At 43.6% G+C, this 72089-nt stretch overlaps 1 protein-coding gene and 1 pseudogene across 1 annotated transcript; both read left to right on the forward strand.

Moving 5' to 3' along the window:
- Window positions 1-2239: 2239 nt before the first annotated feature.
- On the forward strand, window positions 2240-59265 carry LOC131384485 (uncharacterized). Its single transcript, XM_058445914.1, has 10 exons — window positions 2240-2261; window positions 4194-4495; window positions 7858-8016; window positions 10601-10771; window positions 13306-13946; window positions 15857-15938; window positions 22532-22687; window positions 22818-23022; window positions 32520-32620; window positions 58840-59265. Exons 1-10 carry the CDS (start codon window positions 2240-2242, stop codon window positions 58876-58878), a joined length of 1878 nt encoding a protein of 625 aa, XP_058301897.1. The 3' UTR covers window positions 58879-59265.
- On the forward strand, window positions 44532-45687 carry LOC116475264 (N-lysine methyltransferase KMT5A-like; annotated as a pseudogene).
- Window positions 59266-72089: the final 12824 nt, after the last annotated feature.

Below are 72089 nucleotides of genomic sequence, written 5' to 3' on the forward strand. Positions count from 1 at the left end.
GAAGGAGAAGGAGAAGGAGAAGGAGAAGGAGAAAGAAGAAGAAGAAGAAGAAGAGGAGGAGGAGGAGGAGGAGGAGGAGGAGGAGGAGGAGGAGGAGGAAGAAGAAGAAGAAGAAGAAGAAGAAGAAGAAGAAGAAGAAGAAGAAGAAGAAGAAGAAGAAGAAGAAGAAATTTAAAAAGAACTAGTCCTTTACCATAGATAGTTTGAGAAGCCCCAAGCTAGGCTGTGCCAGGATAACAGATCAATTCCTAAATCTCAGTAGCTTAACCAACAATAGCCTGCTTCTTGTTTGAATTCCCACGGGGTGGGCTAGGTGGCTCTCCCAGGTCCAGAACCCAAGGCCTGGGGTTGCTGTGCAGGGGACAGTGGACAGAGGAGGCTGGAGCTTAACTGCCCACCTGCTGCTGTGTGTTCTAGGACCAGAAGGACCATACAGCCTGGGGGAGGCTGAGAAACACAGCACAGCCTGTGGATAGTGGGTGACAAGAGGGTCTGCCATCATGTAGATCTGAACCTGGGCCCTGCTCCTGGGATCCGGGTTTCTGTAAAGGGGCTGCTCTTCGCTGTCATTAGGTGCCTGAGTCTTAAAAGCAAAGGGCCATCTTTGGCCCTTGTCTGCCTGTTTTTGCAGGTCCTGCCTGCAGGCAGCCCCCAGCCCAGTCCCACAGCTTCCCATCTCCTGCAAACTATCAAACACACACTGCATTTCTTCAGTGCCCAATAAACTGTGAACACTCTTGTTAAACCAGACTACTCATTATCTTCACATTTTCCAGCTCCTTGCCTTGGCTCCAAACAGTTGGTTTTCTGGAACCCACCTCTCCTCAGTCCTCTCCTTCATACTTGCATGTCCAAGCACGACCCATCCTTCAAGCCTCAGCTCAAATGCCAAGTCTTCCAGGAAGGCTTGTGCACAGGCCAAGAATGATCATTAGAACACTCAACCGATAGTGGCTTAAGTAACAAAGATGTTTATCTCACCAGAAGTCTCCAGCAAGGTGGTTCCAGGTTCTTTCAGCAGCTCACTGATGTCAAGGTCAATGGTCTGGATCGGCATCTCTGCTGCCCTTCAGGGCTTTACTTCTTGATCACAAGACAGCTGCTGTAGTGCAGTGATCATGTCGTTACACAACTGCAGTCAAGGCAGAAAGGAGAGGCAGCAGGAAAAAAAAAACAGGTGGGCAGTTTTCCTTTTTTATCATAGAGGGAAGAATTTCCCAGTAAATCTTCTAGCAAAATTCCCCTGACATCTCATTGGCGAGTACTAGTCCATGTAGCCAAACCTGCCCTAAATGTTGGGGTGACTGGGGGACAGTATCTGGCCTGGGGGATGACCTTTACATAATGATCTTGTCCATCATGGACCTGTCTCAGGAGTTAAGAGCAGCCAGGGTGCTCCTAGCAAGACAGAAGGCAGCTGGGCGCAGGGGCTCATGCCTGTAATCACAACACTTTGGGAGGCCAAGGTAGGCGGATTACTTGAGGTCAGGAGTTCCAGCCTGGCCAACATGGCAAAATCCCATCTCTACTAAAAATACGAAAATTAGCCAGGTGTGGTGGTGGGCACCTGTAATCCCAGCTACTCAGGAGGCTGAGGCACGAGAATTATTTGAACCTAGAGGCAGAGGTTGCAATGAGGCGAGATTGCACCACTGCACTCCAGTCTGGGCCATAGAGCAAGATTCAGTACCAAAAAAACAAACAAAAAAAAAAGAAGGCAATGGCTCTAGTACAGTCAGCAACAGACAGAGGCTGCCACACCTTCCCCATCCTTTCTATTTCCACTTGCAAGTAGTCTTGTATTCTCTAAATGTTTACAGCTTCTTATCTCTCAAGGCTCATAATATTTCCTACCTTTTCGTTATCAGTTAGGATTGCAGACCTGGCTTGTAGTGGCTTTGTTGTTCTCACATAACTATAGGTTGGAGAGAAGTGAGCATTGACATGGGTCCAGCAGTTCACTGATGTCAGCATCCATATCTGTGCTTTTCTTGGTAGTTTCCCTCATGGTTACAAAACAGCTGCTACAACTCCAGCTTTTGAGTCTTCACACAAGGTGGAAAGATATGGGAAGGTGTGGTGAAATTTGCATGTTTCTTTTCCCAGGAGTGCAAAAAAGTTTCTTCGACGCCTCTGAGCAGACTTCAACACGTTTCATTGGACCAAAGCGTATCACATGACCACCCCTTGACGTCAGTCTGATGAGGGGAGTAGTCAGCGTTTCTGGCCTTGATGGAAGATGGTTAGGGATGTCATGACAGGTGGGCCAGCTGGGATGCCTGCAACTCTCCTTCTGTATCTGTCATCTCCTTTGGACTGAGAGCTCTGTGAGAGCAGGGATATTGCCATATTTCTTTTTTTATTATTATTTTATTTTGTGTAGAGACAGGGACTTGCTACATTGCCCAGGCTAGTCTCGAACTCCTGGCTCAAGCAATCCTCCCGCCTCAGCCTCCCAAAGTGCTGGGAGTGCAGGCATGAGCTACTGCACCCAGCCTATTTCTTATTTATGACTTTGGAGCTGATTATACAGGAGTGTTGTGGTAAGTAACTGGGACAGTGCATACTGAGAACTCATATGTGCTGAGCCCTCCAAGAGTGGCTGTCACCATCATGAATAAGGAGCAGTCACAGCACCTTCAGCCCCCCAGGGCCCATCTTGTGTCTTGAACATATTTGATGCTGGATGCCTGTGTGCTGAATAGGGGCTGAGAGTGTTGGGTGTGGGTTTTCACTCCTTCCTCCCTGCTCCCCATGGTCTCATGAGCATGTCTAGCAATGTAACACACCCATCCTTTTTTGTGTGTTTGATATGGAGTCTTGCTCTTTCACCCAGGCTGGAGTGCAGTGGCGTGATCTCAGCCCACTGCAAGCTCCGCCTCCGAAGTTCAAGAAATTCTCCTGCCTCAGCCTCTTGAGTAGCTGAGATTACAGGCGCCTGCCACCACGCCCAGCTAATTTTTGTATTTTTAGTAGAGACAGGGTTTCATCAGGTTGGCCAGGCTGGTCCCGAACTGCTGATCTCAGGTGATCCACCCTCCTAGGCCTCCCAGTGCTAGGACTACAGGCATGAGCCACCGCGCCCAGCCACACCTATATATTTTACCATGAACCTTCACATCTATAGGACAACCTCATCTGTGAGGCAACAAAGCTTGCCAGGAAAAGAGAAAGAGTCATATGGAATGTGACACATTGCAGCCTTGGAAAGGTTATCCTACCTCTCTGTGCCTCAGTTTCTCTGACTTAATGAAAGCTAATTTCTTGAGCCTCTTAGGGCTGTGGAGATGAAATAAGAAATAACACATGACAATGCCGGCCCAATATGGGTGCTCAACTAGTGCCCCTTGTTTAGACTGGCTGATCCTCCAGGAACCCCCAGGCAGGCAGGCTAGACAGGCACTGAGGGCTGGGAAAGGCCAAGTCACAATCCAGAGACTGGTGATGCCCAGGATCAGAGAGGAAGTGCTGAGAGATGGCCTCGTTCAACACACGTGAATGAAGGAACAGGAGAGGCCAGGAGCTACCTGCCTCACATGGTCCAGCTGTGGTGGGGTGGTGGCCCTATCCCCCAACTCCTCCCTGCTAACCTGAGGCCAGGATGCTGTGCCTAGGAGTAGCTGGATTTCAGTAGGTTCATCTTCTCAATTACACAGGACCACAGACTCTTTCAGTAAAGAGCCAGAAAGTAAATACTTAAGACTTTGCAGGTCATGCGTGGACTCTGTTGCGTATCTTTGTTTTTGTTGTTTTGTTTTTCGCTTTTTGTTTTATACAATGTCTAAAAAATGGCCAGGCGCGGTGGCTCACCCCTGTAATCCCAGCACTTTGGGAGGCCAAGGTGGGCAGATCACCTGAGGTCAGGAGTTTAAGACCAGCCTGACCAACATGGCAAAGCCTCGTCTCTCCTAAAAATACAAAATTAGCCGGGCATGGTGGCACATGCCTGTAATCCCAGATACTTGGGAGGCTGAGGCAGAAGAATTGCTTGAACTCAGGAGGCGGAGGTTGCCGTGAGTGGAGACCACGCCATTGCACTCCAGCCTGGACAACAAGAGTGAAGCTCTGTCTCAAAAAAAAAAAAAAAAAAGTCTGAAAAATCTAAGAACCATCTTGGCACACAAGCTACAAAGAAAGGAGCTGCAGCTGGATTTGGCTACCTGACTCCCCGACATGTCCTGGCGCCCCTGAAGCACTCAAGGAGCTTCCTTGCTTCATCCCCTGGAAGAAAGCCAGGCCTGGCAATGGCACTATTGTGACGTGGCTCCCAGAGCAGTTTCAGGCCTGTTCTAGCATCTGTCCAGGGCGGCAGCCTGAGAGCCATGGAGCCGCTGGGTGCAGCACTGTCCTGCCCATGTGCATGGAGCTGATTACGTCATCTGCACTGCTGCTCTCCTGCTCCCATAACTTCTGCAAACAGTGCCTGGAGCTGATCTTGGTTTGCCAGAATTGCACCCAGGTCCAGGGACGGTTCTGTTGTCCAGTGTGTAGGAAAGTAAGAGGAAAATCAGCGCCCTTTCACTCCACGAGGGAGCAGACTTCTTTTTTGTTGTTGTTGTTGTTGTTGAGACGGAGTCTTGCTCTTTCGCCCAGGCCGGAGTGCAGTGGTGCGATCTCGGCTCACTGCAAGCTCCGCCTCCCGGGTTCACACCATTCTCCTGCCTCAGCCCCTCTAGTAGCTGGGACTACAGGCACCAGCCACCGCTCCCGACTAATTTTTTGTATTTTTAGTAGAGACGGGGTTTCACCGTGTTAACCAGGATGGTCTTGATCTCCTGACCTCGTGATCCGCCCGCCTGGGCCTCCCAAAGTGCTGGGATTACAAGCATGAGCCACAGCGCCCGACCATGGGAGCAGACTTCTTTCTGGTCTGCACTCTTCGAACCCTGGCCCATGAGAAAACTGGGGACGTTGGGCCCCAAAATGAAGACCAGCAAGACAGACCCACATCTCTGAAGGGTTGTGGGAGGGTGTTGGGAGGGGTAGGACAGGCTTTTCCTTTAGGCTTAGAAGTCCCATCGGGACCCACAGGGAGGAGCTACAGGAGGATGTACATTGTGGCCTAAGGTTGGAGAGAAGGTTCTCATAGAACAGCTTGTTCAGTATGCGCTGGGGTAGGTAGAACCATTTATTAGCACTTGCTAGGTACCTTGTCACTGTGGTGGAAGACCAGAGAAGTAGAGCTGATGAGGGCTCAGACTTCGTCCTTCAAGGAGAGATGGACCACGCATATAATGGGAGACCCCACAGTGCAGGTCTGCAATGCAATGCAGGGGACAGGAAGGCCACAAGGGAGGCACTGCTGGGTAGAATCTATAGTAGGACTGACGCTGATGGAGAGGGCAATCCAGGAAGAGACAGTGGCAGATACCAAGGCCCAAGAAAGAGGGCCTAAGAAAGGAGGTGCTTAAGGGCCTGGCCCAGAGATCAGGGAGGCTTGAGTGTAAGGTGCTGTGGGAGAACCTGGGGCTGTAGGGTACCCACCCAAAGGGTAGGTAGGACATATTCCAGGATGCCCTATACATCAAGCAAAGGGCTTTGCATTTTATCCTGTAAGCAGAGGGGAGCTAGGGACATATTTTAACCTGGAAAGGGTCATCATAATGTTGACTTCTGAAAGCACAATGTCACATGCTGTCATGGAAATGCTTTGTGTAACATTTCGCCAGCTGGACTGTAGGAATCATGATTGGTGTTGCTCCAGGCCCTTTGGATATTTGTGGAAGGAAGGAAGAAAATCTAGAAGGAATAGGTTGCAGGCAGAGGAATCCTAAGGGGCTGGAGGGCAGGGAGAAAGACAGGCACTGATCTCCCAGGCGGTCATCGCCTGGCTTTTGGGGAAGGGCTGCCATGAGGTGACTGCAGAGACAGGGGCAGCAGCTCAGAAGCAGCACACATTTCGATGGATCATTTTATTTCTCAACCTGGAATTTTCACTTATTTGTACATTTATTTTTAAATCATATCAAAGAAATAGTGTAGAAAAGAGTTTATAATGAAAAGCAATGCTGCCATCCCACCCCTAGTCCCACTCTCCAGAGGCAATCTCTCCTAACTTTTTCTACATCATTCTTCCTGCACTCACCACCATAGCTCTGAGTATGTGTTCATCTTGCCATTCTTCACCCACTGGTTTTAGACGCTACTGGCATTTGCTGCCTCTCCGATGACCGAGCTTCTCGTGCACAGCTCCTTCCTCATCTTCCTTCCCTGAGCAGGTCCATGGCAACCTTAATTTCTCTATTGTGATTTTAAGTTATGCACCAAGCAACTAGAGATAACGGCACCCTCGGAAGCTCCACTTTGGAAGGGAGGCGGTCCTTGTCCCCTGCCCTGCTCCTCTGGCTTTCCTCCTCCCAGGTGACGGACATACAGGCTCCTCAGACTCCGGGAGACCATAAGGAACCTGCAAAGGGCACAGGAAGTACACTGGAGGTCTTCGCAGAAATTTTGTTGGCCTGGATTTGGGGGTTGGGCAGGTCATGCAGGTGCGGTCCCAAGAGGATTGAGCAGGAGTAGAGGTGCGTCCTCACCCTGACAGAACACAGGGGATCGAGTGGAGGGACAGTGCTGGCTGGGATACTGGCTGCACCTGCGGCCTCGAAGGGTGGGAAAGAGCTTTGGATTGATTGAGTAGAGGTAGAGATTTGAGAGAGGAGGGAGGGAGAGGACTGGTGTGCCCAGCTCTGAAGGCAGACCCTCTGGGACATTTTTCAATGCTCTTCAGTTTTCTTTGAAAAGAAAAAAGGCCCAGATCCCAGGCACTGGCCTATTCATCTTCCCTGGGGTATTCATTCTGCTGAATCCTGGAAAAGATTTATATACCAGTGGCATTCTGTAGTGAGTGCTAGGCTGGAATTCAAACCCAGGTCCACCTCTTTTCAAGACAAGTTCTTTTCTCATTTCCGAGGGACCAGGGAAATTCTTAGTGGGGTAGAAAAGAAATCACTTCCCTGCACTGGTTCTGTTGGGGCCAAAAGATCAGGAGATGATTGCCACTGAAAAGGTAGTTTGTTACTCGGAGTTCCCAAGAGGAGGGAGCCCCCCACCACGCAGGGCCACATGGGGAAGCCCCAGGGTTGATCAGGAGGCAAAGGGAATGGCAGGGAACTGTGGTCCAGGGCCTTTGCTGTGGTTTCCACAGGAACAAATGGGGAGGGGAGGGTAAGCAGGGTAAAGACTGGCTAGTGTGAATCATTTCAGTGGGCTCTGAGGCATAGGAGCTGTGCCTTGCTCTCTGGTAATTAGGGCAGGTAGACAGTGGCCTGCGTGTGAGAAGGTTGGATGGTTGGGGGTGTGGGATCTGGGTTGGTTGGTTTGCATCTGAAAAGCACAGTCCTAGGTGAGATCCTTTACTCTGTCTAGGAGTTGGCTAACCCTGGGAGGGCAGGCCCCAGGTGCCAAAACATCAAAACACAGACAATAAAAGACACAGTGAGACCTGGTCCTTCGTTCTCTGCACTCCACTGGCATATCCAACTGTGCAGTCATTGACTGTGAGCATTTGTCTTACCACTGGACTGCGTTTCTGTGGAAGACAGAGTAGGTCCTAACCAAAACTCAACGGACTGAAAGAACGCAGGTTCCAGTTTCACCTGATGGAGTTTGTAGTGACTTTCACAACAGATGCTGGTACCAGGCCCACGGCAGGGCCAGCCTGGAAGTGTTACCGTGCAGGGTTCTCAGTCACTTCCTTCTCCAGGTCTTGTCAGCCTTCCCCAGGGTGGAATGTGAGTTCTTTCCTCCTCCCGGATGGTGTTTTAGTGACCAGGAAGGGACATATTTCAAACTTCCCCGAAGATGAGGTGGCCTTTGGCCTCAGGAATTTGCCACAAACTCATGTCATCTCTGTTTTAGGACATTTATTTGAAGGGCAAGAGAACAAATGGATTGCAGGGAAACATCCTGGCTGAAAATATCCTGGAAAAGCTTAAGGAAGTACTTGAGACACTTCACACCGGGGAGCAAAACCAGCTCACTCAGATATGTGAAAAGCGTGGAGAAATCATGAATCTGGTATTAAATTATACTTTTTAATATTTTCTTTTTGCCTAGCTGCCCAATTTGTTAAATTACTCGGTAACCTTACATAGTTGAAACCAGATGTTTACTCAGGAGTATAGTAGAGGATTACTTTCCAAATCCACAACCCAATGCTAACTTTATTCTTCATTTGTAACGTGGAGCCCAGGGACGAATGTGCGTGTGTGTGTGGCGGGGGATATGCGTGTGTGTGTGGGGGGGGTGCATGTGTGTGTGCATGTGTGTGCGTGCAGTATTCAGCCCTGCAGCCCACAGCGGGGTTGAAGGGGTCACATGTAGAAGGGCTCAAACAGGTACAGAGATTTATGAGATTTATGACACTCCAGCCACCCTCAGTCATCTCGGAGAGAGGGTGCGGTAGGATGAGACTGGCGAACCCGCTATTCCTTCTGTTGCCTCCCGAATGGCTGGTGAGGAGTGACTCCTTTGGAGAGCTGAGTGTAATTCTGGCGTTTAGATGCTCAGCACACATTTTCCGCACAGTGTGCCATATGAACCCTTGGTTGTTTCTGTGCAATGCTCTGTACATTGTACATTTCTACACACATATCTACAGTGTGCCTTGTACAAAACTAGATGTGTTCTACAAGACACTCCACATTCCCTTGCTAAGGGATCTTCAAAGGGAATTTTGAGGTAATTTTCCCCTTTGGCACTAACTTTAGGATGGATCCTTCTGTCAGATGGGATACCCCTTTAAAAGGCTTTAATTCTTTGCTGTTCACAAAGCACATTTACAACCTTTAGCCTACTTGACTCCCCAAGCAACCCCAGAGGGGCAGGAGAAGGCAGAATTTCCATGTTTCATAGATTAGGTAGCATCAGCCACCAGCCTCAGGAGCCTCATCTAGGTTGCTTGTCTTTGCTAATTATCAGGTGTAAACTAAGTTGACAATATTTTTTTTTTTTTTGAGATGGAGTCTCACTCTATCGCCCAGGCTGGAGTGCAGTGGCGCGATCTCGGCTCACTGCAAACTCCACCTCCCAGGTTCACGCCATTCTCCTGCCTCAGCCTCCCGAGTAGCTGGGACTACAGGCACCCGCCACAACGTCCAGCTAATTTTTTTGTATTTTTAGTAGAGACGGGGTTTCACCGTGTTAGCCAGGATGGTCTCGATCTCCTGACCTCGTGATCTGCCCACCTCAGCCTCCCAAAATGCTGGGATTACAGGCATGAGCCACCGGGCCCGGCCCCCTAAGTTGACAATTTACTTGGAAGAAGTCAAAAGTATTCATGGGACTTCATAATTCTGCCACAACTTGAAACTCTGAAGCCAACTCCAAAAGCAGAGATGTGGCACTGAAAGAGGCTCTGGAAGAGGGTCTCCTAGTTCTGAATCAGGTCCGCCGCGGTGGGGCAGGGTCTCTCTGAGATGCTCTACCCTCAACCAGCCACCTGGGCCACCGCCTGAGCCACTCCTCTCTTCCTTGCAGCTTGCACTTCTGCTGAGATCAATGACACTGCTTGGGACAGGCTAGGTCAAGCCCCTTAGGTGCAATTATGTATTCCTCTTTAGATTATGCCTTTAAGAATTGGTTTAGTTTTTCACAAGTTTGCTATGGTTCTGCCTCATCTTCAGCAGTCACCTCTATGGTGTTCATTCAGAGCCTGCCCCTGAACTGAGTAAGGAAGGGGTGGAAGCAGAAGAAGCAGGCAGGGGGGATGGCTCCTCTTTGGTCCCTTCCATCTAGAAATGTGCTCAGCTTTCAGTCCCGTAGTGGGGCTCACTTTGTTTGTGAAGGTCCTTATAATATTATCAACAGCTACCAGGGGTTTAATGTCGTCCAGGTGTCAGGCACCACTCCAGGCATCTTACGTGCATCGCCCTATTTAATTCTCACGGCAGTCCTATGAGGCAGGTGGTGTGGCAATGTGGGAAAAGCTCTGACCTTAGACTCAGAAGGACCTTGTCTTCTAATCCCAGTGCTGTCCCTTCCTGGCAAGTTATTTGCAGCCTTCTGAGCTTCCTCACCCATAAAACCGTACTATGTAGGCTGGGCGCAGTAGCCCATACCTGTAATCCCAGCACTTTGGGAGGCTAAGGCGGGCAAATCACTTGAGGACAGGAGTTGGAGACCAGCCTGGCCAATGTGGCGAAACTCTGCCTCTACTAAAAATACAAAAAATTAGCTGGGCGTGGTGGCACGTGCCTGTAGTCCCAGCTGCTTGGGAGGCTGAGGCAGGAGAATTACTTGAACCCAGGAGGCGGAGGTTGCAGTGAGCTGAAATTGCACCACTGCACTCCAGCCTGGGTGACAAAGCAAGACCCTGTCTAAAACAACAACAACAACAACAACAAACAATACTATCTAAAGCAAAGGGTGGTTGTGTGAGGATTCTGTGAAATAACAACATGCACTTACTAAATCACCACCAGACCATCCTAGTACTATCATCACCTCTGTTCTACACACACCAGGGTGTCCTGTGCAACTGACTTTTAATAGTTGCTTCACACATTCACAATGTCATCAGCCTGGGTAGGGCAGGTCTCTAGTGCATAGGGTTGGAAAAGGAAGGAAAGAAAGTTTCACTGACTTTTCTTTTCTCAATCAGATGTGCCTAAGTGATGAAAAGCCAATATGCAGGATATTCAAGCTCTCTGGGGACCACAGTTCTCACCAGGTAGCCAAGATTGCTGATGTGTACACAGAGAGGAAAGCTAGCTTTGCTGAGAACATTCAGCAGGTGCTGCAGAGATCTGAGAGCACAGCCCAGGAAACGGAGGTATGGCTTGAATGGTTCCTCTCCTGTCCCCACATTAACAGGAAGACAATGTTTGGTTCTGGTTTCAACAGTTTTCTCTTCAGAGCACAAGGCCAACAAAGGCAGTGTATAAATGCAAGGGAGAAATCATACATTGCATTCTCTAGAGACGGGTTCCCCTTGAGTCTGTCCTGAAACATGCCAAGTTTTGAAATGTGCACCTTAAGAACTGGGTCAGTCCTGATTGCTTTCAGGACTTCAAAAAATGAACAGTTAATAGCCAATTAATTTACCTTCCCTGAGTTCAGAAGATGGAGCTAAGACACCCTCTAGGGAGACCAAAGCAGTTAGAGTACATAGGACAGAGTTCAGAGAGGAGATGGTTACACAAACAGAGATCCTGGAGACCTGTCAAGAGTCTTCCTTGAGTACTCAGCAGTGAACTGATCAGCATATGTCTGTGAAGACACTACCCAAGGTCAGACAAGGAAACATAAAAATATTGAGGGAAGAGCACCTGATGCTTGCACAGGACAAGGAACAATGCCTATTTCCACAAGACTGGAAAAACTCATACATCATGGAACACTGGGAAGAGTACTCAGAAGGTCTTGCCTCCAAGTAGTCAGGAATAATTAGCCCTAGATGGACCACTGCTGTGGACCCACCTAAAAAACAATAAAAGCAAGACCTGAAAGGATCAAACTCTTTCCAAGTACCTCCACTGCATCCCATAACAAAATTGAAGATTTATAGGAATACAAAAATATCCAGCTCCCAACCAAGTAAAATTCACAATGTCTGGCATCCAATCAAAGATTACCAGGCAGGCAAACAAGCAGGAAAACATAGTCTATAATGAGGACAATAATCACACAATCAAAATCAAATCAGGACTGAGACAGATGTTAGAATTAGTAGATGAAGACACTAAAAGTTATTATAATTATATTCCATATTTCAGAAAGTTACAGACACAAAATATAAAAATATTCAAATTAGATCTACATCTATGTACTCAAAAATTAAAAATTTTTTAATTTTTTTATTATTTTTATTTATTTATTTATTTGAGATGGAGTCTCACTGTCTCCCAGGCTGGAGTGCAGTGGCACAATCTTGGGTCACTGCAAGCTCCACCTCCCAGGTTCACACCATTCTCCTGCCTCAGCCTCCCGAGTAGCTGGGACTACAGGTGCCTGCTACCACGCCCAGCTAATTTTTTGTATTTTTAGTAGAGACGGGGTTTTACCGTGTTAGCCAGGATGGTCTCGATCTCCTGACCTCATGATCTGCCCACCTCAGCCTCCCAAAGTGCTGGGATTACAGGCGTAAGTCACTATGCCTGGCCAGGATCCCTTTCTTCGAAGGCAGGAAACTGAGATTCAAGGCTACCCAGCTAGCAAGAACCAAGATTCTCCTGGGTCTGTGTGGCTTCATTGATGTGCTTTCCCCTACTTTTTGCTGCCCCATCTGGAAAGACCTGATCATGGGGTGATGCTGGTACTGGGTTTTATTGATTTTATTTATTTTTGAGAGAGGGTCCTGCTGTGTCACCCAGGCTGGAGTGCAGTGGCACAATCACGGCTCACTGCAGCCTTGACCTCCTGGGCTCAAGGGATCCTCCCATCTCAGCCTCCCGAATAGCTGGGACTACAGGCATGTACCATCATGCTCAGCTAATTTTTGCAAATTTTGCAGAGTTGGGGTTGTGCCATGTTGCCCAGGCTGGCCTCAAACTCCTGCGCTCAAGCAATCCACCTGCCTTGGGTCTCAAAGTGTTGGGATTACAGGTGTGAGCTGCCACGCCCAGCTTTGTGCTGGGCTTTAGGGATGAACTGAAGACCAACAGTTCTGGAGTATGAGATCTTGACTTTTTCTAGAAATATTAGAATGGTTGCATCTGAGATTTCATTTATTTCCCTCTAAATTATTCAGGTGATTTCTTCCATGTGGCTATTCTTTCAACAATAATCTGCATTTGGCTGTAGCAGAAGTCCATGAGCAATGGCTTTAAAAAATCAGGGGTTCTATTTTTTTACTTTAATGAAATGTCCCAAGGTAGGAAGTCAAGGCTGGCTGGCTTGGGAGCCGTGATGCTCCAGCCCTTTTCTCTCGACCATTTGGTAGGTGCTCGTCAGCACGTAGTCACAGGATGGCTGTCCAATATAGGCATCGTGTCCATGATCCCGGCAAAGGGAAAGGGAAGGGTCAAGACTGGTCCCAGGGGCACATACCCACTTTTAAGCAGCTTCCTAGAAGCCCACCTGACTGGATTCTACTTCTGCTTCCATTGCACACCTGGTTACTCCCAATGTCAAGGGGAGCAGAAAATGAATGTAGTATTTTTAGCTGCCCACATTGGTTCCCCCGAAGAATCAGAGTTATTTGGGTAGAAAAGAGGTGAAAAACGGGTAGTGGGCTGGCAACCAGCAGTGTCTGCCAGGCCTGGGGCCTCCCTGCCTCAGGGTGGAAGCCCAGGCAGAGCAGAACCTGTAGGCTGGAGGGCCTCCCTGCAGGGCTTGCCTAAGTGTGTGTTAGTGCTCCCTTGGCAGGACACAGCGAGGCTCATCAGACCTGTCCACCAGCACCACCAGCACAAGGACCATGATCAAAACCATTGGAAACTGCCTGATCAGCAGCATCCACAGCCGCAGCCTGGAGGAGGAGGAGCTGGAGCTAGAGCATGCCTCCGAGTTGGAGAGGCTGCAGTGGGTGGCCCGGGACCTCACAACCCCCCGCCAGCTCTGCCACCAGATACTGAGGCTCCTGCAGCAGCACCAGAATGCAATACAGTTTCTGCAGGAAAAGACAAAAAGCTCAGGACACAGATGAAGAGGTTCATGCACGATGGCATGGTCCCCCAGGGCCCTGAAAAGGACAACGTGTCTATCAGGCACTATTTTCAAGAGCTCATTAAAGGAATAGATATTGCTGGCTTGGTCCTGCCTGAGTTAGCCCAGGCGCTGGCCACCGTGGCCAGGCTGCCCGAGGCCTGCAGGACGGGCAGGGCCACGCAGAGCGAACTGTTGGAACAAACGCTCCAGGAGATTTTATGCAAGTCAGAGTTGGGCTTGCTGCCAAAACCGAACAAAGAGGCAAAGCTTCCTGGGGACCCATGTTATTCCTCCTCCATTTCCTTCACTGGTGTGTTCTCCACACAAGGAAGTGGGCTTAAGTCTGGAGAATCAACAGCGTAAAGTCATATTTTGGCCTCAAAATGTCAAAAACTTTGATCATTTTGCCTATAATTTGAAAGTTGCTAGACTTCACTTCTTAAAAAGAAAAAAAAAAACAAACTTTCCACATTGTGATCTCTCTCTTGATTTGGATTATTCTGCTGCTAATTAATCATCCAATTTTTTTTTCATTTTTAATGGAAACCTGCTTTAAAAGCTTGTTGCTGAAAGCTAACATAGGAGGGCTTTAACTAGTGGGAGATGCTGGGCTTGGCTCAGCTGGAGGTGGTGCAGGAGGTGAGTTCTTGGCACAACTGAACAGAACAGCATTGTACTCTGATGACTTACTATGCAATTTCAGCTCAGTTGAGCTTCAAATACTAGACATTACAATGGCAATGACTCCACAGAAATGAAGCCTTTTGTTAGCTCTTGTCCATGGATTTTGTTCTTTTTCCTTCACAACAGTCCTAACTACAGTTTATTAAATGCTTACCATAGACTACTATGCACCCTTTATATTAATGAGTTAATTTAATTCTCAAAATAACTAAAAGAGCTGAGAATTATTATCTCCACCTTATAGGGGGACACTCAGGGTCAAAAAATGTAAGTAACTGGTTTAGGATCACACATTTACTTAAACAGTGAGCCGTAAAACAAATTCAAGTCCATCTGGGTGAGGCCTGGCTTCTTGTAGGATATTCCCAAGTCTCTGAAAGCAGTACTGATTTGGAAACATCACCTTAAAGAACACTGCTGGCCTGGGGCGGTGGCTCACGCCTGTAATCTCAGCACTTTCAGAGGCCAACGCGGGAGGATCACTTGAGGCCAGGAGCTTGAGACCAGTCTGGGCAACATAGGAAGACCTTGTCTCTACAAAAAAAAAAAAAAAATTCTTTTTTTAAATGTTCTAGCGTGGTGTCCCCCACCTGTAGTTCCAGCTACTTGGGACGCTGAGGTGAGAGGACAGCTTTACCTAGGAGTTCCAAGCTTCAGTGAGCTATGATCGTGCCACTGCACTCCAGCCTGAGGGACAGAGTGACATCCTATCTCAAAAAAAAACCACTATTACAATTCTCCAGAAGTTTACTCACTCTTCTTTCCAGTCCACTAGTTTTTATTAAACATTTATCTTAAAATTCAGTGTTTATGAAATACTTTGTGAATGCCTATTATGCACAAGCACTGAGTTTAATGCTTTACATACATTGCATTATGAGAACTCCATTCCACCTGAGGAGGTAAGCATTAGAGTGCCCAGTGCCGACCAAACAGACAGATGAACTGAGGTGAAAGGAGATCAGCAGTTTGTCCAAAATCGCAAATTGCATGGTAGAAACGTGGATTCTAGATGTTACTCTCAAGCCAGTCCTCCTCCTAACCACTTTATTAGTAACATCTCCGGTTGCACGTGACAGAAATTCCATCCAGCTCCAGGTGAGAAAAGAGGGAAATGTACAGCTTCTGATGCTTAATGGGGAAGGGGTGGAGTGGCCTTGAGGATGCCTGGATGTGGGGACTCAGCTGTTATCATCACCTCTTTCTCTGTTTTTTGTCTCTTTTTCTTTTTGAGACAGAGTCTCGCTCTGTCACCCAGGCTGCAGTGCAGTGGCGCCATCTCAGCTCACTGCAACCTCCACCTCCTGGGTTCAAGCGATTCATTCTCCTGCCTCAGCCTGCCAAGTAGCTGGGACTACAGGAGCCCGCCACCACACTCGGCTAATTTTTGTATTTTTAGTAGAGACGGGGTTTCACCATATTGGCCAGGCTGGTCTCGAGCTCCTGACCTTGTGATCCGCCCGCTTCAGCCTCCAAAGTGCTGGAATTACAGGCGTGAGCCACCACGCCCGGCCTTGTCTCTGTTTCTTGACTCTTGCTTTGCTTTTTCTTCTGTGGGCTGACTTCTTTTCACACGTCATTACAGCTTGGGATCTGTGGCTAAGAGGACTTCCTTCTCCCAGTCCATGTTTACTACATTTCCAGGAAGGGACACTGGCCTTATTGAGGTACTGTCCCCTTATAGGACTTACCAGTGTGTGTTACCCACTCACCTCTGTGGTTAAGGTACTGTGATTAACAGCTGAGACCACAATCCCACAACTAAAGTGGAGCAGGAGCTTCTTTCAAAAGAAGAGGCATGCTTCCAGGCCAGAGGACACAAATTTAGATGACTTCAGGGGCCAGGCTTGTAGTAAGAATGAAGCAGGCTCAATGGGGACTGTGACAAATAGCAGAGCCCACGCTGCACATAAAGAAAATATTGTCATGTTGGAATGTAGGCTGAGTGTAGCCAGAGATGCCAATTTTTTTTGAGAGAAGCAAGAAATCTAGATTTTTTTTTCCTATTAAATGTCTTGATTCTTTTATATGCTGTCAGCTAGTTAAAAATAGCTTTAAAACATAACGTGGGTGTAAGAAAGCACTTCTGTGAACCAGATGTGACCTTCAGGCCATCATCAGTTTGCAAACCCCTGGTTGTAGGTAGAAAATATAATAAATGTCCACTCCACCCCGAGAATGATCCCTGGGGAGATTCACTATGCCTGGAGCCTCCAGCTGTGGCTTTTCTCTCTTTCTGCTGTAACTCTTCAAGAGGCAGCTCTTCTGAGCACACAGAAAATGGGAGGCTCCTATGTGAGGTTTTGGAAGGCACTATCCAGACATCACCCTCGTGGTTAACACATCCACTATGATCTGTGCTAAGACAGACCTGGGCTGACTGTTGCAGAAGACCCAGTGTATTAGGCAGGGTTCACCAGAGAAACAGAGCCAAGAGGAGATATATCCAGATAGAAAGAGATTTATTATGAGGAATTGGCTTGTGTGATTTATGGAGGTTGAGAAATCTCACAATCTACCATCTGCAAGCTGGTGACCCAGGAAAGCTAGCTGGTGGTGTAGTTCAAAGGCCTGAGGACTTGAGAGCTGATGGTGTAGATTCCAGTCTGAGTCTGAAGGCCTGAGAGCCAGGAGCACTGAGAGCAGGAGAAGATCAATATTCTAGCTCAAACAGGCAGTGCAAATTCAACCCTCCTCCACCTTTTTGTTCCATTTGGGCTTTCAATGGATTGGATGCTGCCCACCTACACTGGGGAGGGCCACTTGTTTTCCTCAGTCCACCAATTCAAATGCTGCTGTCTTCCAGACACCCTCAAAGACACACCTGGAAATAATGCTTGGCCACATATCTGGGCACCCTGAGGTTCAGTCAAGCGGACACATAAAACTATCACATTCAGGAATAAGAGCAGGAAGTCTAACCTGTGAATAGTTGGGAGACCAAGAGGCAAACTCATCTTTGCAACACCATGTGATGAGTGTAGGGCTGGAGGGGAGCAGCTACACAAAGGCAGAGAACTAAATCTCTCCTAGAGGAAGGGGCTTAGGGAGGGTGAAGGTCACAATTTCCAGGAGTATGTGTTTGCTTTACTTTAGTTGTTTTGGTTACAAGGAAAAGAGACTCGTTTGTCCAGTTTAAGAAAGGTAGAGGGAGGGTTCTGTCCTAAGGCTGCATGGAGACAGATAGACAGATAGAGTTGTAATCATGAGATGGCAAGGCCTCTGGGACACAGGCCTTAGGGACAAGGGGCCTCTGGCTGTGGTTTGGGGTTTGGCTACTCTAGGAACCTCAGCTGCAAGATTTTGCTGGTCTACTCACTACTCAGCATCTCTGCCCAGTTCTCTTCCTGGACCCAGCCAGCTGCTTCTCCCTCAACTTATTCATACTTTCTGTGAGTCCTGACTTTCATGAGCTAGACTCCCCTTGTGGCCACTCCTTTTATTTGTATCCTTCAAGCTCAGCCTCCACTTTTTTTTTTTTTTTTTTTTTTTTTTTTTTGAGGTGGAGCCTCCCTCTGTCACCCAGGCTGGAGTGCAGTGGTGTGATCTCAGCTCACTGGGCTCACTGCAACCCTCTGCCTCCTGCGCTCAAGTGATTCTTGTGCCTCAGCCTCCTGAGTAGCTGGGACTACAGGCATGTGCCACCATGGCTGGCTAATTTTTTTTTTTTTAAGTAAAGGTGGGGTTTCACCACGTTGCATCATGTTGCCCAGGCTGGTCTCAAACTCCTAAGCTCAGGTAATCTGTCTGCCTCAGCCTCCCAGAGTGCTAGGATTACAAGCATGAGCCACCGCGCCTGGCCAATTCTTCACCTTTAATTCTACTCTTCAAGAGAGATTTATTGGGTACCTACTGTGTTTGCCAGGCCCTGTTCTAGAATGTAAGATACAGTAGTGAAAACATGCCAGACAAGTTCCTTGCCCTCATGAGGGTAGAACATCAATAAAACAAGCAAGATGGAGCCAGAGAGTGCCAAAACGTTATAATGTTACAAAAACAGAGCGGTGAAATCTGATTTAAGATGGAGATTTAGGTTGAGTGGCCAGCAAAGTCCTCTCTAAATAGGGGAGGTTCAAGTGCCACCTGGGTGACAAGGACCAGCCAGACGAAGATGGGACAAGCATGCCAAGTGACCTGAGCAGTGGCAGGAGTGGCGAATGGAGAGGGAGGCCCAAGCTGGACACGGGAGCATGCTCGGACTTGAACCCAAGGAATACCATGGGCTGCTTTGCTCTGCAAGCAGGTTGTTCTGTTTGATCCCAGACAAACAGCGAAATGCATGCTCTTCCTATCCCTTGCCAAATAATGATCATTAATGACAACCAGGCTCTGTTTATCACTCAGCAGTCCCAAATCACTTTCCTAGGTATGATCTAGCTGAAATAGGGAGTCTCTATCCAAAGGTGTTCCTAGGAAACGGAGTTGCTGGACACTCACTCATGTTTGTTCTGTTCCAAAGGCTGCATGTTCTCTCCACAAAATGCCCACATGCATGTCTGCCACATCGGGCCAGCTTCTGGCAGAAGTACACCCAAATTTCAGGGGCTTATATGAGATGGAAGTCATGTCTTTCTCACTTAAAGTCCAAGCTTGTGTAGAGGGTGCCCTGTGATGCTACCAGGGGACTCAGGTTAGCTCTTCACTGCTGCTTGCAAGTGGTGGGCACAGTGGCTCTCCACCACACCCCAATTACACCCAAGTAGCTAGAAATCAGAAAGCAGGAGAGAAAGGGAATCCAGGACCCCCTTCCATCCTGCTCACAGCTCACCAGCCAGAACTTAGTCACACAGGTACATTCAGCGGGTAATTTAATTCTACCATCACCAAAAAACTGGGTTTCTGTTTATTATAGCAAAAGGAGACACTGGATACTGGGGAACAACTATCGGTCACTGGCATGGCTTTTATTTTTATATTTTCTCCTAGTTATGAAAGCAATACATACTGCCAGGAATCCATATATATAGAGAGAGACAGAGAGAGAAAATAAAGGTCAGGAGTAATTCCAGAGCTAACTGTTGTTTAAGACAAACAAATTTTTTGTAACCTTAGTTCTCACTTAATAGTATATCCTGGCCGGGCACAGTGGCTCATGCCTGTAATCCCAGCACTTTGGGAGGCCGAGGTGGGTGGATCATGAGGTCAGGAGTTCAAGACCAGCCTGGCCAAGATGGTGAAACCCTGTCTCTACTAAAAATACAAAAATTAGCTGGGAATGGTGGCAGAAGCCTGTAATCCCAGCTACTCAGGAGGCTGAGGCAGGGAATTGCTTGAACCCGGGAGGCAAACGTTGCAGTGAGCTGAGATCGTGCCACTGCACTCTAGCCTGGGTGACAGAGCAAGACTCTGTCTCAAAAAAAAAATAAATAAATAGTATATCCCGATAATCTTCCCATATCAATAAACACAGATCTACATTACTATGAGAACTTTTTTTTTCCCTTGAGACGGAGTCTCGCTCTGTTGACCAGGCCGGAGTACACTGGCACAATCTCAGCTCACTGCAACCTCTGCCTCCCGGGTTCCAGCAATTCTCCTGCCTCAGCCTTATTTGTCTGTATCTCTTGGATGCCTGTCAGGTGCTAGGCCCTGTGGTGGTGACTGGGTGCACAAGAGAGAGCAAGACAAAGTTCCAGCTCAATGAATTTTATTTCCCCTGTTGTTTACAAATGCTTTGATTTGACTTGTAGATATTTGTCAACCATTAGTATCTTGGTTCTATTGAAGGAGTAAGAACATTTTAAGCTGAAATTCTTCCTTCTTTCCAATTGAGATGGAGTCTCACTCTGTCACCCAGGCTGGCATGCCATGGCATGATCTCAGCTCACTGCAGCTTCTGCCTCCCAGGTTCAAGCGATCCTCTCACCTCAGACTCCTGAGTAGCTGGAATTACAGGCGCACGCCACCATGCCCGGCTAATTTTTGTATTTTTAGTAGAGATGGGATTTCACCATGTTAGCCAAGCTGGTCTCAAACTCCTGACCTCAAGCGATCCCCCCGCCTCAGCCTCCCAAAGTGCTGGGATTACAGACGTGAGCCACTACGCCTGGCCACGATCATACCTTTTCATGGCATGTTTGGACCATAATTTAGGCAGTCACCTATGGTGTACTGGTAGATGGTTGTGATTTGAGGCTACTATAAACAAGATGATGAACAGCCTGTGGAGGATCTTTGTATGTTTGTCCTGTTATTTTCTAGGCATAAACTCCTAGCAGTGGCAAAATACTGGATTAAGGAACACTTTCAAAGATTCCAATTCTTGCTGCCAAATTGGCCCCTAGACTTGCAGAAATTTATACTAATGCCTCCAGTGTTTCCTTCTACAATGCCACTGATCAACTAAGAGACAAGAAAGCTTTCATTGTTTAAAACTTTGCTTTATTTGATTACTAGTGAGGATGAGCATCTTTTCACATTTATTGGCCATTTTCTTTTGTTGTCAGTTCACATCCTTTTAAACAGTCCATATTTTAATAGGAGTGTTCACTTTATCCTACTGATTTGAAAAAAAAATCCACTTTATTAAGGATAACATACTAGCAAATGCTTACCTGGTACTTATGTGTACCAAGCACTGTTCTTAGTTCTTAAAATGTTTATATTAATCTTTTCAACAGCCTGTAAGGTAAGTATTGTTATTTTATAGATGAAGAAACTGAGGCACAGAAAAGATATACAACTTGTCCAGTATATAGTTGTACAGCTAGGAAGAGGCAGAACTGGGATTCACACTCAGCAGTCTGGTTCCAGATCCTTGCTTTTAACCACTGGACATTCAAATTAATGTTTTGTCTCTTAGAGATTTTTTTAGACTTTTACAATATTTCCAATTTTTGTCTTTTAACTTCAAAGTTTTTTAAAATTCAGTTTTCATTTACATTGTCAAATCTATTAACATTTTCCAAATGGATTCTACTTTAGGGTCATTTAGTTGACCTTCAAGGGTAAAAAATGAAGCACAGATAGGAAGGTAAAGGGTAATGTATGTCATATGCACTTTTGCAAACTCACCAAGAAGTTTCCGATGAACATATGAAGAAAACGTCAGAAGGGCTCATAGTGCTATAACGCTTCTTATTTCTTCTAAAACACACTGGCCCACCAGCCTCTACTACCAATCTCTAATTGAAGCTCACAGTACCTCTTAACTCTGATATCCAACGATATCCTGATTTATTTGCTAATACTTTCTTCCCACTTCAGCCTACTTCACCATTATTAAATATCATTTAATCCTACCCTACTGCTGTGCTAGGTACTTGGCATAGACAAGAACAAAACAGTTTCTGCCCTTGAAGAGTTCCACATCCCCTGCAGCATAACCACACTCTTTCCCTGAACTGTACTCTATCTAGCTCTGGGGCTTGCTCTCTCCTTTCTCAATACATCTTCCAACCTCAAGAAGTCCTCCCCAAATCCTACCCATGGGTCAAGCTCAAGTTTCCCCCCCCTTGTTTCTTGTTCACTTTGGCTCACAAAATAAAGTCCCCATTGAAAACAAAACGAAACAAACTCCTTTGGCACTTATTGCATGCACTAATATGAGTGCTAAAAGGGGAGCCGATACCACCACCTGAGATCATAAATATAAGTGTACAGCATGTCAAGTACTATTTCCCATAGTTCTATTATAGACAAGGACCCACATTTTTTAAAGTGTTGCACAAAGTCACAATGAATTACAAAAAGCAAAGCTACAGCCTAGGTCTTGGGGTTCCCAGTCATAAAATCTTAGAACCGGCAGAGACCTCAAGGGACACCTTAACTAGTGATTTCAGAGTCCTAGCATGTGAAAGTTGTAATGGGGATGGAGGAACTGGGCTTTGGATCAATTTTAAAACAACAAAATCAATGATTGCTTTGAAAAACGTTTGAAGACAAAAATCTTCAAAACATGGGTTGGAAAAGATAACAAAAGTAAGCTCAAGGAGGCTGAGGTGGGAGGATCTCTAGAGCCCGGGTGTCGAGGCTACAGTGGGCCGTGACCTGCGCCACTGCACTCCAGCCCTGGAGAAAGAGCGAGAGACCGTGTCTCGAAAAAACAAACAAATAACAACTAAAAAACCCTCAGACCCCAAAACGTCAAGGAATAAAAGTTAAAGATTGGGCGGACACAACTCCTCCATTTGACAGATGAGCAAACTGAGGCGCAGATGCCTCCTGGAGGGAACACGGTCAGTTGACGGAGAAGAGCCCGAGGCTGCACGAGCGACAGCGTTCGGACCTTCCGGGACGCGCACGTGTTAATTGCCCCCAGGAGCCTGAGGGAGCAAAGCAGCCGCCCCGCCCCGCGGGCAGCGCGTTCAGCGGCCACGTGACACAGCCAGCCCATCACGCGCAAAGGGCAGGGCCTGGAGGACACCACCCCCGCCACTCTCTCAGCCCTCCAATAGGAAAGAAGGAGATGACATTGGTGGGCGGGCCAGACCCGCCTCCCCCACGGTGGCCACCCCGCGCGAGGCGGGCCCAGCCACCGCCCTCCAGTTAGGGGACGGACTAGCTCAGCTAGGCCAAGGCGAAAGAGCGATGCGCACCTCAATCAGACGGCTTCACCAATCGGCTTGCGCGCTTTTCGCGGCGCCCGCCCCTGCATCGGCCTCCCGGCGCCCGCGCTGCTTCCCCTCAGGCCGCCGCGGCGGCGCCCGCCCGCGCCTCCATCCGGGTCCTGGCGCACTGCTCTCCCAGCGGCGGCGGGCGCGACGGCCGGGGCATTTCCACGGAGGCGACGGCCGTCTCCGCGAACGCGAGGTGGGTATGGCGGACGCGGCGGCGAGCGCGGGTCCGTCGCCATTTTATCTCCCGGACACTCGCGGCAGCGGGGCGGCAGAATGGGAGAGCCGTGGGCCGGCCCGCACCCGTCCGGCTAGCGCGGGCTGGGACTCGTGGGGCGGCCTGCCCCCTCCAGGGAGCGGGGGGCCGGCGGGCCGCGAGCAGAGGTCGCGGGCGCTCGGGGCACGGGGGAGGGGTGCCGCGTGGCCGCCGTGGGGCCGGCCCCAACCCCCTCCGCTTCCCGCCCAGCTCCTCACCGACAGGGCGGGGGAGGGGGGTCATTCTTCACATTCCTTACCCCGCCCTTCCCCCCGCTTCAATCAAACTTGGGGCGGGCGGAAGGCCCGCCTTGTGGCCGGCGCCTGTTGGCCGACGCCGCCTCTTACTGTGGCGTGACTGGTTGTAGGCGCCGCCAGGTGCCTCTGACGTCACTTCCGCTATCATGTTTGTGGGCCGGGGAGACCTTGGCCTTGGGGGTTGGGATGAAGGAGGGAAGGTAGGAAGTGCGAGGGGCGGGGGGACAGGGCGGGAAGGCGCGGGCGGGGAGGGCGGGAGAGTCGTGGCTGGCTGCTTGCCCCTGCTCCCCGCGGCCAAGTGCAGCCTCCCTTCCTGAAGCAGCTGCTGCGGCTGGAGGTCCGCTGCGACAGCCGTCCTTGGCGAGGGGGAGGGGAACGCGGGAGCGGGAGGAAATCGTATCCCGGGGGACGGGGCTTGGAGATTTGCGACTCGGTGTCACCGGAAACAGCGCTGGCCTTTTGAGTCGACACTGCAAACTCTTGGAACCGAGTGCCTCTCAGAAGGCTTGCTAATAAACTTCTTGGGCGGGCTCTCGTATGAGGAATGTGGTAACCTGTATGTCCTTGGCCAGTAATGCCCTTCGGTCTTTCAACTTTTTGCGGTAGATTCTGTGTCACAGGTAATGGTGTATATTTTTCAGCTTTCCGGTTTTTAAAAAATTGACTAACGAGAGGGTGGGCAGACAGGAAAAAGGCAGGGAAGACAGTGAATGTTAAAATCTTGAGGTAAATCAAGAGACCGGTTGGGTTTTGGTTTTTAACTTCATTGATAAATACTGCTTTCTTGGCATGCAGTTCCTAAAGTTAAAGCATCATGTTGAATTTTTTTGCACTTATTTCCGTTGGCCTGAAGTATAAGAACATTGAATGTCAAATTCCAAATTCGTGTGTAGTTTAGGAAATAATTGTTTATATCCAGAATTCTTTTGGTGTTTGGCGGGTTCTGGTTTTATTTACTGTATATTGAGGAAGTATGTGTAGTTAGGGAAGTAAAAACTTGGAAGTTACTTTGGGTTTTGTGAGAATGATTTATTATACATACTTGTTGAAAGTTTACTTTGAAACTTCAACTTTGAGAATAGACAAATTTCTTGACGTCTTGTAAATTCAGTGGTATTAAATATCATTTTAAAGTGTATCACTTAGGTACAATTACAGTGTGAGGGAAAAAGTTAACTTTTTTGGATAGTTACATTGCAGTGACAATTGCAGAGTATTTTTATGTGTAGACAGGCTGTGGGTTCCCCTCGCTTAAATTGAAGCTCTGTTGAACTTGAAGACACTTAATCTTGAAAGTGTGAAAAGTAGAGTGAAACAAAACCATTTCTAAAACGAAAATGTGTAAATAACTGCGTTCCGTTTTACAGAGTGAAGAAATAAGTATTAAACAAGTTAGTCTCAAACGTTTATATCTTAGGGTCATTTTATTCCTGTTATCATTAACTAGACATTTCTTGGTTTAGAGAGCAGTACACAAGACATTGTGTACTTTTTATTTTAATAGCTAAGATAGTAAGTATAATAACTACTCATATGGGAATTACTGAGTGTTAAGAGCGCCAAACTAGTGTTTCAAACTGTAGGTCCTGAGTTATAGGGTCATGAAGTCACTTTAGTGGGTGGTGATCTGAATTTTTTAAAAAGTAGAAAATATTCAGTTGAATACAAAATAGCGTGTTGATTCAGCTCGACACGTGTGTATTCCTGCAAAATAATCCTGTGAAGCTGAGTGTCAAAAGTTGAAAAACAACTTCTGTAGGGTGTTTTTCTCGTTTATAGCATTGTGTAAAGTATTATAGTTTAATATTTTTTAAGGAGTATTAAATGGGCTGTTTATATTTGGTGGAACATGAGCCACTCACTTCAGTTTTCACAAGTTGGGAAATAAATTTGCCATCCATGACCAGTATGCGTTTTAATCATAATATTTTTAATAGCCTGCGAAGCTTTTCTTTAGACTCTAAGAGATCTTTTCCATCCCAGAATGTTAATTGCCAATTATTTGTCCATGTCTAGATGAGACTAGAAGAATCCGAATCCCCAGTAATGAGTTGTCAGCATTGCCTATATGTGACCTCAGGACTGATCATTATATGCTTTTTGCCTGTGTAGGTATTCTAAGCATTGTATAATCACTTAAGAATGGGCTTCATTAAATAAACAGACAAAATATGAGAGCCATTACTCTATTTTTGGTACTAAGTCTTTGAAATCCAGACTGTTTTACACTTGCAGCACATACACTTGGGGCTAATCACATTTCAGGTGCTCAGTAACGACATGTGACTAACAGCTACCAAATGAACAGTGCAGTTCTAGTGCACTGTTTTTAAAAAAATTAGATTTCTCTAGCTGAATAGTTGTAGTTTCAGGTAAACAGCCAAAAATGTTCTCTCTCTCCACAGCTTCATCTCAATTGTGAAGAAATTGCATTAGGTGATTTTTTTTTTTTTTTTCCCCCAGCAGTAGAAAGTCTCACTATGTTGCCCAGGCTGGTCTCCAACTCCTGAGCTCAAGTGATCCTTCTTCCTCAGCCTCCAAAAGTGCAAAGATTACAGGTGTGAGCCACCAGGTTCCTGGCCGAATCAGGTGATTTCTTAGGCCCTTTCTAGATGCAGGATTTAAGCCGACAGCTATACCTTTAAGTCTCTTTCGCTTCTCTAAGAATAAGACATTTTAGATGATTTGTTGTATCATAACATAATGAATACAAGTTGGGAGCATTTTGCTCTTCTGTTAAGCACAATTGGCCTTCCTATCCAAGGATTTTTGCATCCTTGAATTCAACCTCCGATGGAGAATATTTGGGGGGAAAAAAGTATAGACAACAAAAATAATATGAACAAAAACAATATAGTATAACGACTATTTACATAACTTTTACATTGTATTAGGTATTTTAAGTAGTCTATGTAGGAGGATGTGTGTAGGTTACATGCAAATACGACACCATATTTTATAAGGGACTTGAGCATCCGAGGATTTTCCTCTGGGAGGAGGAGGTATCCTGGAAGCAGTCCCCTGAGGATACTTTTCTACTTTGTGTGAATTTTTCATTAACAGGAAGGTACAGTACTTTTCTGGTCACCTGAGAAACCCACCCCATATTTTTCTGGTCACCTGAGAAACCCACCCCATATTTTTATTAGCCAAATATATAATTCTCGAATGCTTAGAATTCATTTCTTAATGATTTCACTGTTGTGCAGTATAGACTATGAATTGCCTACTAAGGATACAGTTAATTATAGTAAACTGTAGAATCTAGATTAAATAATTAGACCCTACTTTTTTTTCTTGGCTTAGGGATGTGTAGACTACATAGTGGTTTTTTCAACCCAGGAACATAACAATATAATGGAGGATAGGAAGGCAGAAGATTTTTAAAGGATTGAGAAATAATGGTATATGTATAATGGTCAGTAAGCAGAACAAGCCAGCCAAGTTGGATATTCTTCAAGACTATCTTCAGTGTCTGCTCTGTGTCTAAGAGTGAAAGGAAATAAGGAATAGTCCTTTTGGGAAACCTGACCTAGTACTTAGCTATTTCAGACTTAATCTCAGGGTTAGTGTGATGTTTGATAGAATAGGAAATAAGATCTTAAAGTAGAATTAGGTTAAATTTCTTCAGAGAAACTTATTTATAATTGTAAAGAATTTATTATCTCGTGTGTTGCATATGCTCTATCGAAGGAAGCAAAATACTATCGGAAAGTTTGCTTATTAATGTAATACTCAGCCCGCATCATTGTCGGATAATTTTGTTGATAATTCAACTATTTGAGAGTGAAAGAAATCAAAGTAGCCAGTGTTGTAATTTTGATTTGTATTTGATTACAGCATATGAAACGAAGATGAGACCGGAGGAAATAGTTTACTTGTGAACTTTTTGAGCTACTTTGTTATGGGAGTATTTAAATTAATGTAAAAGTGTAAGGAAATGTCTTAGCTCAGAAAATTTAAACTTACTAGATATTAAGTGCTTAAAAGGTAGAGTATGCTTGCATTTGGACTTAAAGTTTAGTGTGTTTTAAGTAATTAGAAGCTATTTTTAAAAATATTTTAAAGTTAGGAATGTGTTCCTGAGTGTTTTCACCATAAGAAAATAAGTCTATGGGGATAGTACATATGTTAATTAACTTGATTTAGCTATAATATAAACCTATCATGTACAGCATAAAAATAACAATTTTTATGTCAATTTGAAACATTCATTACAAAAGTGAAATTAGGAATGTGAATGTTAATAACTTAGTTATGAAAACTTACTTGATGTAAATGTAGATATAGACAAGTCTGTAACTGATAGATTTGCCTGCTTGTAGCATGCTTTGAATTGATAATGTTTTTAACCATCACAGATATATCTGGAAAGGTAAAATTACTGTTAGGATAGTTTGTCAAATTAATTTATTTATTAAGTACGGTTGCCATTTGTTGAGTTAATTTCTCAGTCATTCAATTTATTTGCGTCTATCCCAGTCCTGACAGCAACCCCATGAGGTGTGGATGTTACAGTTCCCCCAAATGGTGATGAGAGAACACAGCCACTAAGTAGCTGCTTGACCCTGAAACCATTGCCCTTAACCATTTTCCTGTACTGGTATGCTGAGCTGAATGAAATAAGTTGAAGATACATTTTGTCTAAGTTGAATTTTGACTTTTAGTTGCCATAAATTAATTAATTAAATAATTTATTATATATATTTTTTGAGACAGAGTTTTGCTCTTGTTGCCCAGGCTGGAGTGTAATGGTGCGATCTTGGTCCACTGCAACCTCTGCCTCCTGGGTTCAAGCGATTCTCCTACCTCAGCCTCCTGGGTAGCTGGGATTACAGGTGTCTGCCACCACACCTGGCAAATTTTTGTATTTTTAGTAGAGATGGGTTTTTACCATGTTGGCCAGGCTGGTCCCAAACTCCTGACCTCAGGTGATCCACCCGCCTGGGCCTCCCAAAGTGCTGGGATTATAGGCGTGAGCCACTGCGCCTGGCCAGTTGCCGTAATTTTTTTTGGACAGAGTCTTGCTCTGTCACCCAGGCTGGAGTGCAGTGGCGTGATCTCGGCTCCCTGCAACCTCCACCTCCCAGGTTCAAGCGATTCTTCTGCCTCAGCCTCCCGAGTAGCTAGGACTACAGGCACATGCCACCACGCCTGGCTAATTTTTTTATTTTTAGTGGGGGGGGGGGTTTCACCATATTGGCCAGGCTGGTTTCGAACTCCTGACCTCATGATTCGCCCGCCTGGGCCTCCCAAAGTGCTGGGATTACAGGCATAAGCCACCGCGCCTGGCCAGTTGCCAGAACTTTTAATGAGAGGGTAGTTCCAGCTGAAGATTGAGGTAGTATGTGAATAAGGATAGAAAGTGGATATAAAAGTATTTTTGTTACTTTTTAAGAAAGAATTATCAGAAGGCTCAAATTCTGATAATTTTAGCTAATAGTATCCTACCTAAGAAGTAAACAAAGGCCCAGAAATTAGGTGGTATGTCCAAGGACATAGTAAATGGGGAGCCAGTATTAACTGTAGACAGAAAAATTTCAAGTCCTAAATGTATACTAGCTATCAACCCGCTCTTTCCCAATACGCAAGCATTACATAGTTGTGATTAGTTAGGGCTTTTAATTAACTTCCAAATGAATGTTTCCATGGGTTCTTGTAATCCATAAATTCATGGATTATGTTCAGTGTTTATGAGAGCTAGCCCTAACTGAATGTTGCTCAGCTGTCTGGTTTTAGTTTCCGCCATTTGCTGTAATCAGTGTTTTCTGAACTGCAGGCTGGGAACCATCAGATTATAAATATAATCAGTTTATGTATATAATAAAATCACAGAGTAAGAATATTGATTTGTGCACGATATTATTTATTGGATTATTTATATGCATATACTTTTCAAAAAATTGAGGGTCATGTTAATAGCACTTGGTATGTAAATTACCAGAATGCTTTCTAGCAATATGGTATTTATTTACATAGCTGGATTGAGAAAGAATAATACAAAGTAAGCATGTGACACCAGGGTTGGAAAAATATGTATTTTTGAATGTTTGGTGAGGATTCAAACATGTTTTAAATGAGAAAATCGGTAGGAGGTTGAGGATTGTAGTAGAGGTACCAGATGCTTTTTCTTTTAGCTGTTTTTTTTTGTTTGGTTTTGGGTGTTTTTTTTTTGGCTGTTATTGTTTTAAAAGTAAGGACTAGGCCGGGTGCAGTGGCTCATGCCTGTAATCCCAGCACTTTGGGAGGTGAAGGCGGGCAGGCAGATCACCTGAGGTCAGGAGTTCGAGACCAGCCTGGCCAACATGGTGAAACCCCGTCTTTACTAAAAATACAAAAATGAGCTGGGCGTGATGGCGCACGCCTATAATCCCAGCTACTTGGGAGGCTGAGGCAGGAAAATCGCTTGAAAACCCAGGAGGCGGAGGTTTCAGGAGCCGAGATGACACTGTTGCACTCCAGCCTGGGCGACAGTGCAAGACCTTGTCTCAAAAAAAAAAGTAAAAAATAAAATGGGAAATATTTTGGCTTATAAAGGGCCTGACTTCAGGGACAAGTGTGTCTGCAAGTTCCTACTTTGCATAACCTGGCCTTGTAGAATTGAAATGGTCTCAGATCTAGTATAGTTTAGTGATGCAGTGTGGTCTCCTCTAATTTGGGGCAAGTTATTAAGCTTCTTAGCACCAGTTTTCATCTAGAGATGAAGTAGTGGGGCCTTACATATTTTGGATATATGGTATTAATAAATCTTTCCCTTTTTCTTACAGACGTATTGATACTGCAGCTAGGAAAGCTGAGGGACTTCAGCTAAATTTCTTTTGCAAGGTTTCAATGGCAGAGAATTAGTAGTAGGGCCAGGATTTGAACCCTGGTTTTTAGTGACTCCAAATGAGTAATGCTGTGAACATTCAAGTACATGTTTTTTCAATTCTCTTGCTTTTTTTTTTTTTTTTTTTTTTTTTTTTTTTGCGGGAAGGGACAGGGTCTCACTCTCTTGCTCTGACTGGAGTGCAGTGGTGTGATCATAGCTTACTGCAACCTTTAACTCCTAGGCTCAAGCAATCCTCCTGCCTCAACCTCCTGAGTAGCTCAGCTGGGACCATAAGCCTGCACCACCACACCCAGCCATATTCAGTTCTCTGGAGTATATACCTAGAAATGGAATTGCTGGGTCATATGGTGAACTGTTTTTTACTCATCACCAACCAGTTCTGACACCAAAAATCAATTCTTCAACTCGACACCAACAGAGTGTCCTACAATTAAATTTAATTCTAAAACTACCTGAAGTTATACAAACCTCACAGGTTGAGGGCTCAAACACGTAAGACTGCCCCCACTTCTGATGCCAGTTTCAAATCCTAGGTTTCTACCTGAATTTTTAACCAACCAGCTATAAATTAGGGGGTTTCGTAACTTCTTCCACTGGGTCTATAATTTGCTAGGATGGCTCACAAAACACAGGAAGACACTTATTATCACTAGTTTATTATAAAGGATATAAATGAATAGCCAGATGAAGAGGTCCTTAAGCTGAAGTCCAGGAGGTTTCCTAGCACAGGAGCTTCTGTATCTGTGGAGTTAGGGTTACACCACCCTCCTGCCATGAAGATGTGTTTTTCAACCCAGAGCTGTCCAAACCCTGACACTTAAGGGGTTTTTATGGAGGTTTCATACTTAGGCATGATTGATTACATTATTGGCCTTTGATGATTGGCTTACTCTCCGTCCTCTCTGCCTTACCTGGAGGTTGAGGGGGTGAGGCTGAAAGTTCCACCCCTCTAATCACACCTTGGTCTTTCTGGTGACCATCCCCCTCCTGAAACTGTAGGAGCCACCAATCGACTCAGTAGCATTAAACAGACATTCATCACTTGGGAAATTCTGAGGGTCTTAGGAGCTGTATGCCAGCCAGGATTTTCAAATGGAGACAAAGACCAAATACATATTTCTGATTCCACTTAATAACAACTGTTTGACTTGTCTACAAGTTTTGTTCTCCAAAGCAGCTGCACCATTTCACATTCCCACCAGCAATCTAAGGGTTCCAATTTTCTCCGCATCCTTGTCAACACTTTTATTAATCTTATTAGCCATCCTAATGAATAATGTATCTTTTCATGTGCCTGTTGGCCATTTGTGCTTATGAGTCATATCTTTGGTGAAATATCTATTAAAATATTTTGTTTACCATTAAATTAGGTTGTTTTAAGTTACTTTTTAATGTGGTATGTTTTGCACACCAATTTACAAAGAATGCAAATCCATTTTTTTGCATGTGGATATACAGCCGTCTCAGCATTATTTGTTGAAAAAACAATTCCCAGTTGAATTGTCTTGGCATGGTTGAAAATCAGTTGACCCATGTATGGGTTTATTTCTAGTCTTTAAATTCTATTATATTGAGCTGTATGTTTTTTATTACATTTTGTAATTTTAAAAATTAGTGCTTTTGGTTACTAAATCACTACAAAATAAATTTAGTCCCTATCTTAAAAGATAATCTTTGTAGTAGCTACCTCCTAAATATGAAGTCTGTAAATTAAAGAGTAATAGTACAGTTTAGATTACTTGGGGTTATTAAAAATTTTGGACTCTGCCTTCAATCCACATATTACCTTTCTATCTAAAGGAAAGGATCCTGACCCTGAATCAGATCCAGGTGATTATCTTTGATTTAGTCCTAATAAGACCACTTAGTGTTGGCTGGCATGGGATAAATGAGTAGGTTCCTTTAAAAATTAGTTTCTCTTTGTGTGTATTTTTTATATTACCTCGTTGTACGTTAGTGCATTTGGATTATGCATGATGTACAGGACTTTTTGGGTTTTGAAGTCATTGGATTTTTAATTAGAGGCTGTCGCGTTTTTCTGTAATGATTTTTTGTTGTTTCTTAAAGAAGGATAAGTTATTTCATGCATTTTCATTTGTAGGAACTATAAGAAAACCAGCAGTTAATAATAGTAAAAGGTGGTGGTAAGAGGGTGATTTCTGAATCTCGTAAATACATGGTTTTAGGAGTGGATTCAGATAACCAAGCATTTAAAATACTATTAATGAAATACAGGAAATGAAACCACAGCATAGATTATGCATGTAGCCAAAATGTTCAGTTAAACTTCGTTTTCAACATAAGTGAATGAAAATGGTCTAATACTTTTTTTCTTGTCACTCACACAGGAAACCAGGATTACCGAGGAGGAAAAAAAGCCTTCCTGTGGTGCTCAACTGTGATTCCTTTTCATCATTCACCCTGGATGTTCTCTTCACTGTGGGATGAGGTAGTAGGTTGTATAGTTTTAGGGTCACACCCACCACTGGGAGATAACTATACAATCTACTGTCTTTCCTAACGTGATAGAAAAGTCTGCATCCAGGCGGTCTGATAGAAAGTCAGTTAACTAATTGTACAATATTTAAGATTAACTTGTCCTAAAAAGATGTAGTGCAGCATTTCTTTATGGCCTGGAAATTTATTACTTTAGAGATAAAGTCTGTAGCAAGTACACTGGATGGGGGTGGGGAAACCTTTTGCTGCTTGTCTTATTTCTCTGTGTCAGAATAAATGTTTTTTTTATTTTGATTGATGCTGATAATTTTATGTTGAAATTTTCTTTTGAAAGAGATTGTACTTTCCATTCCAGAAGAAAAGATTGCTCTATCAGAGTGAGGTAGTAGATTGTATAGTTGTGGGGTAGTGATTTTACCCTGTTCAGGAGATAACTATACAATCTATTGCCTTCCCTGAGGAGTAGACTTGCTGCATTATTTTGTTTTTATTTAGATGATATTAAAACTCAAGAATTAATTTTGACAGTTTGTATTTACAGTTTATCAGTTAATTTTCTCTGTTCAAGTAGTACAGTAGGCACAGAGATTAACATTTAAATTTTTCACTTACGGTATATTTCAGAAATTTGAAGTTAAGCAAAAATCTTAATGAGTAGAGAAAGTAAGTAGCCTTCAGGAGATCTTAATAGAGGACTGGGCCCTTTTGGAATTGTGAATAGGTTTATTGCCTTACATCCTGGTACACATGTCCAAGGTGAGGTCCTGGGTGGTAAAGGTAAATACAAATTGGAAGGGCACTGTGTGAGCCAAAACGAGCCAGATTAGTCATGATTCATTTCCAGTTTGGGTTTTGGGTGGTCTTGGAGAATGTTGTAAGCACTGCTTCATTGATAGGTTGATTGAGCCAGACCTTACTCAGCAGCCTGGAAAAGGAGAGATGGGCTCTGGGTTCTACCTTTGCTCACTGGTAAGTTGCTAAGATCTCAGCTTTGCCCTCAAACCCTGAAGTAGTCCTTCAGTTCACACAGTGGGATCACTTGGAAATGTCAGGTGGGGAAGTCCATAGGTTGTTACTTTAAAGAAAATAGAAAAAATGATGGAAAAGGTTTCTTGAATTTTAACACCCGTGAAAGGCCCATGTTTTAGCTTTCCTCCGATGGGCAAACCGTACACTAACTTGGGCCTTGTAATCAGCAAGCAAGGCTAAAAGCTCTCTAAGTGCTTGCTGTTTAAACTATTTTGTGTTGGAAGAAGAGTTAGAAAAGAGACAGTGTGGAGGTGAGGGAGAAGTTCTCTCCCTCTCCAATCATTTCCAATAAATGGAAATTTAAGAAGAAATTTGTGTTTATCCTTAATATCTAAGATAATCACTGTGCAGTGCCATTGGTACTTTTCATGAGAGTAGAAACATCCAGCTTCCTTGGATGGGCCCAACCCAGGTGACTTACTCTGGACCAAATGCATGCTTTTTGTTTTATCCACTGTGGACAGCTGCATAGATAATTGGTCTTTGTTCTAAACTGCACATGAAAACATGGGAGAAAATGACATTTGTTGCCTTTTGATGTGCCAGAGAAGAGTGGGAATGTTCTAAGAATTCTCTTTGGCTTAATCTTGGTTGAATTGAAAATATGTATAACTCTTTTGCTGAAAGTGTAGCAAGTACAGTCATGAAATTTTGTGGTTTTCCTGACACATGTTCTTCCAGCATAACGTTGCCACCTTCAGTTGGAAACGTATCCTTATCTAATAGTTAAGCCCTGGAGAAAAATTAATTTATATATTTTATTAATTACATAAGGACGTTGTTATTAGCTAAGCAGAGTAAGTAAATCGAAATAAAACTTTAAAAATGCCTTTATGGAGAGAATGACTATCTCTGAAAGCTTGTTTTTAATGATCATAAAATTCATGATCAGAATTTGTTTCTGTTTACTTTAATTCAGGGGTCAAAAACTGAAGTACCATCAGAGGCCCAGGAAGGGCTAGCTGTAACTGGCAAATAGAGTAAATTCATTGACTCTGGTTGATAGGTAGCAAGCAGGGTTTATATACATTGTCACCTACTTTTCCAGTTAACAGGAGAGACGGGAGAGTTTATGAAATTTGATATTTAAATGTTGGTAATTGGGTCGGGCACCATGGCTCACACCTCTAATCCCAGCACTTCGGGAGGCTGAGGCGGGTGGAGCACCTGAGGTCAGGAGTTAAAGACCATCCTGACCAACCTAGTGAAACACAGTCTCTAATAAAGATACAAAAATTAGGCCGGGCGTGGTGGCTCATGCCTGTAATCCCAGCACTTTGGGAGGCCAAGGTGGGCAGATCACCTGAGTCAGGAGTTCGAGACCAGCCTGCCTAACATGGTGAAAACCTGTTTCTACTAAAAATACAAAAAAGTAGCTGGGCGTGGTGGTGGGCGCCTGTAATCCCAGCTACTTGGGGGGCTGAGGCAGGAGAATCACTTGAACCCAGGAGGCGGAGGTTGCAGTGAGCCGAGATCATACCACTGTACTTCAGCCTGGGTGACAGAGCGAGACTCTGTCCAAAAAAAAAATTGGTAATTAAATGTTAAAGGTCAGTGACTCCATTAATATATGGTGGGCTGAGTATTAGACTACTGGCTTACATCCTGTGATGTAGTTACTTTCTTGTTCCTTTGTGACTTGAGGTTGGATTTTAAGCACATATATTTGTGGCTTTTTACCAAAGTCATATGGCCAGATAATTTTTCAAAAGCATTAGTGAAAGAATTCTGATGAGTTTGAATTTGAAACAAAACTCAAAGAACATGACCTAATTTGACAGGTTAATTTGAAGTTCATCTGCCAAGTAGAAGACCAGCAAGAAAAAAAAGTGGGTTCCTAGGAAGAGGTAGTAGGTTGCATAGTTTTAGGGCAGGGATTTTGCCCACAAGGAGGTAACTATACGACCTGCTGCCTTTCTTAGGGCCTTATCATTCACCGGTAACCTGTTTCCTTGCTACTTTGCTTTGGTGTAAGCAGAGTTCTTTCTGCAGGTTTTCTCAAATGAAAACATTGCAAGAATACCAAAGAAAGCAGTGTTTGCGTTAGTGATTTATAAACTGCAGCATGGTGCTGGCATTGATAACTGAAAGTCAACTAATGAGAATTTGAGACTTCTGAAGTATACTTAGTTGCTAGTGTCTCTCCCTTTTGGGGTCACTGGAAAGTTTAGAAAGCATGGTTTTGTTTTTGCTCAGGTTTCTCTTTCTGTGATGCAGAGACTCTCCACTGTTCCTTGTCTATGTCTACGTTATGTCTGAAGGAAAGAATTTAACAAAACTTGAAATATTGCTGTTTTTCTACAATGTTTGTAAATATTTATCTTGCCGCTTTTGTAGGTTTGTCTTCTGGATTTAAAATTTGGGTCAGTTGGGGTGGAATTGCATGGTTTGGGAATGGGTAATTGAGCTGCTGCTTATTATGGTATGTAACAGTGATTTGTCTGTTTAATATGTACAAGAACTGGAAGGTCAATAAAATGAAAATGGTTGTCTTGACTGGGTAATGGTGTTACATATTTTGTTAAAGTTATACATCTTTTCAATAAAAACACTGCATACTTCAAAACTTGTGCTTTTTAAGTCATCCTTAACCCTTATCCCCATCCTTGCAGTATTAGATGCATTTTTCATTTGTAATTATGATTTGTTCTTAGTCTCATTTTTCATTAGCAATAATTTGGTGATTGGACGATCATTTACAGATACATTAATAAAGCTGACGCGAGCCATTTCCAGCTCTTCCATTTTTGTAAACACTTGTGTGACTTTGTACAGACAATTAACTGCTCAGGATCACCCTCCTTTTTGTTTGGTTTTTGAGATGGTCTCATTCTGTCACCCATGCTGGAGTCTAGTGAAATGATCACAGCTCACTGCAGCCTTGACCTCCCGGACTCAAGCTTCCTAGTAACTGGGACTACAGGTGCACACAACCATGCCTGGCTGATTTTATTTTTGTAGAGACGGTTTCACCATATTGCCCAGACTGGTCTTGAACTCCTGATTATCCTCTGGCCTTTACCTCCCAAAGTGCTGGCCAGGACAGCCTCCTTTCTTTACTGGAGTAATTATTGAGTCTGCTCAGGCAGACACTACCTTGTAAAAACTCTTATCTCTCATTTCACTAGTCTTAATTTGAGCATTTATCATTCTAGGGATGAGACTGGAATTTATGCATTAGCATTCCATCTTTTTCCAACTACTTTGAACAGTAGTATTTTTTGAGACAAAATCTCACTCTTGTTTCCCAGGCTAGAGTGCAGTGGTGTGATCTTAGCTCACTGCTGCACCCTCCACCTCCTGGGTAAAGTAGACGGGATTTAGGTAATTTTTTGTATTTTTATTAGAGTTGAGGTTTCACTATATTGGCCAGGCTGGTCTTGAACTCCTGGCCTCAAGTGATTCACCCGCCATGGCCTTCCAAAGTGCTGGGATTATAGGTGTGAACCACCCTTGCCTGATCATGAGCAGTAATACATTTAAAAGTCTCCAGAGGTGTGAAGGTTGAAAGGAAATTCAGTGGAATTTCCCATCCTGCCCCTCTGCTGCCCAGCCCCTTGCTCCAGGATTCTAGGGAAGGAAGCGGATTCTAGGGATGTTCTCATACTTGGGGCTTTAAATTTCCTTTATGAACTGAGATGGTTGGGTATGTTTTCTGAGGTACCTTACATGGTACAGTTCTTTAAAGTTGGAGATTTAAGTTGTGGCAAAATTGCATCAATTTCATGTGCACTGATTTAGGTGAAGATGCATAGGAAAAGAGCAAGGAAATTATGTGTGATGGATTAGGGGTGATTTCAAAATGAGTATTTCTGCCTGGCCTAGTGGTTCACGCTGTAATCACAGCACTTTGGGAGGCCAAGGCAGGTGGATCCCCTGAGGTCAAGAGTTCGAGATCAGCCTGGCCAACATGATGAAACCCCATTTTACTAAAAAAGTACCTGGGCATGGTGGTGGGCACCTGTAATCCCAGCTACTTGTGAGGCTGAGGTGGGAGAACTGCTTGAACCAGGGAGGTGGAGGTTGCAGTGACCAGAGATTGTGCTATTGCACTCCAGCCTGGACGACAGAGCAAGACTGTCTTTTTTTTAAAAAGTATTTCTAGTTTCACTTAAAGTATTCTAAATTTGTCTCTAATCATTTTTACTGAAATATTTGAGTCACATCAGCTAGCCTTTTCCCTACTCCGTTGAACTAATTTCTAGGTTCCTTGATCTCCCCCCATTTTGTTTCCTACTTTGCTTTCTGTTGTTGGGGTCCTATGGGGAGGGCTGGGAAAGGAGTTGGGCCCTCTTAGGACTGGTCGTCATCAATCTTTGAGCAGTGTTTTGTTTGCTGGTTGAATGGCTGACCTGAAGGAAGCATCAGACTCCTTGGGATTCTGAAATCCTACTTCTTGATAGAAACCCATAACTTATTTTAGTTTGACTTAAAAACGATCCATAAGTAAGCATGCAGGGTTGGTGTAACTGCATTGAACTGGTAACATCAGAAAAATGTAGAAATGAGGTACCCCAGTGATATGGAAGCTTCGTGACCGATGTCCTAGATTGTTTCTAGCTTTTCTTCGAGCCCTAACACGTGGTTTCCATTCTCAAGGTTACCTCTGTAACAACTGAGTGCTATAACTGGTCACATCGTTTTTCCAGGCATGAAGATGGAAAAAGGAAAAGGCAGAAGGGACATTTTTATGGTTGAACTCACTTAGTTTTCTCAAGAAATGCCACCTAGTGACTCCTTTACATGTAATCCCTTGGAACTATCACAGACTACTTTAGACCAAGGAATCCTGGAAAGTGGTCCTGGCAGGACTGATTGCCAGGCTGAATAGAATCAGGGTCCCACTAGTAAGAAAGGAGGGGAGAAAGGAAATAACACAGATAGTTATCTGCAGTAATCGGCATTAGGAAAAAAAACTTGGCAAAGACTGACAAGCTCTGTTCCACTACTGCCATTTAAAGAAAAACACAACACACACAAAAAAACAGCAAGTGGCCTCAGAAGGGCAGCACTCCTGACCCTGGGCTTGAGAAATTTTCATTGCGAGTCTGATGAGGCTCAGCCAGAGTTGTGTGGGACTCTTCTCAATTTCAAGCAGAGGAGCAGAGAAAGCTGGTTAGGTGAGGGAGGCTTCCCACATTGCTTGGACCCTACAATATATGTGACCTCTATCACATGGCATGGTACGGAACTGGAACAATAAAGCATTTTTTAAAGTAATATTTAATTTCTAGAGCAATTTTAGGTTCACAACAAAATTGAGCAGAAAGAGAGTTCACATACACTTCCCTGTTTATTACGCACACACTGCCTTCCTCACTATTGAAGTCCTGACCATAAGGGTACATTTTAATAAAGCAGTTTGTTTTTCCCTTTTCTTTGAAGTTGTTCCATCATGAGAATTAGGCTAAAAGTCTTAGCTTACTGCCCAGTGGAAGGAAGGACAAATAGCAATGACCATGCAACATATTCTTAGCTTTGAGGCCAAAATTGGCTGAAAATGACAGAAGCAGTTACTTCAGAGAAAACAGAGAAAATGATTTTTTGGAGTTCTGCATAAATTTGAAGAGGTAAACCTGGAGAGCTGAGAACAATGAGTTATATGCAGTGGACTAGAGGAAGATGCATATTCAACCATGTCTTTTTTTCCACCCAAGGAGAGTTACTAGCAAGCAGTAAGATGGGAGGAAATGAAACCAGTCAGACTGCTGAGTGCTGGAGAGGTCCCTGTGCACACTCTGGCATGGGCATGGTGGGACTACTTGTATGGATTAAGGGGAGTCCAGGATCAGGGGATGGTTGATCTGCATTTTTTCCCCAGGGCATAGCCTGAGACGACAAAGCTTCTAGGGAAGGGTTGTGTACATCATGGCCCCACAGCAGTGAGAAGCTTGAAGAATGCTCTGGCTAAATACAGGGAGGTGCTGTGGCAGGCACTGTTACTTGCCTACCCAAATATCCGCTTGCTAGGAGAACCTTGATTTTGTTGAGGTATGGATCTCAGGAAAGTTACCCTAGTTTTTTGTCTAGGGGTAGGCATGTGACCAGATTTCATCAGTGAGATGTAAAGAGCAGTGGTAGGGAGAGGGTTTCTTTTCTTCTCCCTCCCCCCGCCCCCACCCCCACCCCAGAGTCTCGCTTTGTCACCCAGGCTGAAGTGCAGGGGCGTGGTCACGGCTCACTGCTGCCTTGACCTCCCCGACTCAAGCGATCCTCCTACCTCAGCTTCCCACATAACTTGGACTTTAGGCGCACACCGCCATAACCGGCTAATTTTTCTCTATTTTAGAGACGGAGTCTTGCTATGTTGCCCAGGCTGGTCTTGAACTCCTGGGCTCAGGCGATCCTTCCACCTTGGGCTCCCAGAGTGCTGGGATTACTGGTGTGAGCCACTGCACCCGCCTGCATCATGCTTAGGTTTGAATGTGGTTGTGTGATGATCAGAGCTGCTGCAGCCATCTTGTGACCACGAAGGGTAGGTAGGTCAATTATACCAACATAGAGTTCTGACATTATTGAGCTGTTGAGTCAATGCCAGCATCTGCTCTCCTCTACACTTTGTATTATATGAGAAAAATGAACTACCTTATAGTGAATGGGGGTTATGAAACTTGCAGGGAAAAGCTCTCCTCAGAGGATCCCACATAAGGAAGTCCAGGGAAAGCCCCTAAATGTGAGGGAAGAGCAAAGGTGCTAAGGGGCCATCAGTCAGGAAGAAGCCTGTGGCTTAGATAAGGATGGTAGACAATGGATCTCTGACATCTGTAGCAGGACCCTGAACGTGAGCATGAACATGAAGTGGTAAGAGGCTGATGGCAAGACCACATTTCTGAAACTGGGATCTTAGAAGTGTCAGGCAGCAAGGACCAAGCTCAAGACAGTATGGACCAAACAGTAAGGACACCCCTTCTTAGTGCTGACATGAGTTAAGCCCTTTGGAAATTTAGATCCTCTTGAATTTGATAAACTAACTCTCCTAAAAACTGCTTTAAATCAAGACAGTTCTCTTAAATGGATGAAATTTCATTGTTCTGCCATTAGTAGACATGGGGGCTCAAGATACTTGGCAACAAAAATTTTTGTTACATTTTTGCTCTCTTGAATGGCAACTGCAAACTTTGAACCTCTGCAGTTACCCTAATGCAGAACTTATTATATAGACTTTTTTTGATGATTTACAATGAAATACTGATACAGAAACATGTTTAAAAGAAAACTATATAGCTCGTCTCACTTAGGTAACATAGCCTAAGTTTCTTAAACCCAAGATCTCATTTTAGATACCTAGGTATATTGTCCAGAGTACTGAATATGAGCACATTTCACATGACAGGCTCTCAAATGCAAGTGTGTGTGTGTGTGTGTGTGTGTGTGTGTGTGTGTGTGTGTGTGTGTGTGTGTGTGTGTTGTGTATGTGTCTGTGTGTGTGTGTAGTCCTTGCTTTGCCTGGCATCTTGTTACAGTAATTCATGCACATAAGAACCATGTCCTTGCTTTGACTTGCCTGGTAGAGAACTATGCAAAGCAAGAACAAGGCTCCAGTATGGACAAGTTTGCATTCGCATGGTATTATGAAATGTAAGAACTCCCTGTATATACTGTATGTACCCTTTCCTTCTTAAAATATGCCCAGCACCCTTCTATGTCTTTGTCTTCTCATTAGTCTTGGAAATACTGGTCATAGGTCCTCATGGGGAACTAACTTCTCTAAGCCTTCAGGTTGTATCATCCAGCCCATTGGCAGCTACTTAGGAAGCTTTTTATACTATACCCTGAAGTGTGGTGTTTTAAGTAGGTCTGAAAGCAGAGGAGTGACCCAGTATAGGGTCACTGACCAAAATGAGAAATGAGGTGGTTGAGAAAATCTGAAAAGATGCACAAGGTTTCAGGTATAATACATTTGTCTAATATCTCCCAAGATTGCAAATAAGGTTCCCTAAGTAGTCTTACGATTATCTTAATATCTTGGGCACTTCAGTATAGGGGAAAGAAGGGCAGAGTATGGTGAATGGCAGAGCAGAAGATGCCTAAATAGTTGGGAAAAATAATCCTGTGACTGGAAAACTGCATTAAAAAAATAATATCTGGCCGGGCGCGGTGGCTCACGCCTGTAATCCCAGCACTTCGGGAGGCCGAGGTGGGCGGATCACGAGGTCAGGAGATCGAGACCATCCTGGCTAACACGGTGAAACCCCATCTCTACTAAAAATACAAAAAAAATTAGCCAGGCGAGGTGGTGGGCGCCTGTGGTCCCAGCTACTCGGGAGGCTAAGGCAGGAGAATGGCGTGAACCCGGGAGGCAGAGCTTGCAGTGAGCCGAGATCATGCCACTGCACTCCAGCCTGGGAGACAGAGTGAGACTCCATCTCAAAAAATAATAATAATAATGTTGATACATCCTTCTTTTGTGATTGGGGGAAATGGTGACTTAATCCCTAAAAGAATCATGCAATATGTAGACCTTTGAATATGGCTTTTTTCATTTAGCATGTTTTTAAGGTTCATTCTTGGTGTGATATATTTATTTTTGAAATAGGTTCTCACTGTGTTTTCCAGGCTGGAGTACAGCATTGTGATCTTGACTCACTGCAGTGTTGACCTCCTGAGCTCAATTGTTTCTTTATATTGCCGAGTACTATTCTCTTGTATAGATATCAAATTTTCTTTATCTTCTTTAGACAGAGTCTCGCTCTGCACGCCCAGGCTGGAGTGCAGTGGTGCGATCTCGGCTCGCTGCAAGCTCCGCCTCCCGAGTTCACGCCATTCTCCTGCCGCAGCCTCCCGAGTAGCTGGGGCTACAGGCGCCCGCCACCATGCCCGGCTAATTTTTTTGTATTTTTAGTAGAGACGGGGTTTCACCGTGGTCTCGATCTTCTGACCTCGTGATCCGCCCGCCTCGGCCTCCCAAAGTGCTGGGATTACAAGCATGAGCCACCAAGCCCGGCCTGTTTTCAGTTCTCTAGGAGAAATACCTAGGAGTGGAATTGCCGAGTTGCATGGTAAATTTAACCTTCTAGGAAACTGTCAGACCGTCAAACTATTCAATTGTTTCAGCACCATTTGTTGAGAAGACTGTCTTTTTTTAGTTGAATTGGCCTGGCACCTTAATTGAAAATTAATTCACTATATATAGGAGGCCTTATTGCTTGACCTCTATTCTGTTTCATCAATCTACATATCTATCTTTATGCTAGTACCACACTGTTTTGATTACGATGGCTTTATAAAGTTTTGAAATGAGTAGTATAAGTCCTCCAGCGTTGTTCTTTTTCAAAATTGTTTCTGCTACTCTAAGTTGTATGCATTTCTATGTGAACTTTACAATCAGCCTGTAAGTTTCTTAAAAATCTTGGATTTTTACAGGGATAGCAAATTGGTTACAATGCTGAGTTTTCTTGTGCACGAACCTGGAATGATCTCTCAATTTCTTTAGATCTATAATTTGAGCAGTGTTTTGGAGTTTTCAGTGTATAAGTCTTACACTTCTTTTATTAAATTTATTCTTGTTATGTTCTTTTTTTTTTTTTTTTTGAGACGGGGTCTTGTTCTTTTGCCCAGGCTGGAGTACAGTGGCTATTTACAGGTGTGATCAGAGTGTACTGTAACCTCGACTCCTGTGCTCAAGTGATCCTCCTGCCCCATCCTCCACATAGCAGGGACTACAAGTGTTTACCACTGTGTGTAGCTCTTTATTGTTTTTGATAATATTGTGAACATACTGTTTTCTTAATTTGATATTCAGATTGTACATTGCTAAATACAGTTGACATTCATATACTGATCTGTGTCTTGTAGCCTTATTGAACTCATTTATTAGTTCTGGTAGTATTTGGGGGGATTCTTTAGGGTTTACTACAATTTGGATCATGTCATCTGTGAATAAAGACAGTTTTACTATTTCTTATCAATCTGGGTGCAATTTCTCTTCCTTCTTAAAAAAATGCCTTATTACATTGGTTAGAATCTTCATTACATTATTAAATAGAAGTGGTAAGAAGAAGTATCTTACTTTGTTTTATGCTGCTATAATAAAATACCACAGACTGGCTAATTTATAAAGGACAGAAATTTGTTTCTCACGGTATTGAAGCCTGGCAAGTCCAAGATCAAAGCACCAGCATCTTGTGTGGGTCTTCTTGCTGCATCCTCACATAGTGGAAGGTGAAAGGAGAAGAGTGAGCAAATCCACTCCCACAAACCCTTTTTATAGGGTCGTTAATTCATTCATGATGGTGGAGCTCTTATGACTAAACACCTACTCTAGAATTGCTATTGGAATTTCTTTTTATATTTTCTGTCTATGTATTGATATTCTCTATTTGTTTACATATTATATTCTTGGTTCTCTCTAGTTCTTTGTTCTTAGTTTCCTTCAGCTCTTTGAGTGTATTTAGGACAGGTGATTTAAAGCCTTTTATATTAAGTCTGGGCTTCCTCAAGGATGGTTTCTATTAATTTCTTTACTCCTGTTAGCTAGCCATACTTTCCTGTTTCTTTGTATGCCATACAATTTTTTTTATTAAAAATGGGATATTTGGGCTGGGTATGGTGGCTCACGCCTGTAATCCCAGCAGGTTGGGAGGCCAAGGCAGGTCGATCACTTGAGGTCAGGAGTTCAAGACCAGTCAGGCCAACATGGTGAAACCCGCCTCTACTAAAAGTACAAAAATTAGCCAGGTGTGGTGGGGCGTGCCTGTAATCTCAGCTATATGGGAGGCTGAGGCAAAGAGAAAGTAGGCTTGAACCCGGGAGGCAGAGGTTGCAGTGAGCCAAGATCACACCACTGGACTCCAGCCTGGGCAACAGAGCGAGACTCCATCTCAAAAATAAATAAATAGCCCTCCCTGCGTGCCTCGCCCCGGCGGCCCGGGCCTGCCGCCGTGCGTGGGTGCCGGGCCCTGCCTCGCCGGCCATGAGGGAAGGGGGCGCCGTGGGGCACCGCCGGCCCTTCCCCGGGACGCCGCTGCGGCGCTGGTGGCGGCGGCAGCAGCAGCGGCAGTGGCAGCGGTGGTGGCCGGGCCGCACCGCCATGGGCCTGGCCGGGCTGCAGGAGAACGTATTTACCGGGCAGTCAAAGATCTATTCCTACATGAACCTGAACAAAGGCTCTGGAATGCATTTCCCCCTTCAGGAAGAGAACTCAGTTACACATCACGAAATCAAATGCCAGGGGAAACCATTAGCCAGAATCTACAGGAAACGAGAAGAGAAAATAAATGCTGGGAACGCAGTACGGAGCGCCATGAAGTCCGAGGAACAGAAAATCAAAGACACCAGGAGAGGTCCCCTGGCACCTTTTCCAAACCAAAAATCTGAAGCAGCACAACCTCCAAAAACTCCACCCTCATCTTGTGATTCCACCAATGCAGCCATCGCCAAGCAAGCCCTAAAAAAGCCCATCAAGGGCAAACAGGCCCCCCGAAAAAAAGCTCAAGGAAAAACGCAACAGAATCGCAAACTTACGGATTTCTATCCTGTCCGAAGGAGCTCCAGGAAGAGCAAAGCCGGGCTGCAGTCTGAAGAAAGGAAAAGAATAGATGAATTGATTGAAAGTGGGAAGGAAGAAGGAATGAAGATTGACCTCATCGATGGCAAAGGCAGGGGTGTGATTGCCACCAAGCAGTTCTCCCGGGGTGACTTTGTGGTAGAATACCACGGGGACCTCATCGAGATCACCGACGCCAAGAAACGGGAGGCTCTGTACGCACAGGACCCTTCCACGGGCTGCTACATGTAGTATCTTCAGTATCTGAGCAAAACCTACTGTGTGGATGCAACTAGAGAGACAAATCGCCTAGGAAGACTGATCAATCACAGCAAATGCTGGGAACTGCCAAACCAAACTGCACGACATCGACGGCGTACCTCACCTCATCCTCATCGCCTCCCGAGACATCGCGGCTGGGGAGGAGCTCCTGTATGACTATGGGGACCGCAGCAAGGATTCCATTGAAGCCCACCCGTGGCTGAAGCATTAACCGGTGGGCCCCGCGCCCTCCCCGCTCCACCTTCCCCTCTTCAAAGGACAAAGTGCCCTCAAAGGGAATTGAATTTTTTTTTTTACACAGTCTTAGCGGATTACTGTAGATGTTTTTAAAAAGATCTACATTTTATTAAGATGCCTTTCACTGTAGTATTTAAATATCTGTTACAGGTTTCCAAGGTGGACTTGAACAGATGGCCTTATATTACCAAAACTTTTATATTCTAGTTGTTTTTGTACTTTTTTTGCATACAAGCCGAACGTTTGTGCTTCCCGTACATGCAGTCAAAGACTCAGCACAGGTTTTAGAGGAAAGAGTCAAACATGAACTAGGAAGCCAGGTGAGTCTCCTTTCTCCAGTGGAAGAGCCGGGACCTTCCTCCTGCACCCCCGACATCCAGGGACGGGGTGTGAGGAAGACGCTGCTTCCCAATGGCCTGGACGGGATGTTTCCAAGCTCTTGTTCTCCTAATGTCTCGACAGGCGCTCACTGAAGTGTATGAATATTTTTTTAAAAGGTTTTGCAGTAAGCTAGTCTTCCCCTCTGCTTTCTCGAAAGCTTGCTGAGCCCTGGGTCCCGAGCACGGGCCGGGCATAGATTTCCTCTTCCACAAGCTACCGCTTTTCTGGGCACCTTGAAGCATCAGGGCGTGAAATCAAACTAGATGTGGACAGGGAGAGTGTTGCTTACCTGACCTGCTGGGGCAGGGTTTCCTGAAACTGGGTTAATTCTTTATAGAAATGTGAACACTGAATTTATTTTTAAAAAATTTAAAATTAAAAAAATTAAAAATAAAAAACCCACAGAAAACAACTTACATGTGTATAGGTCTTGAAGTGAGTGAAGTGGCTGCTTTTTTTTTTTTTTTTTTTTGCTTTTTTTTTGCTTTTTGTAGAAGAGATTGAGAATGGTACTCTAATCAAAAATAAAGTTTTGTAGTGGGACGAGAAATTATTTACCTAACATCCACCCCCATTCCCCCTCATCCTGCTGGGGTTGAAAGTTCCAGACCTGCTGTCGAGGCCTTATGTTTGTCAGACAACCATTGTCCTCCTGCAAGGACGCAACTGTGAGCTGAGGTGTGAGCCTAGGAGCCCAGGACCCCTGACCCCAGCCGCGGCTGCCAGCCTCCAAAAGGCACCCAGGTGTGCAGGGGAGCACGCAGGGCCCGGCGGCCCCCAGGAATCAAGGATAGGGCTAAGGTTTTCACCTTAACTCTGAAGGCAGGAGGAATAGGTGGCTGCTTCCTCCCGCCCTTCACAGAACTGATTCTTACTGTCCCTTCAGTCCAGGGGGCCGGGGCTCAGGAGCCATGACCTGGTGTCTCCTGCCCACCCTGGTCCCAAGTAAATGTGAATGGAGACAGGTATGAGAGCCTGTCCTCGTCTTTGATTCCCCTCCCAACCCCACCTCGGGCCTCACGACAGTGCTACCTAAGAAAGTCTTCCCTCCCACCCCCCTGCTAGCCTGGTCAGTGGTCAGCAAATTGGAAGAGGATCCGATGGGAGTGTAAATGTGAGACACAATGTCTTGATTATACCTGTTTGTGGTTTAGCTTTGTATTTAAACAAGGAAATAAACTTGAAAATTATTTGTCATCATAAAAATGAAACAAATTAAAATGTTTATTGCCAGGCAAGGCCAAAAAAAAATAAATAAATAAATAAATAAATAAATAAATAGATAAAATAAAGGGAGATATTTGGAATATTATAATGTGAAAAGCTGATTTTCCCACCTCCCCAGTGTTTGCTGTTGTTGATTGTAGGTGTTTACCATCATCCATTTGTTTAGTGACTTTTCCAAATTATATTTGCAAATACTATATATTCCTTGTCTTATGTGGTCACTGAAGTCTCTTCTCTTATTTTAGAAGTCAGTTATTTCACAGAGATGTGCCTTAACGGCTGGGGCCAAAAAGAAAACAAAACCAAAAAACTCTCCTAGTCTTTGCAGATTGGATCTGAGCTGAGGGATTCCTTCAGTGCTTAGCCAGGCTATCTATGACTGTGACTTAGTCTTTACCTCCTACTTGCACAGAGTCCAAAAATCAGCCAGAGGTGCAAGCCTAGGGTTCTTTCATTCTTTTTTTATGAGCATGTTTCCAGCCTTGTGCATGTACATTGCACTCTGGGTTCTCTGGTATATGCAGTAGCCCTTCAAAACCATTAATTCCCAAGAAACTTCTGCCTCAACTTTCTTCTTTCCAGATGTTTGATTCTGGATGCCACCCACCAGCCCCTGCCCCATCCACCATACCTTGATCCAGACAGCTGTGTGTAGTATATGTCTTTGAATGCTTTCGACAGATGTCACCTGGAAAGCCACTCTAGCCTGAAGGGGTTGTAAAAAAGCTTATCCTATGTACCAGTCCCTTACGAAATTGTCAGATCAAAACTCAGAGCCAGGCCAGGCGTAGTGGCTCACGCCCATATTCCCAGCACTTTGGGAGGCCGAGGTGAGCGGATCACGAGGTCAGGAGATCAAGACCATCCTGGCTAACATGGTGAAACCTCATCTCTATTAAAAATACAAAAAAATTAGCCAGGTGTGGTGGCGGGCGCCTGTAGTCCCAGCTACTTGGGAGGCTAAGGCAGGAGAATGGTATGAACCCAGGAGGTGGAGGTTGCAGTGAGCTGAGATGGCACCACTGCACTCCAGCCTGGGCGACAGAGCAAGATACCATCTCAAAAAATAAAACAAAAACTCAGAGCCATAATTTTTGGGAAACGTGGCTATTGGCACCAGAAAGCCACATTAGGAATGCAGATCCCTGTTCCCATTGCTATTGGTGACCTGGGAAATGGAATTGATAAGAAAGGAAGCAAAAAATTTTCTTTTTTTGTTAAGCACTTCACTGGTTGCCACCAGTTTTGTATTAGAATCCAGAGTTTGAAAAAGTTGACTCTGTCAGATTTTGCCAGCTTAATGGATGCTTCAGTGGAGGGTCTGGACTGATTATTGGAACTTCCTACTCCATCATTTATGTGGCATCACCTAACTGCTTTTGCTTGCCTTAGAACTTCCAGCACAGATATGAAGAAGAATGGTGAGAGAAGACATCCTTGCCTTGTTCTTACATGGAAGACACTGAGTCTTCCACTGTTAAGTATGATGTTAGCTGTAGTTATTTTTAAGAAAATCTTTATCAAGTTTAGGAAATTTCCCACTATTGCTAGTTTTTTGAGAGTTCTTATGAATGCTATGAATTTTGTCAAATGATTTTCTGTATTTATTAGTATAGTCATGATCATATGGATTTTTAAAATGTATATTTTGAAATTTCTGTTCTTTTTTATCATTTATCTTTGTTTTTTATGTTATTCCAATGAATTTTTAAAATTCCAATAGCTTTGGGAGCACAAATGGTTTTTGGTTGCATGGATGAATTGTATAGTGGTAAAGTCTGAGATTTTAGTGCACTTGTCACCTCAGTAGTGTATGTTGTACCCAATATATAGATTGTTATTTCTCACCCTCCACTCCCCTCCTGCTTCTGATTTTCATAGTCCATTATATCACTCTGTACGCCTTTATGTACCCACTTATACCCACTTATACATTGTCACTTACAAGCCTAGCTCCCACTTATAAGTGACAATATATGGTATTTTGTTTTTCATTCCTGAGTTACTTCATTTAAAATAATGGCCACCAGCTCCATCCATGTTGTTGCAGAAGACATTAATTTGTTCTTTTTTGTGGCTTAGTAGTATTCCACAGTATACATATACCACATTTTCTTTATCCGCGTATTGGTTGATGGGCACTTAAGTTGGTTCCATATCTTTGCAACTGTGAATTGTGCTGCAATAAACATACATGTGCAGGTGTCCTTTTGATATAATTACTTCTTTTCCTTTGAGTAGATCCCCAGTAGTGAGATTGCTGGATCAAATGGTAGATCTACTTTTTTTTTGGAAATCTTCAAACTTTTCCATAGAGATGGTACTAATTTACATTCCCACCAGCAGTGTATGAAAGTGTTCCCTTTTCACCACATCCACACCAACATATATTGTTGTTTAGCTTTTTAAATAGCCATTATCGCAGGAGTAGGGTGGCTTTACTTTGCATTTCCCTGATGATTAGTGATGTTGAGCATCTTTACATACATTTTTTGGCCATTTGTATATCTTCTGTTGAGAAATGTCTGTTCATGTCATTTGCCTACTTTTTGATGGGATTATTTGTAGGGTTTTTTTTTCCTGCTGATTTGCTTTGAGTTCTTTGTAGATTCTGGATATTAGGCCATTGTCAAATGTGTCCTTTACAAATATTTTCTCCCATTCTCTGGATTGTCTGTTTACTCTGATGATTATTTCTTTTGCTGCACAGAGATTTTTTAGTTTAATTAGGTTCCATTTATTTATTTTTGTTTTGTTACATTTGCTTTGGGGGTCTCAGTCATGAATTACTTGCCCAGGCCAATATCCAAAAGAGTTTTTCCTAGGTTATCTTCCAGAATTTGTATCGTTTTGGGTCTTAGATTTAAGTCTTCGATCCATCTTGAGTTGATTTTTGTGTAAGGTTAGAAATGGGGATCCAGTTTCATTCTTTTACATGTGGCTAGCCAGTTTTCCCAGCACCATGTATTCAATAGGGTGTCCATTTGCCAATTTATGTTTTTGTATGTTTTGTCAAGGATCAGTTGGCTCTATGTATTTGGCTTTACCTCTGGGTTCTCTACTCAGTTCCATTGGTCTACGTGCCTACTGTTATACCAGTACTATGCTGTTTTGGTACTGTATTAGTCTGTTTTTGCACTGCTGTAAAGAAATACCCGAGATGGGGTAATTTATAAAGAAAAGAGGTTTAATTGGCTCATGGTTCTATAGGCTGTACAGGAAGCATAGTGGCTTCTGCTTCTGGGGAGGCCTCAGAAAACTTACAATCATGGTGAAAGGCAAAAGGGAAGTAGGCACATCTTACATGGCCAGAGAAGGAGTGAGAGAGAGAGAGGTGGGAGATGCTACACACTTTTTTTTTTTTTTTTGAGACAGAGTTTCACTCTTTTTGCCCAGGCTAGAGTGCAATGGCACGATCTTGGCTCACTGCAACCTCCGCCTCCCAAGTTCGAGCGATTGTCCAGCCTCAGCCTCCCAAGTAGCTGGGATTACAGGCGCCCACCACCATGCACAGCTAATTTTTTTGTACCTTTAGTAGAGATGGGGTTTCACCATGTTAGCCAGGCTGCTCTCAAACTCCTGACCTCAGGTGATCCACCCACTTCGGCCTCTCAAAGTGCTGGGATTTTCACATGGGGCATGAGACACTGCGCCCAGCCGGCACTACACACTTTTAAAACAACCAGATCATGTGATAACTTACTCACTGTCATGAGAACAGCACCAAAGGGATGGTGCTGAACCATTCATGAGGACTCCACCCCCATGATCCAGTCACTTCCCACCAGGCCCCACCTCCAACACTGGGGATTACAATTTGACATGAGATTTGGTGGGGACACAGATCCAAACCATACCAGTAACTATAGCCTTGTAGTATAATTCGAAGTCTGGTAATGTGATGCCTCCAGATTTGTTCTTTTTCTTAGGATTGCATTGGTTATTCAGGCTCTTTTTTGGTTCCATATGAATTATAGGATGTTTTCTTTAATTCTGTGAAAAATAAGGTTTGTGTTTTGATAGGAATTGCGTTGAATCTGTAGATTGCTTTGGGCAGTATGGTCATTTTCACAATATTGATTCTTCCAATCCATGAGCATGGGATGTGTTTCCATTTGTTTGTGTCATCTATGATTTCTTTCAGCAGGGCTTTGTAGCTCTCCTTGTATAGCTCTTTCACCTCCTTGGTTAAGTATATTCCTAGGTTGGTTATTTGTTTATTTGTTTGTTTGTTTTACAGCTATTATAAAAGCGATTGACCTCCTAATTGGATTCTCAGCTTGGTCGTTGTTGATGTGTAGCAGTGCTACTGATTTGTGTACATTGATTTTGTAATCTAAGACTTGACTGATTTTTTTTTTTTTTGAGATGGAGTCTTGCTCTGGAGTGCAATGGCCCAGACTTGGCTCACTGCAACCTCCGCCTCCCAAGTTCAAACGATTCTCCTGTCTCAGCCTCCTGAGTAGTTGGGCTGGGACTACAGCCACCCACTACCATGCCCGGCTAATTTTTGTATTTTTAGTAGAGACAGTTTCACCATGTTGATCAGACTGGTCTCAAACTCCTGAACTCAGGTGATCCACCTGCCTTGGCCTCCCGAAGTGCTGGGATTACAGGCATGAGCCACCACGCCCAGCCGACTGAATTTGTTTATCAAATCTATGCATCTTTTTGAGGAGTCTTTAGGGTTTTCTAGGTATATGATGATATCGTCTGCAGACAGCTATAGTTTGACTTCCTCTTTTCCAATTTGGATGCCCTTTATTTCCTTCTCTTGCCTGATTGCTCTGGCTAGGACTTCCAGTACTATAATGAATAGAACTGGTGAAAGTAGACATCCTTGTCTTGTTCCAGTTCTCAGGGGGGAATGCTTTCACTTTTTCCCCATTGAGTATGATGTTAGCTGTAGTTTTGTCATATATGGCTTTTGTTATTTTGAGATAAGTCCCTTCTATGCCTAGTTTGTTGAGTGTTTTTATCATAAAGAAATGCTGGATTTTATTGAATTCTTTTTCTGCAACTATTGAAATGATCATGTAGTTTTTGTTTTAAATTCTGTTTATGTGATATATCACATTTATTGATATGCATGTGTTAGACCATCCCTGCATTCCTGGGATGAAGTCCACTTGATCATGGTGTATTATATTTTTGATATGCTGTTGGATTTTGTTAGCTAGTATTTTGTTGATGATTTTTGCCTCCATGTTCATTAGGGATATTGGTCTGTAATTTTCTTTTTTTGTACGTCCTTTCCTGGTTTGGCTACCAGGGTTATACTGGTTTCATAGAATGAGTTAGGGAGGATTCCCTCTTTCTCAGTCATTTGGAATAGTTTCAGTAGGATTGGCACCAGTTCCACTTTGAATGTCTGATAGAATTTATCCATTAATCCATCTGGTCCTGGGTGTTTCTTGTTGGCAATCTTTTTTGAAATTATGGATACAGTCTCACTGCTTGTTATTGGTCTGTTCAGGGCTTCTGTTTCTTCCTGATTTAATCTAGGAGGGTTGTATGTTTCCAGGAATTTATCCATTTCCTCTAGCTTTTCCGTTTATCTCCATAGAGGTGTTCATAGTAGTCTTGAATGATTTTTTCTATTGCTATGGTGTTCATTGTAATGTCTCCAGTTTCATTTCTAATTGAGTGTATTTGAGTCTTCTTTTCTTGGTCGGTCTGGCTAATGGTTTATCAATTTTGTTTATCTTTTCAAAGAACCAGCTTTTTTGTTTCATTGATATTTTGTATTTTTTTAGTTTAATTTTCATTTGGTTCTGTTCAGGGTCTTTGTTACTTCCTTTCTTTTGCTAGATTTGGGTTTAGTTCTTGTTTCTCTAGTTCCTTGAGGTATGATGTTAGGTTGTCAATTTGTGATCTTTTAGACTCCTTGATATAGGCATTTAGTGCTACAGACTTTCCCTTAGCACTGGTTTTGTCCTATCCCAGAGGTAATGATAACTTGTGTCACTATTATCCTTCATTTCAAGGAATTTTTAAATTTCCTTTTTTTTTCTTTTTTTGAGACATAATCTTGCTCTGTCGCCCAGGCTGGAGTGCAGTGGCATGATCTTGGCTCACTGCAGCCTCTGCCTCCCGGGTTCAAGTGATTCACCAGCCTCTGCCTCCTGAGCAGCTGGGACTACAGGCATGTGCCAGAATGCCTGGCTAATTTTTGTATTTTTAGTAGAGGTGCGGTTTAGTAGAGAGGCCAAGGCGGGCAGATCACCTGAGATCAGGAGTTCCAGACCAGCCAGGCCAAATGGTGAAACCCTGTCTCTAATAAAAATACAAAATTGGCCCAGTGTGGTGGCTCATGCCTATAATCCCAGCTACTGGGGAGGCTGATGCCGGAGAATTGCTTGACCCAGGAGGTGGAGGCTGCAGTGAGCTGAGATCATGCCATTGCACTCCAGCCTGGGCCACAAGAGTGAAACCCTGACTTAAAAACAACAACAACAAAAAAGAAACAAAAAAATAAAAAAAGAATAGCTACTGCTGCTCACTTTTGGTTTCCATTTGTATGGAATATCTTTTTCTACTCCTTTTCCTTGCATTTATGTGAATCCTTACATGTTAGGTGAGTCTCTTAAAGACTGCAAATATTTGGTTTATGATTTTTTTTAAGTCATTCTGTCAATCTGTATCTTTTAAGTGGAGCATTTAGGCCATTTACATTCAATTAATCTTGAGATGTGAGGTATTGTTCCAGTCGTCATGTTAATTGTTACCTAGATACTTGTTTTCTTCGTGTTGTTATTGTTTTATGGGCCCTATGTGTTTTATGCTTTCAAGAGGTTCTCTTCTGATGCATATCAACCTTTTATTCCTGGATTTAGAACTCATTTTAGCATTTCTTGTAGGGCTGGTCTGGTAGTGACAAATTCCATCAGCATTTGTCTGTCTGAAAATGACTTTATTCATGTATGAAACCTAGTTTTGCTGGATACAAAATTCTTAACTGACAGTTATTGTTTAAGGAGGCTAAAGGTAGGACCCCAATCCCTTTTGGACTGTAAAATTTCTGGTGAGAAGCCTGCAGTTAGTCTGATAGGTTTTCCTTTATAGGTTACCCGGTGCATTTGTCTCACTGCTCTCAGAATTCTTTCCATCATGTTGACTTTAGATAGACTGATTATTATAATGCCTTGGTGAAGTCCTTTTTGTGATGAATCTCCCAGAAATTTTTGAGCTTCTTTTATTTGGATATCTAAATCTCTAGCAAGGCCAGAGAAGTTTTCCTCAATTATTCCCTCAAATAAAATTTCCAAACTGTTTGCTGTCTTCTCTCTCAGCAACACCAGTTATTCTTAGGTTTGGCCATTTTACATGATCCCATATTTCTTGGAGACTTTATTCATTTCTTTTGATTTTTTTCCTTATTTTTGTCTGATTATTAATTTGAAAACTATGTCTTTGAGCTCTGAAACTATTTCTTCTACTTGTTCTAGTCTATTGTTAAAACTTTTCCATACATATTGTACTTCCCTAAATGTGTCTTTCATTTCCAGAAGTTCTGATTGGCTTTTCTTTAAAATATCTATTTCTTTATAAATTTTTTATTCATATCCCAAAGTTTTAAAAAATTTGTTTATATTGGCTTTCACCTTTCTCTGGTATCTTCTTGAGTAACTTAATAATCAATCTTTTTAATTCTTTGTCTGGCATTTCAGAGATTTCATCTTGGTTCGGATCCATTGCTGGAGAGCTAGTGTGATCTTTTGGGGGTGTAATAGAATCCTGTTTTTTTCATATTACAGGAATTATTTTTCTGTTTTTTTTTCTCTCATTTGGCTAGACTATTTCTTCTAATTAGTCTTGAATTTATTTTTTATTTGACTTTTTTTTTAATTTCTCTTTTCTTCCTTAAGGATGTGACTTTATTGTAGCCTATTTCGACTCTTGGTGCTTTCAGAAGTGAAGACTATTAATTCCTTGGTTACAGAAAGTCTTTGTATGATGGCTTTCTCAGATAATGGTTGTAGTAGCATTGTGCTCACTGTCTCCAGTGGGGTTGGAATTGCAGAGGTCTCTTGAAGCTTACCTTGTTCTCCTGTGTTGTGCACTTATATTTGTTTACTTTCCCTGTATTTTATTTACTGGGTTGAATATTTTAGGCTTCAGGCCAGTAGGGGAGACATCTCTGGTAGAAACTGGTTGTGGTTATTGTAGTAGGTAAATGCAATAACCAATGGCGGGCTGAAGTCCCAATCTTGACATAGGTGATAGGTGGAGCTCTCAGTGAAACACACTGAGGTCTTATCATGGGGTAAATTGGGAGCCACATCAGCTCCCCTGCAAGGCCAGCAGGGAAGCAGTCCACCTCCCAGACACACTCCTGACCCAGTGTTCCAGCTATTCAGATCAAACAGGCACCTCATTTGTCTGCAGGAACATTGATGTTTCAAGTTGAGAGGAATCGTGAGTCTACCTCTCATCCAAGTCTGAACATAGAAGGTGCTCTCTACTGTGGGGATGCAGTTACCCTGAAGTGTTCCAGCAAGGCTGTCTATGGTATACCCACACATGCTCCCACTGGAAAAGCCCCAGTTGTTTCTGCAGTAGTGGACAAGGGAAAAAGAAGTCCCCTTCTCCAAGACCCTTCATGAGCACCAGGGTTACCTGTGTGTTGGAGTAGAGCTTCAGACTTTCTCTGCTGAGCTCAGTATTGTAACTGTGCCTCTGCTGAAAGAGACTTTCCATCAGCAGAAAGATCCAGGACTCAAGGCCTGCATCTGGATTTTTTTGTTCTATGGGGTGTTCCCTTGATGTGGTGCACACCCACTTCCCCTAGGAAGTTTTCCCCTAGGAGTAGGATTCCCTAAGAAACAGACCACTGAATGCTGCTGCTCCTCTGCGTCTAGCCACCCAGTGGGGCTGCCACACTCCAGGCTGGTGCTGGGGACTGTCTGCAAGAGATCCAGTGATGTGACCTGTCCTTAATTCTCCCAGCAGCAAGTACCAATACTTCTTCTGATGCAGGTCACAGGGCAGTGATGTAGACTCTGTGAGATTCCTTGGTTGTAAATAGCCTTAATGTATTGGCTGTCTCAAATTCTGCTTGTAGTAGCAATGAACCTGTCGTGTGGACAGATCAGGACCTCCTGGTTAGCCAGGGTGGTGCAGGTGATGGTGATAGCTGAGGTCATGCACAAGTTTTCTCTTTCCTGGGCACAGTGTTATTCTACCCAGTGATGCTATAATGTATCAGTTGGCCTCCAGCCAGGAGGTGGCACTTGCAAAAGAGCACCAGCTAAAGTAGAAGTGGTGGGATTAACTGCTTTGCTTTATGTTAATTGCCTTATGTTACCCCAGGGAGGTATTCTGGATTCTCAGGCAATGGCCATAGGGCTCCCAAAAGTTGCTGTCCCTTGTAGTAAACTACCAGGGCTGGTGTAGGGGCAAAGCCAGGTAGGGTCTGGGTCAGGCAGGTCCATGCTTTGGCTCTCCATGTGCAGGGCAAGCAGAGGCTCCTGTGGGGTTTAGGGGGCATTTATCTGGCCACTGGGGTAATGTTTCAGGAAGGAACATAGCTGCCTCTGCCACATAAAAGAGTTCACAAGCCTCACCCAGCTCTCATGCACTTGGCAAGGCAGGTCTCCCACTTGTAATGTTCACTAGCAGCCGCTAGCTAAATTGCAGGCTGTGTAAGCTCAGAACTCAAAACTGCCCTAGGCCATAAGCCTTCCCTGTGGAGACAGGAACCAGCATTCAGGTCATGCCCCTTCCCAATCTACCTGCAAAGCAAGAGTGCCCAGTTCCTGTGCCTGTGGCTGTAGCACACTTCTTACTCACCCGCTGGTTCTGGTCAAGGGAGTTCATCCCTACTCAAGATTATATGAATTTCAGTTGGGAGCTTCTTTAAACCTGCAACCTCTGCCTGAGCTAGTTAGTCGACTTCCGTGAGGCCCTCTGTGACATAGAATCAGGAGTGGCTTCCCTCGGTCTGTGCTGGAGACTTGGAATGCATGCAAGGCTCTGCTTGCTGCTGCTCCTACTTTTATATTCCCCCACCACTCCCTATATTAGTTCCAGTGCTGGGTAGGGTTAAGGCCTTCCCCTGTGGGCTGGATTGCCAGGTTACCTGGTGGGGATGTATATCCTGGAGGCAGTCTCTCCCCCATCACACTCTGAGGACTTACAGTTTTTCACCTGGCTCACAGTGGGTGTAGGCTGCAGCCTGCTGCTTCTTTCAAAGGGTCTATGGTTTTTGTTTTTCTGTTCAGTTCCTGCATTGCTTCTTAGAAAAAAGTTCACAGTATGAATTTCTACTCACCATTTTGTCTTTCCAAGTGGGAGAGTCATGCTGACACTGTCTCCAATCCACCATCTTGGGAAGAAAAACAAAACAAAATGTGATTTTTCTTGGCCTATCCACATGGTAGATTAGATTGATTAATTTTCAAATATTGAAACAGCCATGCATGCCTGTAATAAACTCTACTTGTAATCATTTATTACTCTATTTAAATGTGATCTCTTTTCTTTGAAATATATTTAAAATAGTTTTTAAAAGTCTTTGCTAAATCTTTTGTTTGGGATTATTAAAGATGATTTCTGTTGACTTGTTTCCTAAGTATAGAACACACTGCTGGCCAGGTGCGGTGGCTCACGCCTGTAATCCTAGCACTTTGGGAGGCTGAGGCGCGCAGATCATGAGGTCAAGAGATAGAGACCATCCTGGCCAACATGGTGAAACCTCATCTCTACTAAAAATACAAAAATTAGCTGGGCACCAGCACACCTGTACTCCTAGCTACTCAGGAGGCTGAGGCAGGAGAATTGCTTGAATCTGGGAGGCAGAGGTTGCAGTGAGCCGAGATTGCACCACTGCACTCCAGCCTGGCGACAGAGCGAGACTCTGTCTCAAAAAACAAACAAACAAAAAACTGGCATTGTACACATTATGTTATAGGAACACTACATTGTGATTTGCCCCAAAGGGGGTTGCTGTTTGTATGATACACTTGTCTGGACTAATTCTGTGGAATTTGTCTCCACTACAATGTGAGGCTGCTAACATCTGCGCTCACATTTTTTAAAGAGACAGGCTTTCTAGAATTACTCTTGTTTCAGCATATTTTGTCAGCCAAAGATTAGTCAGAGGTTCTGTTCAATCATCTCAAGCCAGTTAGGTCCCCACTCTTTGCTGATAGATCTGTGTATGGTTTGGAGAATGTATTTGCTGTGGTTTGAATATTTGTCTCCTTCAAAACTTGTGTTGAAATATAGTCCTCAATGTGGCAATATTAAGAGGTGGGGCCTTTAAGAGGTGATTGGATTATGAGGGCTTTGTCCTCATGAATGGATTAATCCATTCATAGATTAATGGATTAGTGGGTAAATGGATTAATGGGTTATTATGGGAGGGGAATTGGTGACTATAAGAAGAGGAAAAAAGACCTGTGCAAGCATGTTAGCATGCTCATTCTCCTCCCCATGTGATACCCCATGCTACCTTGGAACTCTACAGAAAGTCCCTCTGTTAGTCCATTTTGGGGTTGCTATGAAGGAATACTTGAAGGTGGGTAATTTATAAGGAAAAAAGATTTATTTGGTTCATGGTTCTGCAGGATGTACATGAAGCATGGCCCCAACAGCTGCTCCTGTGAAGCCTCAGGAAGCTTACAATCATGGCAGAAGCCCAAGGGGGAGCCAGCGTGTGGCATGGCAAGGGAGGGAGCAAGAGAGAGAGAGGGAGGAGCTGCCAGGCTCTTTTGAACAACCAGATCTCACTTGAACTCACAGATTGAAATTCACTGATTACTGTGAGGACACACCAAGCCATTTATGAGGGATGCACCCCTATGACCCAAACACCTCCTACTAGGCCCACCTCCAACATCACAGGTCACATGAAACATGAGATTTATAGGGGACAAAACAGTCAAACCATATCAGTCCCACCAGCAAGAAGGCTCTCACTAGATGTGGCCCTTTGATCTTGGACTTCTCAGCCTCTGTAACTGTAAAAAATAAATTTTGTTTCTTATAAATTATCCGGTTTTGGGTATTTTGTTATAAGTAAAAGATGGACTAAGTTTAGGCTTTCAAATTTTCCCTAGCTCTTATTTCTTTTGAGCCCTTTCAGGCCTTTTCTACATGTGTGCACAGTCTTGCAGTCATCCAGGAATGTGTGAATAGCTCTAGTCCTCTCCGGCCTCTTCTACACGTGTGTGCAGCTTTCCAATAAGTTTGGGACGTATGGAGAGCCTATCAAGGTTCTCTATGCCTATGTCATTTTTAACATCTCCTTGTTAAATTTCTGGCTAGTCTGCTGGTGCCTTGCTTTCCCCCAACCAGGACTGCAACCCCCGGGTAGCTGAGTCATTGGCCTTTCCTATTTCTTTGCTACCTAGATTGCTACTGTTTTTGACAGTGTTGCTGTGTATAGGGCCTTTTTGCACTCTGCTTCAAGTAAAGTGAATTCAGTTCCCCCTGGCAGGAGACTGTAGAAATAATTGCCCCAGAGAAAGATATTCAAATACTGACGTTTAAGAGAACCCTAACTAAAAAGCTGGCACATTGCCTGATTACTGGACAAGCAACAGTTCTGAAAGTATGGTCCATGGGCCTCCCGGGGATCCTTAAGATTCTTTTGGGGGTCCAAAATATTAAATTTTTTTTTAATATTTCATATCCTATTTACTTTTCTCAGTGTGTTAATTTTTGCACAAATGGTCCAAAAGCAATGATAGGTAACACTGCTGGCCCATTTAGCACGAATCTAGTGCTGCTATACTAGTAGTCATTTTTTCTTCACTGCCATACAAAGAGTCATTCAAAAGCCACTTTGGGCCAGGCGCAGTGGCTCATGCTTGTAATCACAGCACTCTGGGAGGCTGAGGCAGGCAGGTCACTTGAGGTCAGGAGTTTGAGACCAGCCTGGCCAACATGGTGAAACTCCGTCTCTCTTAAAAATATAAAAATAGCCAGGTGAGGTGGCCAAGATGGTGCCACTGCACTACAGCCTTGGTGACAGAGCGAGACTTTGTCTAAAAAAAAAAAAAGCCACTTTGGCCAGATGCAGTGGCTCACATCTGTAATCCCAGTACTTTGGGAATCCTTGGCAGGTGGATCACTTGAGGCCAGGAGTTCAAGACCAGCCGGGGCAACATGGTGAAATCCCATCTCTACTAAAAATACAAAAAAATTATCTGGGTGTGGTGGTGCATGCCTGTAGTCTCAGCTACTTGGGAGGCTGAGGTATAAGAATCACGTGAACCCGGGTGATGGAGGTTGCAGCAAGCTGAGATCGTGCCACTGCATTCCAGCCTGGATGACAGAGTGAGACTCTGTCTCCAAAAAAAACAAAAAAACAACAAAACAAAACAAAACAACAAAAAAAAAACGGCCGGGCACAGTGGCTCACACCTGTAATCCTAGCACTTTGGGAAGCCAAGGTGGGCGGATCACTTGAAGCCAGGAGTTTGAGACTAGCCTGGCCAACGTAAAATCCCATCTCTACTAAAAATACAAAAATTAGCCAGGTGTGGTGGCAGGCACCTGTAATCCCAGCTACTCGGAAGGCTGAGGCAGGAGAATAGCTTGAACCCTGATGGCAGAGATTGCAGTGAGCCAAAATCACGCCACTGCACAGTGAGACTCCATCTCAAAAAACAAAAACAAAAACAAAATCAAAACAACACCACTTTTACTTAAGAATGTCCTGGCTGAAGTAGTAAATTTATTAATTAAAAAAATTCTCCATCCTTACATACATGAGTTTTTAATATTTTGTATGACAAAATGGGAAGTGTGCATAAAGCATTTGAGCAATTATTTGAGTTTGTGAGCTTCGGTAACTGATTTTTTTTTTAATGTCTTCCCCCATCATCCAGGCTAGAATGCAGTGGCATGATGACGGCTCAATACAACCTTGACCTCCTGGGCTCAAGTGATCCTGCCACCTCAGCCTTCCAAGTAACTGGAACTATAGGAGTGTGCCACCATGACTGGCTAATTTTTTTTTTTTTTTGGTAGAGATAGTGTCTCACTATGTTGCCCAGAACTCCTGGGCTTAAGCAGTCCTCCTGCCTTGGCCTCCCAAAATGCTGAGATTACAGGTATGAGACATGGTGCCCAGCCTGATTTTTTTTTATATGTAGGAAAACCATTTTTTTTTTTTTTTTGAGACAGAGTCTCGCTGTCGCCCAGGCTGGAGTGCAGTGGCGCGATCTCGGCTCACTGCAGGCTCCGCCCCCCGGGGTTCACGCCATTCTCCTGCCTCAGCCTCCCAAGTAGCTGGGACTACAGGCGCCCACCACCTCGCCCGGCTAATTTTTTGTATTTTTAATAGAGACAGGGTTTCACTGTGTTAGCCAGGATGGTCTCGATCTCCTGACCTCGTGATCCGCCTGCCTCGGCCTCCCAAAGTGCTGGGATTACAGGCGTGAGCTACCGCGCCCGGCCGGAAAACCATTTTTCTTTGCATTACTGATAGACAAAAAATGAATATTCAGACTTGGATATCTGGCAGCCGTTTTCTCAAAAATTAATAAAATGAGCCTGTCATTCTGATAGCGTTTTTTGCCAATGATAAAATTTGAGCTTTCAAGCAAAATTTAGTATTTTGGAAATTTGTATCTGCTTCTCAATAGTTAAAGATGTTGCCGATAAGTTCAATGATAATGATATTTTTGATATTATATAAAGAATTGTGCTGTAATCCCAGCTACTTGGGAGGCTGAGGCAGGAGAATCACTTGAACCCAGGAGGTGGAGGTTGCGGTGAGCCGAGATTGCACCACTGCACTTCAGTCTGGGCAACAGCGTGAGACTCTATCTCAACCAAAAAAAAAAAAAAAAAAAAAAAAAAAGAATTGTGTTAACATTGGAAAGCCCTGCATATCATAGTGAACCAGTATTTTTCAAATGACCACTGCGTGGTGTAACAAAATCATGTATGGGCCCATCTGATAGGGGTTTAACATTTAAAATGTATAAAGTACTCAACTCAATAGCAAGAAAGCAACACACTTAAAAAATAGGCAAAGGACCTAAAAGGACATTTCTCAAAAGAAGATATACAAATGGCCAACAGGTACATGAAAAAATGTTCAACATCACTAATCACTGGGGGAAATGCAAATTAAAACCACAGTGAGCTATCATCTCACACCTGTTAGAATGGGTATTATCAAAAAGATGAAAGATAAGTGCTGAAGAGGATGTGGAAAAAAGGAAACTCTTATACATTGTTAGCGGGAATGCAAATTAGCACAGCCATTATGGAAAACAGCAAGCATGGGGGTTCCTCAAAAAACTAAATATAGAACTCCCATAAAACCCAGTAATCCCACTTCTGGGTATATATCCAAAGAAACAAATCAATATGTCAAAGGGATATCTTCACTCCCATGCTCATTGTAACATTATTCATAAGAGCCAAGCTATGGAAACAACCCAAGTGTTCATCAACAGATGAATGGGTAAAAAAAATGTGATATATATATGTATATATTCCCCAATGGAATACTATTCAGCCTTAGAAAGGCTGTCATTTGTGACACATGGATGAATCTGGAGGATATTACGCTAAGTGAAATAAGGCAGACACAGAAAGACAAGTACCATGTAATCTAACTTATCTGTGGAATCTAATGAAATTGAACTCATAGAGAATAGAATGAAGGTTACCAGGGTGATGGGAGTGGGAGGGAGAGAATGAGGAGTCATTGATCAAAGGGTAGAAAGTTTCATAAAAGGAGGAATAACTTTTGTAATCTATTGCACAACAGGGTGCCTGTAGTCAATAATATGTTAAATATTTCAAAATAACAGAGTTGGCTGGGTGCAGTGGCTCACACCTGTAATCCCAGTGAGAGGCGAAGCCAGCTGGACTTCCTGGGTCGAGTGAGGACTTGGAGAACTTTTCTGTCTTACAAGAGGATTGTAAAATGCACCAATCAGTGCTCTGTAGTTAGCAAGAGGATTATAAAATGCACCAATCAGCTCTCTGTAAAAACGCACCAATCAGCACTCTGTAGTTAGCAAGAGGATTATAAAATGCACCAATCAGCGCTCTGTAAAATGCACCAATCAGTGCTCTGTAAAATGCACCAATCAGCGCTCTGTAAAATGCACCAATCAGTGCTCTGTAAAACGCACCAATCAGCAGGATCCTAAAAGTAGCCAATTGCAGGGAGGATTGCAAACAGGGCACTCTGATAGGACAAAATGGAACATGGGAGGGGACAAATAAGGAAATAAAAGCTGGCCACCGCCCTCACCACCCACCCGTAGCCAGCAGCGGCTACTCTCTGGGGTCCCTTTCCATGCTGTGGAAACTTTTTTCACTCTTCACAATAAACATTGCTACAGCTGACTCGTTGGGTCCTTGCCCGTCTTTAAGAGCTGTAACATTCACCACCAAAGTCTGCAGCTTCATTCTTGAAGTCAGTGAGATCACAAACCCACCAGAAAGAACAAACTCCAGACACACTAGCACTTTGAGAGACTGAGGCAGGAAAATCACCGGATGTCAGGAGTTGGAGACCAGCCTGGCCAAAATGGCAAAATCCTATCTCTACTAAAAACATGAAAATTAATTGTGCATGGTGGCACGCGCCTGTTTTCCCAGCTACTACTTGGGAGGTTGAGGCACGAGAATCGCTTGAACAAGGGGGGTGGAGGCTGCAGTGAGCCAAAGTTGCACCACTGCACTCCAGCCTGGGCGACAGAGCAACACTCTGTCTCAAAAAAATAAATAAAAGGTAAATTTCAGATGTTTCTACACAAAAAAAGATCAAGTGATGGATATGTTAATTTGATTTAATAATTCCATGTTGTATACATACATTAAAACATCACATTGTACCCCATAGATGTATACAATTATGATTTGACAATTTAAAATATTAACGAATTTTAAAAAGAGCAGCTGCTGGGCCTGGAGCAGTGGCTCACGCCTGTAATCCCAGCACTTTGGGAGGCCGAGGCAGGTGGATCACCAGGTCAGGAGCAAGACCATCCTGGCCAACATGGTGAGACCCAGTCTCTACCAAAAATATAAAAAGTACAAAAATTAGCTGGGCGTGGTGGCGCGTATTCCCAGCTACTTGGGAGGCTGAGGGAGGAGAATGGCTTGAACCCGGGAGGTGGAGGTTGCAGTGAGCCAAGATCATGCCACTGCGTTCCAGCCCGGCTACAGAGCAAGACTCTGTCTCAAATACATAAATAAAAGAGCAGCTTTTTATAAAAATGATTTGTCTATTACCTTTTGAGTAGTCTAATAGTATCATTTGTAAACCAAAACAGAAAACAAAATTAAGTGTGGGTAAAGATATATATTCAATGCGAAAAATAAGTTAATGGATTTAAATGTAACAATGAGAAAAATGTATTGACAAGTATTCAGATTCCACAGTGCAACTAACCTTTAAGAAAACAGTATTTATTAAATTTTGGTGTGGTGTCAAAGAGGAATATCCATAATTACCTAAAAGGGCTGTTTTAAAATGCCCCCTTTTCCGACTACAAATTTGGATGAGGCTGTCTTGTCATCATATACTTCAACCAAAAATAAATATATATCAGCACAGAATGAAGGCAGAAGCAGATATGAAAATCTACTTCTATTAGGCCAGACATTAAAGAGATTTGCAAATACATAAAACAATGGCACTCTTCTCCCCATTTTTGTTTTGAATAATGTATTTTTTAAATAAAATGTTATCTTAACATGCAATAGCTTTATTTTAGCTGTTTTATTTTACTCCCTTTTTCTTTTTCTCCTTTTTTTTTTTTTTTAGACAGGTTCTCCCTCTGTTGCCAAGGCTGGAGTGCTGTGTTGTAATCATAGTTCACTGCAGCCTCTAAGTCCTGGGCTCAAGCCGTCATCCCACCTCAGCCTTCGAAGTAGCTGGGACCACAGGCATGCGCCACCACACCTCGCTAATTTTTTAAATTTCGTAGAGATGAGGACTCACTATGTTGGCTAGACTGGTGTCGAACTCCTGGGCTCAAGTGATCCTCCTGCTTCAGCCTTCCAAAGTGCTGGGGTTGCAGGTGTGAGCCACCATGCCCAGCTATTTTCGTTAAAATATTTAATTTTTTTAAATTTCTAATACGGTAAGTATTTGTAGATTTAGTCCACTTAAACAGAAGCTCTTTGTGTCCTGAATAATTTTTAAGTATCTAATGGAGTCCTGAGACCAAAATGTTTAGGGACCACTGCTCTGGAGATCACAATATACATCCTTATCATCGTCTCTTTTTTTTTTTTTTTTTTTTTTGAGAAGGGGTCTTGCTCTGTCCCCCAGGCTGGAGTGCGGTGGCGCGATCTGGGCTCACTGCAAGCTCCACCCCCCGGGTTCAAGCGATTCTCCTGCCTCAGCCTCCGGAGTAGCTGGGACTACAGGCGCCCGCCACCATGCCCGGCTAATTTTTTGTATTTTTAGTAGAGACAGGGTTTCACCGTGTTAGCCAGGATGGTCTCGATCTCCTGACCTCGTGATCCGCCCACCTCGGCCTCCCAAAGTGCTGGGATTACAGGCGTCAGCCACCGCGGCCGGCCATCATTGTCTATTTTTAAGATACTACTTTGTGGGCAATGTAAGAACTTTACAACAGTGTACTTCCAATTGCTACCCTCCCAAACTTATGCTCTTGTTGTCATGTATTTTACTACACTATATGCCAGAATCCCCACATTATATTGTTATTTTTATTTTAAACAGTTGAGGCACCCAGGGACATGTGTTGTTCAGCACTCCGCTTAAGAAAAACTTTGCTGTTCACCTGTGACAAGTGCAGTTGCCTGAGAGCCTCCAGCTGCAGGGCTTTCAGGATCTGCCTCAGCTTTAGAACTAAGGACATGATTTCTGTGCCAATGAATGAGCATGGCAGACTTACTAGGGCTTGACCATTTCGGCACAATGCAAGACTCTTCTAAAGGGCTTGCTTTGCTATGAAGCTTCTTACTGGGTTGCCTAAGATTTTGTCAGCCCTCCCTGCCAAATTCTGCCTCCTCTTCCACTCTTTTTACAGGTGTTCAGTTTACATCGTGGTCTGAAGCCTTCCCCTGCCAAATTCTGACCCTCTTTTTTAACTTTCATAAACATTATTTTCAATAAACCTCTTGCACTCCTAACTGTATCTTAGCATTTGCTTCCTAGGGGACCCAACTGACATAACAGTCTTCATTTTTCAGAAAGACTTTATCTGGTGTTTTATAAATTTCATCCTGCAGAATTGAGTTTCCACACGGTATCATTTCAGCCCTTCAGTCTAATGGATTTCTTTTATCATTCTGTGTAGTTTCAGTCTGCTAGAGGCAAAATCTTTGTCTCTAGCAGCTTTTGTCAGTCTAACATTACTTTGCCTTCATTTTTGAAGACTGTTTTCACTGGATACAGAATTGTAAGCTGACAATCTTTGTCTTTCATCACTTCAAAACTGTCATTCCATTGTCTTCCAGCCTCTACTGCTTCTGGTGAAATGTCAGACATTTTTCTTGTACTGTGCCTCTTTGTGCATTACATCTTTTTATTTTTCTGGCTGCTTTCAAGATTTTATCATTGTCTTTGGTTTTTAGCAGGTGATAATAATGAGCCTATATGTGGATTTCTTTGCATTTATCCTGCTTAGGGTTCACGGAGCATCTTGGACTTGTGGGTAGATATATTTCACTGATTTTGGTAAATCTTGCCCATCAAATCTTCAAATATTTTTCTGTCCCATGCTTCCTTCTTGTGCTGCAATCACATATGAGTTAAACTATTCAATTCTGTCTCACGTATCTCAAAGAGATACGTGTAACAGACACTCTGTCACATTTTTTGAAATCAGCTTTATTAAGGAATAATTGACATACAATAAATCACACATATTTAAAGTGTACACATCCACGGAGTCATCACTGATCAAGATAGTAAACATATCTATCACCTCCAAAAGTTTCCCCATACTCCTTTGTACACTTTCTCTCCTGGTCCACTGTTTCCAGACAATGCCTTCTCTGTTTTCTTTTCTTTCTTTCTTTTTCTTTCTTTCTTTTTTTTGTTTCTTAACAGAGTTTCACTCTTCTTGCCCAGGCTGCAGTGCAATGGCACAATCTTGGCTCACTGCAACCTCCATCTCCCAGGTTCAAGTGACTCTACTGCCTCAGTCTCCTGAGTAGTTGGGATTACAGGCACCTGCCACGATGCCCAGCTAACTTCTGTATTTTTAGTAGAGATGGGGTTGAGACAGGGTTTCACCATGTTGGTCAGGCTGGTCTCGAACTCTTGATCTCAGATGATTCACCCACCTCAGCCTCCCAAAGTGTTGAGATTACAGGTGTGAGCCACCACACCCGGCCCCCTTCTCTGTTTTATATAACTGTTGATTAGTTGACATTATCTAGTGTTTTGTATGAATGGAATAATATATACTGGGAAGTCAGGCTTCTTTTACCTATTGGAGTGGCTCAGATTAAAGACTAACCATATTTTGTATGTCAAGGATGTATAAGATGTTTTCCAACCTGTATTGAGATGTTTCTATGTTACTGCATGTATCAATAGTCTATACTTAGTAGTATTCCATTATATAGGTACAGCACAGTCTATCCATTCACCATTACATGGACATTTGGATTGTTTTCAGTTTGCTGTTACAAATAAAGCTATGAGGAACATTTGTGTACAGGTATTATATAGAGATATATTTCATTTTGGGTAAATACCTAAGAGGAGAATGGCTGGTAATATGGAGAATATGGTAATTATACGTTTAACTTATAAAGAAACTGCCTCAGTTTCCCAAAGTGGTTGTACCATTTTCACTTCTCACCAATTGTGTATCAGAGTTCTAGTTCCTCTACATCCTTGACAACACAAAATATGGTTAGTTTTTAATTTTAACCATTCCAGTAGGTGTTTACTGGTATCCCATTGTGGTTTTTATTTGCATGTCCCTAATAACTAATTGTATTGAGCTTTTATACACGTGCTTATTTGCCATCCATATATCTTATTTGTTAAAATTTTGTTTACATATTTTGCTTATTTTAAAAATGAGTTGTTAGTATTCTATTACTGTTAAACTATATAAAGAGTTCTTTCTATATTTTGGATGCAAGTTCTTTATCAGATATCTGCTTTGCAAATATTTCTTTCCAGCCAATGGTTAGCCCTTTTCATTGTCTGCACAGTGTCTTTTGAAAATCAGAAGTTTTAATTTTGATGAAGACTAATTTATCAATTAGTTCTTTTATGGATCATGCTTTTGGTGTTGTATCTAAGAAACCTTTGCCTGGCCAGGCGCTGTAGCTCATGCCTGTTATCCCAGCATTTTCAGAGGCCGAGACTGATGGATCACCTGAGGTCAGAAGTTCCAGACCATCCTGGCCAACATAGTGAAACCATGTCTCTACTAAAAATACAAAAAATTAGCCGGGCATGGTGGCAGGCACCTATAGTCCCAGCTACTCAGGAGGCTGAGGCAGGAGAACGGTGTGAACCTGGGGGAGGTGGAGCCTGCAGTGAGCCAAGATCGCGCCACTGCACTCCAGCCTGGGCGACAGCGAGACTCCGTCTCAAAAACAAAAAAAAGAAAGAAAAACAAAAAACCTTTGTCTAACTTAAGGTCATAAAGATTTTCTCATGTGTTTTATAAGTTTTGGGTTGTTTCTTAAACTTTTTATTTTAACATAACTGTAGATTGACATACAGCTGTGAAATAATACAGATAGATCACATATACTCTTTATCCATTTTTTCCAGTAGTAACATCTTGCATAACTGTAAGTACAGTATCACAACTAGGAAATTGACATTGATACAATCCTCCACTATTATTTAGATCTCAAGAGCTTTACATGCCCTCATTTGTGTGTGTGTGTAGTTCTGTGTGATTTTGTCATGTGTGGATTTATGTGACCAGCACCACAGTCAAGATATAAAACAGTTTTATCACAAGGATCATTTATGCTAACCTTTTCTAGCCACAACTACCTTCCTTCCTTCCCTATCCCTAATCCCTGGTTACAATTAATCTGATATACATCTCCATAATTTTAGTATTTCAACAATTTTATATAAATGGAATCATGTAGTATATAACATTTTCAGGTTGGCTTTTTTCTCTTGGCATAATTATCCCCATTTTCCACTAAGCCTCCCCTTTTGTTTAAGCTGGGTAGAGTCTGATACACCTCATTGCAACCCCAAGTGTTCTGACTGATACGGCAACGTGAAAAGCCTCAGGGAAACGTTACGCAGGAAATGGCACTGCCTTCTACAAGAAATGCCTTAGTTTCTTTACTTGCATAATGGAGATAAGATTATGTGCCCTGTCTGCTTCACAAGTCTCTTGGGAGATTCTTCTGGAATAATGAATGTGAATGAGCTCTGTAAAATGTACATTGGCATGTACCTGTTATTGCTAATGATAAAAGTTTTGTTTATTTGTACTGCCTCATTGTCTATGGAACCCAGGTCTTCTCCCCTTTGGTACTTGCACTTTCTGGTTTGGGCCCATCTTTTCTCATCTGGAGCTTTCTATGTGCTAGATATCCTGACTCGGCACTTTAGGCATCTGTGCTATGCCTATCACAAATATGGTCTATGAATTCCTGACTCCAGCTCTTACTAGCTTTGTAGTGTTGGAGAAATAATATAACATCCCTAAGTCTCAGTTTCTTTATTTGTAAACTGGAGATAAAAATAGTATATAACTCCATAAGGGCTGTTGTGAGAAATGCCATGCTTATGGTGTGTGCCTGGCAAACCGCAAGTTACTTGCCCAAGGCCACATGGTCAGTATACATCAGAGCTTGGCTAGAGTCCAAGTCTGTGATGCCAAAGATATCATTCAGCATCACTGAATTCTGTGGTATCTCAATAGCTTACTTGAGTTTTCTGCCTCACCTTGGTTACATACTTCACAAGATGCCAAGAGAACTGAGTTACTTAAATAATTTAAAACAAAATAAAACAAAACACCATGCTTTTAAGGTCTCTCCCTTGTCCAAAGACCTTTGTTTGGTTATCAGTGCCAGGGACTCTCTCTACTACTCCAGATTATTTACACTAACATTCAAGCCTCCTAACAGTGCTGGACAAAACTTATGTGTCAAATATGCCTCATTGTTATGTTTAGCCCATGAGTGCCCTGGCTGTGCCTGGAATTCTGGGCACATACAAAGATGAAGAGGGCTATTGATAGATTGGGTGGTAGAAGGCATTTCCCAGGGGGAAAATAATGAGGGTGAAGACCAGGGGACAGGTAAGCATGATGGTGTATATGGGAAAAAGGAAACAGTCCATCTAACAGCATGTTGGGTACACGAAAAGGGGGAGTTGAAGATGAGACTGGAACATTAGCTGGACTGTGTAGGCCATGAGTGTGGGTCTAAGATGCCTACTTCCTGTTTAATAGGCAATTAGGAATCCTCAGACATGGTTTCAGAGCTGAGGACATGGCCACCTGTGCCCCTGCAGGACATCTTGCCTCAGTTTTCACTCAGACTGTCTCAGGGTTTCCATAGTTAGTCTGGGGTAGACTCTCAGCACTCCCACCACATGTCCTTCCCCTCATGGTCTCTGGGAGGCCCAGCCTCACTCACTATCAGAAAAGTGCTATCAGCAGTCTCATACCACTGAGATGCTGCAGCCTGAAGACCTGAGAAAGCTTCTGGAATGCAACATGACCACAAGATCTCATTCTCTCCGCTTGTCTACATGGAAATCTCTCTATGCCTCATAGCTGTAAAATGGAGATAACAGCACCTGCTTTAGAGGAGTGCTATGTGGATTAAGTAAGATAATAAGAGTGCATAGCATAGGGCCTGGCACTAATCTGCCCTGGCCTTCCCTCAGCACATTCCATGCACAGACTTGTCCAGTGTGTGGGCATCACCTGAGAAGTAGCCACTCAGTTTATGTCTTTCAGAAAACACAAACAATCCGTGGTCACAGAACAGAGATGACTGGTGATTCAGATTTCCAGTACATTAGGAGGCACCTGCGAAGGTACTTCCCTTGGCCTCCTGGGAGCCATCAGTGAGCTCTCCAGAAGAGCAGTATGATGCAGATAGTCATGTTTCTTCTCATTCATGGGTTGAACTTGGGCAGCATCTCCCTTTCTCTGATCCTCACTTGCTTTGTTGAAATAGGGTTGATGTGAGGGGCCAGTGAGATAATACAGGTAAGGTGCTGCATGGTGGCCAGCACTACTAGCTCCTGATGGGGGCTGATTCTCCCACGTGGGTGCCTGTGAGACTCAACTAAGGGGAGGAGCAGTCAGGATGGTCAGAAGCTCCCTTGTTGCTTTCTAGACCCTTGCTGTGACTCATCCCTCTGGGACTGGCTCTGTGGTAAGGGCTCTGTTGAAGTTCTGTGACACCCATGTGCCATGTCGCTTTCCATCTGGGAGCAGAGGCAGGTGCATCAGCTCCTTGGCTCTGTGCTGGTTCTGCTGGAAGGTTTTATAAGAGAACACTGTCCAGTAGAAATGTAGTGTGAGCTGCATGTGTAAGTTTACATTTTCTGGTAGTTACATTAAAAAGAATAAAAAGCAGGTGAAAATAATTGTAATATATTGATTTTATTTAACCCAATAGAGGTTGAGTATTCCTAATCTGAAAGTCTAAAATTCAAAACACCAAAATCCAAACTGGGCATTGACATGATGCTCAAAGGATATGCTCATTGGAGCATTTCAGATTTTGGACATTTGGATTAGGATGCTCAACCAGTACGTATAATGTTAATGTGTCAAGTCCCCCGTCCCCCCGCCCCGCAAAAAATCAGAAATTTGAAACACTTCTGGTCCCAAGCATAGAAAAGAGATACTCAACCCATATATTCAAAATATTATCATTATAATATATAATCAAT

The sequence above is a fragment of the Hylobates moloch genome, unplaced genomic scaffold (assembly GCF_009828535.3).
Source record: "Hylobates moloch isolate HMO894 unplaced genomic scaffold, HMol_V3 SCAFFOLD_10, whole genome shotgun sequence".
NCBI lineage: Eukaryota > Metazoa > Chordata > Mammalia > Primates > Hylobatidae > Hylobates > Hylobates moloch.

Excerpts from the sequence above, each read along its gene's own strand:
- LOC131384485 (XM_058445914.1), top strand. The coding sequence starts at position 2,240 with ATGGTTAGGGATGTCATGACAG. Across the intron at positions 8,017-10,600 it reads GTGGAGAAATCATGAATCTG|ATGTGCCTAAGTGATGAAAA; the intron begins GTATTAAATTAT and ends TTTCTCAATCAG. Across the intron at positions 15,939-22,531 it reads GGGACACTGGCCTTATTGAG|GAGCCTGAGGGAGCAAAGCA; the intron begins GTACTGTCCCCT and ends AATTGCCCCCAG.